A 62,246-nucleotide genomic window follows, 5' to 3' on the forward strand; every position below is an offset into this window, starting at 1 on the left:
TCCGGTTGACAACTAATCCCAAGATTTAGCGTAGGCACTAGTTTTTACGAAAACGACTACAATCTGACCTTCCAACCCAGAGGGTCAACTAGGCCTTGTTGGGATTAGTCCGGTTTCCTCACGATGTTTTCCTTCACCGAAAAGCGACTGGTAAATATCAAATTATATTTCATACATAAGTTACGATAAAATCATTGGTACGAGCCGGGGTTTGAACCCGCGACCTCCGGATTGCAAGTCGCACGTTCTTACCGCTAGGCCACCAGCGCTTCACTTTGTTACTAATCACTTAATCCACATTTAGTTTTTAAAAAAAGTGACCTACGCCCTTCTATGTGTACACGTTCAACGCGGCTGGCCAATTTTATCGTCACACGTACAATAGAATAATTCAGGAGCAAGATCGGCGTAGCCAGCCATATTAGGCTTCTCGATAGGCAACGTCAATAATTACATAGGGTCGCCGTCATCGAAAGCGATTGAAGGAGAACTACCTAATACCTATATCACTTCATCCAACGTATCTTCTTCCACGCAGTGAACCGACAACTTGCAAACCTGAACATATTGCTAATGCATAAAGTCCACCAGATGGATATTTAAGAGTTGCTGTTAGTACGTTCTTTCACAAAGCATTACTTGAAAATCACTTACATGGAAAACCTTTACGTAGCTTTCTCGCATCCTAAATAAAACACAATTACTAGAACTTCTTCTTCATTAAAATATCTGTCATTATGGAGCAAAAACGATCATTCACTTAAGTTATCTTCGCTTACTTAGTTCTTGTTGTTGTATTCTTGAGACTAGTATTTATTTATGAATCCTGTATTTACTGCGACTTATGACTTTTCTATGAAAGTGAAAGGATGAGAATCGTACTTTCTAGACGCTTTTCATACGAGTACAGTCAAGGTATTAAATGAACAAAGTGCCAAAAATATGTACGTACAAACTACCTTAATTTATGGGCAATAAGGTCATGTATACATATTTGTGGCAATTATTCCGCGTCGATATTTAATACCTTGACTGTACCTAGCTGAAAACATTTCAAATTACTGACTTTTTGTAGTGTCTCAATCTCACCGATGCAATAGCTATATCTGACACGACATAGGTAATGATGTATCAAGTAATTTTAAAACTTGTGTGAAATATGCACTCTAACACCTACATAAATATTCAACGGTATCAGTGCCTGAAGTAGTGAAGCAAGGTATTTAAAAGATGTGTATACGTCCGCTTTAAAGAGTGTTTTTAATTAGTTATTAAATACTTCACGTAATACATATATTCCTGCAACATATTCTTTGATTTTTGAAGGACTACAAACAGGCTAAATCTATAAAAAGTACATACGTATGCGTGTTTTAATTATAAAACAGATAAATGTTGTATGTGACGAATCATTAGGTAATTCTAAATGAAGAAATCTTTGCATAGGAAATACCATAGGGTGATAACTTAATCATTACTTAATTACAACAACATTTGCCACGCGAGGTTAACAATATGGTCAGCATTATTAATTATACCAGTTATTAACCTAGCTCACACTATCAATAGCCCAGTGACTGGGCCAAATACATAAACCATGCATAGCTCGATCGCTAACCCCTAATTGGTATTAATGATTCACTTTAGTTTAATGGCCTCCAAAGTGAAGACCTCTTTCTACTGGAAACACAACAATATTTTTCCTGAATTAAGATTAATTATTCTGGCAACCGGCAGAATATATTTGTATAAAAATATTCTTGGGAAACTGGGACACGGTAATTAAATCAATAATGTCAAGTGCGTTGCTGGTCCCGGGAGTTTCCATCGTAATTCGTATTCATTTGTTCAATATTGAAGCAATAAATATTTTGGTTCCACACTGACAAATTTGAGGCTGAGAATGATTATATATTTAGTTTACATTAGCTGCGACTGCAGCAGCATTGTGGATAGTGTCAATTCTGTAGCATTGCAACAGCGGGAAACGGGTGGACCTTGATGAGATGCTCAGTGAATTTCACCTTTACATTAGATTTCATTTATGGTAGCAAGCAGAAACTGCATCTACTGCTACACTATAAATTGCACTATAATGACTAGGATGAACGGTTCCATTTACCATAGGTGTGTATAGCCGTGAGATCCCGTCCGTGTTCCTGTCAATAGTAATGTCACTTTAATTTGTATCATTAGGGTTCTATTGGCAATTGCTGTCATGAATGCAGGATATATAGACGTGCAGGGTATATTTCTATTGATAGGCATAGGTGTTTCATCACGTACTCGTGAATATACGCCACTTTTATTGTAGAACGGTAAATAAAATCGAAATTGTTCATTTTTTTTATTTTAACTATAACTACAAGTTATTAATAACGAAAACGGGACTTAATTGCGTATGCTTATTATATGTACTCGTAAAAATCCTGAAAGTTTAAATCAGTGTTTAACTACAAGTAACGTAAAAAAGAATCCTGTGCAACATGAAACTGAATAGTAAAATCTGTCTGGATTATACAAACAGAAAGTAAATAAAATTTTCTTAAGTTTTTAGACAATAAGGATTGATTGCATTGCTGACTTTGGGCACTGATAATGAAAGAATCTTCATTTAAATATACAGTGAAGATAAAGTGTTATTAAAACTGTAGCTTTGTTATATTTCTACTTCAAAGAAAATAATTGTAAAAATGAATAAGGCAATTTCTATTAAGAGCAATATTTTAATTTAATTATATATTTAACAGTAATAAATATAGACTAATACATTCAATGTATAAACCACTTTATTAATTATCTAATAATTATAAACAATAACGTTTTTCGTCAGCCCCTGTTGTGTCCAAATTCGTTTAATGGGTACCTATTGAATGACTGTTAACATAACAATACCTGTATAGCAGGCGTTAATGAAACATTGTTAGACGGTAATGGAGGGTCGAATGTCCTTTATAACTTTTTCAGGGTTCCGTGTTAAGACTGTTCAATTGTTCACACATATAGTTTTACAATGTTAGTGTGTATGTTCTTCCGCAGAATACCTACCTCTGTGACCCTTAGTACTAGAAAGTTATAAAGCATTCCATACCCATGGGTCGAATATTTCAACAAAACTCATTTTATAATCCAGACGATAGCACAACAATTGGGTACCATCAAACTGATATCTGTGGGATATGATCCTTGCTTGATGACTTTTACGAGTATTGTATATCGTGTCACTCTCAACTCATAAACTTGTCAGAAAGTACCGGCTACGATCAGGATAGATAGATGATAAAATCTTATAAGGCTCATTGATTGTGCTGATTGAATAAAGAGATGGATAGTGTGCTTCTTGGGTAGTAAATTCCTTGAGCTTGAGATCTAAATAAGTTTATATTGTTAAATTCTTTTTTTGGAGTTTTGTTTTTTATGCTTTCTTCATTTTCTTAAAGGACATCAAGTACAACGTATATTAAAACATTTATTCATGACACAATATTTTAATTTAGGGAAGCATTCGCAAATTATTTAGGATTAAAGAGAAAAGTTTTGTCTGCATCAAGTGTCGAGCGAGTTTATATTAAGTGCAAAGTTAATCTTGAAACAATTTTATTACTTATCACTTCGACCCTTACAGTTTTATTCTATCTACCACTTTATGTTGTTCTGTATAGGAAACCAAATCTATTGAGAAATAAAAATGACATATTTTCCATTTTCTAATCCTAAATTACAAAAAAACGTTAAATGCCACGTATATCATTTGTTAGGTGAATTTGTAGCAAATTTCAAGAAGTACTGTTAGAGACCTGAACAAAAAGAATCAGACTTTCACGAAAACGAAAGTTTCTATCTGTACAAGTAGTACAGATGGCTTATCATTCATACAAAACATAATAAAATTTCAGTATTCATCAAAATTATTTATTTACAAATGGAATTATTGATAGCACTTCATTTTGTTCTGAACAAAGAGAGTACAATCTCAAATTTAACTTAGACTAATATTTTGTGTGGCCTCCTTTTGTGATCAACACTGGTAAGACTGCTGCTAATCTACGAGGTACGCTTTCGACCAATTATTTTAGGTGTTTCGGGTCGATATTGTCTCAAGCTTCTTCCAGAGCTCCGAAATAGTAATCTTTGTTAGTGACGTTTGTTTTGTTAAGAGGAAATACCAGCTGAGCTCCTTCTCAGATTTAAGAATTTTAGGTAAATATCTCCGTCGCGCTGACGGGGGGCGGCTCTTAAAATTAATGTGATAAGTACTTAGAGATGCAATGAATATTCGGCCACTATTCGGTATTCGGCCACAATTTCACTATTCGGCCGAATACCGAATAGTGACACAGTATTCGGCCGAATACCGAATATTACGTAAAACACAAGTAATCAATTATTAAGATCAGTATAATCTTTCAGCCTACCTTTTTATTCATAGATAGTACAAAAACATGATAATACAAAATTAAATCTTTCACACACAAGACGAAAACTAACCCACCGAAATGTCCGCAGTTCAATACGCACTGCGTGCAGAATAAGCGCAATTTCTATCAAATAATGCCGACTTGCATGCGCGCGTTCGAATTTACTTTATTTAAAATAAAGTGAAATATTCGGCTATTCGGCCTATGGCTCCGCCAGATATTCAATATTCGGCATTCGGTCAAACCACTATTCGTTGCATTTCTAGTGATCAGGACAACTGCAGCTCAGGGGAAAAATCCTGAGTAAAAATCTCAGAAATCGAGGTTTCGTTCTCGGCATTTTCCTCCTCTAAACCTTAAGCAATCGCAAAGAAATTTTGGGAACAGAATAAATAGAATTATCTGTGTCTGGCCGTTTACTTCAAGTAATTTTAGTCACTTGCACGCTGCGCTGTTTCGGAAAGCCCTCCTAGTTCTCATTTCCAAGAATTGACAGTGCTAAGCACTGGTTCGCGATGTTGTGCGCGCTAGTGACTTAAAATACCGGTGAGTTAAACCGTACATTAAATTAGTTAAATGTTTACTATTCGATTATGCATTGTAGATTTCGACAATTAGCCAAGTTTGTTGAACATTGGTTTAACTGCAACAACTTACTTTGCCACAGAGTGACTGAATGGACTTATTTTATCAACAATTAGAGCCTATATTTCGTTTGGTAATAAGATGAGCCGTAAATGTGTAAATTCTACACTGAGATGGATATATTGTTTCTATAACATCTCGTTAAGACGAAAGGGGACGGCCGCTTCTCCATACAAACATAGTCCCCATTTTCCACTCTGGATATTAACATTTTGGAAAATTATTTTGCATATAATTAGATGTATATTAACCATAGCTATGCCCCTTTATTTGACTTTTTTCGATCTTGTGATTATTGTAAAAATGAGGAGCAAAAACAGATTTTATACAAATTTTTAAATGCTCCTAGCTCTTATAATAATTAAAAATTCGAAAATAAATCAAACGCATAGCTTTGGTTGATACACCTTAAATTGTGTAAAAATATTTTCAATAATATGAATATCCAGAGACCGCCTGTTGTCTGCCTCTACATTTAATCAATTGTATATTTTCTTTTCTTGTATCTTTTTCCTGAGGTGTGCCAAATAATCTATCTATATAATCTATCTATCGATATATCCAGAGAGGAAAATGACGACTACGTTTGTATGAAAATGAAAAGTGGGTCCTCCACTTTCGTCTTAATGATCGGAACAATATGTAAGCCATTATCATAACATTTCTAATTTAATGTGCCCGAGCATAAGGAAGTATATACTTTAGGTCTCCAATCCAGCCTAACGATAAATCATACGTCCGACGTCGTAATACCTAGCGCACCGCGCAAATAATACCCCAACTGCCACATCATAACGATCATCCGTTACAAATTGATTGTCTTCATTGTTTATCGCATCAATCAAGAGTGATCGGCTTACGTGAAGGGTCTTACATGACCACTTTGTATCCGCCTCCGTGAAAGCTATTGTAACTTTAATACCTAACCTGAATCAAACTATTAGCTGGCACGAGCTCAATCCTGTTGGTTGAATAGATGTCCAAATTTGTAAAGAATGTTATTTTACCCGTGGTTAGTACGTAATGAACTAAACATAACATTTGCACGACAAAACTGTGAGAAAAGATGCCAACACTCGGTTGTTGAAAACCTGCAAGTTGGAACTGAAAAAGCATTTTACTAGAAACTAAAAAACTAACTCGTAATAATGTATAAAACAATAATATTTACTTGGACTCCCAAAGAACTACTTAGACTTATTTTAATGACTGAACGTCAACGCTAACGAAACTATATTTTGCGTTAAACAAAAAGTTAGACAAGCTGTTCAAACATTGTTTAGGGGTTTTCGGACAGTTTCTACTGAAACTCTAGAATACTACGAGCTATGAAAGTCTCGAAACGTAGCTCTTAATTAACGATTGACTTTACAAAGGTAATAGTAACTTTGGGTAAAACTAAAATTTTACTTGAAGCAATCATCGATGAAATATCTTGTGTCTAAACTTCAAAACTTGATATACTTTGCAGACCCTTTTATTTTATCAGTGAAAATAAACTTGGACATTGAGCAATCATGATAATAGATCATACAAGTTCATAGCATGGAGACTACAATTAGCCAGAAAAAAAATCAGAACAGTCGACTTAAATCGACCGGGATATAAACCGTGTTTACCTTTTATATTGTTTTTTTTGTTAGTGAAACTAATCGTGAATCATTCAAAACTGAAATCAGTATCCCTAGTGTAAATAAATTTGATTTCGAAACGTGACGTACGCGTTTGCGTTTAGTCTAAATTTGTATTGGATTTAGAAAGAGCGCGCCAAGCGGGACGTTTTGGAAACTCAAAATCCTATACAAAATGAGACTTAACGCAAACGCAAATCGAATTTATTTACACTAGGGGTACAGAACAGAACTACAATGTATGATTAATACAAATAAATGAATATACCTACTAGAAATCGGAATCAGAAAGCCAGGCTTTTCTAGTTACTTGCCAAATATAACCAATTAGTATGAAATAAATTCATAGTAACATAAATTCCATTTTTGTAATTAGCGGGTATCCCGAAAACGCCCGGCGAACGTAAATCTACTTGAATTGACCAATCAATGGGACGCAATCGACGCGCCCCTCTCCTTCAGATTGCCAAATTTTTTGTTCAGCCCCCTTGGGACCTTTTTTAATCGATTCAGGCACTGGTTTCCAAAGAGTGCGGCTGAGTTCGGTTCACGAGGACGCTTCAATAAATAAAATGGCGCACGAATTGGAATTGTTTTAAATTAACAATTAATGTTTGTGAGCCTTTTGCCTGCTTCCTTATTCTGACTTTTCACATTGTTCATTCATGTAACATGTTTAAATACTGATATTAATTATTATAATGTACAGCGACCTGACTTTTGCAGCTCGCTGTTTGTACAAAATCTGTTGGTAAAATATTGTAATTTTGCCACCTATGTTATAATTATAAAGCAAGAGTCGATAAACTTTTGGAATGAAGAGCCAGTCGAAGTAGAAATCACCAGTTTTAAGTCTCAAATAGCGGTAAATATTGTTTTCAGTGGTCTAAGAACTCTTAAGTGTAATTTTTTCATATAAGTTAAAGAGCCAAGCCGTTGTCGTACCTCAGGAGAGCCGCATGCGAGCTGCGGTTTACCGACCCCTGTATTTTTTATAACCTAACCTAACTTAACCTAAAAATCGAATTGCACAGCGAAAAAAAGATAATTCGCCAGCAAAACAACATTCTGGTGTTCGAGTACATTATCCTTCTGTGCAATGTCAGATTTTTTGGTGTGCAAGTAATATCCCAAAAAAATAATTATTACTATCAAATTGATTTTTTTTTCAATCTCAGTCCACGCCTTTTCTGTTACATCTTTTGTCAGATATTCTGGCAGCTTATAATTATATAAATATGGATAATTTTCCACCTCATAAACAAAATTAATATTAAAAGTTTGTTCCGTCGCCATTTTGTAATGCAACGCGTATACAACTCGAGTAGCATGCGACCAGCAAGAAAATATCGTGCGACTGATATCAAACGCGTCGTCGACTCGTCTCATCGTGTGCTAAACGAAGTGAATATGTATGGCGGTAACTCACAAGCGACGCGTTGGATACGCGTACGAAACACAAACCGCTTGAAAGTAGCTTCGTGAGATAAGGGCCTTACACTCTCTAGTACTGTCCTGTGTGCAGGTGTAATTAGAAGATTTAAATTTAATATTACTATGTAACTCGTAATTCTTCAAATAATTTCATCAAATGATCCCTCCTGTTACTCATTAATTATTGTGTTATCTTGTTAAATAATTTCAAATGGGCACTTAGTATTAAAGTAAACAAAAGCCCGTTTTTCTAGGTACGAGTATGAGTTCTAGATCTAAAAAAAACGTTTGGAGCTTTTCACATTGCACACCAAAGAAATTCTTTAGGTACTTATTTCAAATTCTATCTTTGACATACATAACCTTTATGCTGGTTTGAGATAAAGCAGAAAATTCTTTCGAACAGAATGCTCATGTTATTAAATTATGTCTGGCATTCTATAACAGGCCGGATAGGCTGTATCGATATGAAATCCATACCCATTTACATAATATTATGTAGATTCCTTTGTTTCTATATAAGTATGATACACAAGTGAATAGGAAAGCTTGATATTCATTGAGTAAGTTTATATTACGTTAGTAAATTTGAAAGTATATGCTATTAGGAGGCATCATTTGCGTACATCTCAATGTGATTGCAATCAGACACTCTCAATAAGAGAGGTATTTTAAGTTTAACATGTGTGTGTCTGTCTGTAGCATCGGAATTACCAAACGAATGACCTTGACGATTCGTCTTTGTGATTGGCGCGCATCTCACGAACGACTTTCACTCCATTCGCATGCACCAATCAGCATGAGCGATCTTCAAGGTCGTATCAAAATTGTGACACACCAACTCTTATGGTTCTTGGTTAGCACACTAGATGGCGCTGTTATTATTATGTCGGGGAACTTCTCGTCAATGGTCCAGCGCGTTTCAATAGCATCCATGGATTTTGACTTGCAAAACTGTAGGAGCTTTATAAAATAGGGTGCTCGTGTTCCATATTACCCTTTCAAAAGACTTTGCATAGAGTAGAGGTACTCTCCAGTCGGAACATATGCAGTCTTCTAAAGTGATTGGAGGTGCGTTCAATGATCTGCATCAGACGGTAAACTTATCGATCCGACACATGCGTACCATGGGTAAACTAAACATAAGTAAACGGCATCAATATATGTACTAATTCTATGGTAAAGTATTCATGTATTACAGTCTTTGATAGAATATACCTTTTTTTTAATACCACGTCGGTGGCAAACAAGCATACGGCCCGTCTGATGGTAAGCAGTCACCGTAGCCTATGGACGCCTGCAACTCCAGAAGTGTTACATGCGCGTTGCCGACCCTATACAAACACAAAAAAACTATTGTTTTTAATTTCTCAATAGTTTTCTAAAAAGTTGAGGATTGTATCAATTAAACCAACCTCTGACATAGTTTCAGTGGCGTTGTCGCCCCATATATATAGTAAAAGTTGTTCTGTATTACCTACATAGGTATCCTCTCAGAATATGGTCAGACAGGACTACATTCAGCCAACGTATCAACAGACAACAGCCCTAAAAAACTTCTTATTGTAAACAAAACACGGCACTGCAATCGAGTAACGAGTATTTTTAACTTTATAAACTTAATATAAATAGATTTAGATACAGCTTTTGGGAACAAATATATTTTTAAATCAAACATCATGATTTGTGTTTTTTAAGTTGTCACACAACTATATACCAGGTGTTTTCTGTAATTCGAGCAAATAATTAAACATAATATATTGTACTCCTAAAACGATATAACTTTTCATTAACAACTTTAAAAAAATATGAAATCTTTATATTTGACATCAGTGTGTTTGACGTTGCTTGTCACGCTTTAAACATAACAAAATTCGCAATACATTGCGTCTTAGAATTATCTTCAATGTGTTATAAAATTCAAAACATAAGTTATTTTTCAAAGTTGTTGAACAAATGTTGGTCAGGTTGAGGATTACAGCCTACAGTTTAATTTATTTCTCCTGTTACAGGAAACACCCGGTATAAATTATAAACTGAAATACCTATGTCATATATTAAAGAAAAAGTGATGAAATCTATTTCCGTTTATAGATTTAGATATCTAGTAATTTCTCTTTTTATTATCAAAACCTTGATGTTGTACAAAACAGGTTACGACAATCAAGTAATGAATTTAAAAAATGTATCCAAGTACTTAATTTCAGCAAAGCCCATCAATCCGCGTCATGTGACGAAGTTTCGCGGCGAAGGAACGGAGCAAAGTGGCTCGAGTTTGCCGTCGGTTTCCACCGACTGAACACCAAAAGGAGGTAAACCAATAATGATTTCAAAAGAGGTTATGTTACGCATGTTGAAAATACTTTGGCTGCATATTTACTATGGTATTAGAGATAGTGGTGTACTTAACAATAAGTCATTCAAACTATGCAAAAGTTGGCCTAGTCCTCTACCATTGTATATACTTAAACAAATTTATTGAAAGAGATCCTTTAACTTCTCGTCCGTGTAAATTGTTAGTTTTTTTTTTGTATTTTTGTTCAGAATAGATTTTTCTACTTATTTATTATTAGGTTTGAATTCGCGTTTTTTGACGACCAACGCATACAATGTCTTTATAAAAATTATGTGAATTTTTGTCTTGTCGAGTTTCTTGTGAGAGGTAATTATTGACATTACTTTTACGTGTCCACTATATGTTTTGACGAGCAATTAAAAATAAATTAACCACGTTAAATTTACATATACCTATGCATTTAGAATTTCGCTAAGGTTCAAATGTGTCAACTCTAAACATTATACCTACCGTACGTGGTGACTTAAAAAAAAGGGATTTAAACGGTAAATTTATACGCCATTTGCAATCTTTACTGGTGACAAATCATTCCCTTAAGAAAAACAGCACTTTTACAAAATACTGCTGCTGTTATATAAAAATATAGTCATCAAAATCATCATCTTCTTCATGTAGTCATCAAATTTTTTTGTAAATAAGTTTTGAGCAATAATTTTTGGTACGTAGCTTTTATCACTGACTGTGCTTTTCTTTTCACAGGCAACTAGTGCTTATCGAGTCAATTCTAAAAACCCCAGACACAACTAGGTTGTGTTGTTTTATCACACAGTTCCTATGGCCACCCCTGTCTCCATTATCAGATCAGCTCGATGGTATCATAATATTGCATTGTAATTGCAAAAAAATTAAGCCGGGTGACTTACATATGTATGCAAATTTTCAGCTTCATTGGAAGTCGGGAAACGAGTCAAATTTACCTTGCAAGATTTGGCCCGTAAAAACATGCATAGGTACATATGTAGGCGCAAGTTAAATTAAAGCTTGTAAAAATGGCCTCCCATAGTATTTCTCAACTTGAATGAGTGCAAAGGATGACATTCGTATTTTACAGTGTCCACACTCAAATACAATATGGACATTCGTCACGAAATAGTCATGTAACACATTCAGCGCTTTTCGCTACAATACGTCAGCTACGCTCGTAGCGCGTACCTCAGGCTGGCACTGAACGTGTTAATAAGCTCTTATAAAAATACCTCGACTTTGAATTCACATAACGTAAAGCATTCTGATATCTGAGCTATGTTTGGACCCCAATTTTCTTAGATGACAATATAGTTGTCCATTGTTTCCAAGATATATTTAGAAGTTAAAAGCGGCACGCCTCTTGACTATATCGGACTGTTCACGCCTCCCTCATTTAATTTGATTTTCTTGCGTCTTTTACGACACTTAGTTTTGACTATTATTTTATTGGACACATGTTTAGAACTTTGACAATACGACATTTCGGTACCTGAGATGAAATATTTGGACAGTCCCTCATTTTAAAAAATAAGCATTTTATATAATGCCTAGTACTTAATTTTTAAAGTGTCTAAAAAGGAAGGTCGAAATATACAGTATTTTATAACTTTCTTTATACTCATTTTTCCCGTCGGCACAAAGTTGGTGACAAGCCAGTAAAGTAGGTTGCGTGCGGCTAGTGAATGTGGGTCGGAAAGTATTTAGTTTGAAGCAGTGTTTAATTTAACGACTAAATTAATTGAGAAATAACATTTTCTTGTTATTGATCACATGCAACGCGGGTAAATAAAAAAAATATTATTACTCTGTTTAAATAGTGTGTGTACTCATTTTGAATAAAGTTACCAATCTTATAGCTATAAATATTCAAACAAATCAAGTTACACCAAAAAAGTAGGTAAATAATAAAAGAAGTAAATGATGTAAGAAAGTTGTAAATAGTTAAAAGAGATAAAACATTACATACTTAATTAAAAATTAAAACGAATATTAATCGTAACAAACGACACTAAAATAATATATAGACCACTTACCAGAATTCAGGAGCGCTTCACATTGAAACGATAAATTTTTTGTTTTACAGCGACGTCAAATATTATTTATTTAAGAATTGGATACATTTATCTATAAGTAGTAACGGTAACAGATAACACAGATACGAGTATTCGATAACAGTTTTAAATATTTCAAAAGTTACAACAATTTAATGGTGAAAACTTTAAAAGGGCGATTCTGCAACAATAGTTCGTAACAACAACAACACCGCACCGACAGGAAGACGAAAACAAGCGTATTGAGGAGGCAGGACTCGGAGAAGGCAGAGGAGCTAAGAAACATCACAAGTATCGTACCTAGTCGTCAGCCCAAGGTCACATTAAAATTTAAAACAAACTATATGAGAGAAAAGTAGTAGTTGGCGCGAGTGCGCGACTACCGCGACTAGAGTGATGCGAGAAAAGAACGTCTTGAAGAGATTCAACAAGTGGTTTGCGAGAGCGAGCGGCGCGGAACGTCGCAACCTCGCGGCGGGAACGCTCGCCCGCCAATGTCCCGAGCTGGCATCCCTCGCCGGCGACTGCGCCTGTGTGCCTTCCCGGCGTACAGCCTTCATTGTTGAACCTGCGCGCGTGTGCGTCACCGCCGCGTACGGACACTGTGCACTGCGTTTGTGTGGCCTGACGCGCCTACGGGTCTGAACAGGTGAGCCCGGGCCGACCCCAGCAGAGCTCGTCCCTATCTATACGCCGCTTACAATGAAACAGGCTAGCTGTAATACATCAACTAGCTGCGTGCTACATTAGCCGACTCATGTTCTTTCAGATGAGTAATGTAATAAGTGAACATGAAGGTCATACGCATGTATGACGTTGTTTGAGCAAGAGTTGTTCTCTTTGTTCGCTCTTTTATGCAGGTACCCATGTATATTTTGTAACGATTGTTCTTCGAAAAAGGCCGACGTGCCCCGCACTTGTGGAGCGCCGGCGAAGTTTCGCATACCTTTCCGGTCTCTATATTTGTTCAGTTCATGAATATCACGCATAGTTGACGTGACGCCGTGGCAAATAATTTTATATTAAATTGGCTTGTTTAGCGAGTTAATTACCATATTGCGAGCCCGTCAGTCAACGAGGTTTATCTGCTTAATGAAATACGGCACGGCTAATAAGAGGAAACATCCATAGAGCCTGAAAATATGAGATAGCTGAAGATGTGTTTAATCTCCTGACATTAGTGACTCTTAAACCCGTGGTTATTAGTCTTTAAATTGCCAATTAAATAACGACAGAGGTTTTTTTTACAACGTGCCTTAAAAAGGAAGTTTTAAATGGACTGTACTCTTTTTTAGATTGCTGGTTGACTCAACTGGATAAAAATATCAGAATAAGTATGATATTATTATTTTTTATTTTCATATTTGTATCCAATTGAGTATAAGTGTATTAATTATTTCAAATGTAATTTCATAACTACTATACTTGTGATATAACGTAAAAACCTATTTGATAAGTAATGTAAGTACCTAGGTATGTCTGATCTTCAAATAAGTATTTATAAAAAACTATTTATTCGAACTGCGACATTTGTGGGTCAGTAGAAGATGTCTATCATATTCTTGTAGAGTATAGTAGAAATCGCACCCTTAGGGAGGTGCTTATAACTTCAGCCAATCTAATGCCATATGACATCAGTGCCTTCATACACATTCTTAGTAACCCAACATCGGACACGGCGCAAATGGTGTATACATTAGCTGAAGTTATACTTAATAAATAGTTTTTTTTTTAGATATTTACTTATTTGGATGTCATTTTCGTAATTTCTGAAGCTATAAGAAGCGGACTTGATAGGGCCGATATGTACTATGATATAAAGGTCCAATAAAACAATAAATAAATAAAAACTATTTATTAACGTTCCTAATTAATTAATATAATGTTTAAATTTACAGTTCAATTTATATGTTGAATTTTAGATAGTATGGATGATGAAGAAAATGTTTAGTAATAATTGAACGATTATACTCCGTACCGCTGGTACTCTAGGGCCAACAATTACAACGATCCTCAAGTTACATGCATAAAAACGTTTGCCGTTAATTTAATCAATAATTTAAGGTAGGTCAGTACAACGACGTGCACTTTGTACGTGTGACGTTTTATGTGTGTGTACACACGTAAAACGTAAAAGTATGTGCGCAGTAATAATAATTTCAATAACATTAAACTTGTATTATACTGGCATTGAATTTTCGTATCGGAACATTCAGAACAAAGCGCGTTTACTGAAGCTACGAAGATAATTATTGCGTCTACGTAGAAGTGATTTCCATCCACCAAGCTACGAAATACGAGCGTCTGCTACGGACAGGTGGGATCTACGAAATTCGTAGAAGCGCTACAAGCAATCGGTTTCGAAGCTCGGCGGGTCTATCTATTCTAAAATGCATATTTTCATTCGGCCGTTCCGCTACCTTCACATGAGCATAAGGTGAAAAAAATATTTTTTCTACTCGTCGACTGTAATGGTTAAATTAAGATTTCGTATACCAAACTGCAATTCGGTACTTTTGATGTATGGGCTCCCAACTCAAATATAATATTCATTTCGAAACGGTTTAGTCAACTATAATGAAATGAACCAATCACAGCTCGCCGCGGTCAAGAGGACGAAACAAAACGATAGCTCAAATTAATTAATTATTTTAGGTTGTATAGTAGAAACAATCGCTTCATAAGTCATAAACGCACATGTGACACTTAATATAGCAACATCCATAGACTACGAAAACCGCTTACTATTGCTTGTGTCTCCATAGGCTAAAATCGAGAAAAAACTGTCTAAAATTGAATTTAGCAAGGAGCAACTAGCAGGGTCTCATGAGTTACAAGGTGTCGTTGACCACCCCGCCGGGTCCCGGCGGCCGGGGCGCGGACGAGTATGAAGGTATCGCGGCTGCTCGCGTATCTTAAATAGCTGTATACTTTTGGCTTGTTTACCTGTATGATTTTATTAGTTTAAAGTATTATTTTTATTGACTCGTAGAAAAAGTATTGTATACAATAGTGATATAATCAAGCTTTTCAATCTCGTACCTCACTTTGGCAACTCAGCAAGCTTCGTTGCCAAAACACGGTACTCGACTGAAAAGCTCTCTATTATACGATTGTATAAAATACTATTATACAACAAGTTCTTGTATTAACGAAACGGCCAAGCCACATACTTTGACTAACGTGTAGAGTTTGTGAAGTTAAGGCTTGTACAGTTAGAAGCATGGCTCTACAATAGATCTGATAACTTTTTAAAAGTGCGAGCCTTATGATTTCGTCTTGGCAACATTTTACATGACAAAGGTTTTTGTTGGGATTTCACTTCTTTTTGTAAGTTGCTTATGACAATTTTTATCCACTAATTAAAAGGGTTGGGGGTGATTTACTATTAAAAATCCTGAAACACGTATCTGGGGGCATCAAGTATACAATCTCCTTTTTTTACTGATTCCCCATGAAAACTTCAACCCCTTTTTCCCCTAACGCCCTTTTCCTCACCTTTTCTCCCTTACGGGGTGATTTGGGAAACTATTATATTTCCTTCGCCATAAAAAAAAACTATCTACATACCAAATTTCAACTAAATCAGTTCAGCGGTTATTGATACACAACTTCTCCCCCTTTTCACCCCCTTAGGGGCAAAAACTTTCAAGTTTTTAAAATTTTTTGTTTGTGTACTAATAATAATACTGTCCTACATACCAAATTTCAGCTTCTTTTCCTAGGACTTCCGGTTTGTATGCTTAATAATTCTACTATTGACATTATATTCCGAGAATTTTGTTTATTTGGTATAATCCAATCCCAAGTTATGAGGGTTCAAAAAAACGACGAAGCGCTTCGAGAAAAGGTAGTTAGTGCCCTTGCCCTTCGCTTTGCTCGTCTTGGCGGAGGCACTACCGTACCCCCAAATATGAAACCATGTGTTCTTCGTGTGTTCCGTAACCTGATCCAACTTTTAAAAGGCTTAAACCGTAATCATAAAAGATAGCACGCACTTCACCTTGACATAATGAATATCGGTATAACGGACAAATTGTTAAAATAAATTATTATTAAAAATACCCTCCACCCATACTAGTATTTTGTTAATTCTGATGTATATAATTCTGTTAATTCTGGTATCTGTATGTTAACTTAAATCATTGAAAATAACAAAAATAATAACACTATTTAAGTTACAACTTGATCCATTACATTCACTTCGTTATGTCAAAGATTCAAATGATTTACATTACACAGTAAGTATAATAAGTTATCATTTTGTTAAATTATTATTTAGTTAAAGCGCAAAAGTGGGACTGTGGGCGCGACTACGCGATTTAGGTCAAAGTCAAGGTACAGGGGGAGGCGAATCAAAAGGCAATGCTTTATGTATTCGCGCAGTAAGTTTAAGTCTGATTTTAAATAAACGCAAAAAATGTATGTGTGAACGCCTGCCCGCGTAGCCAGCGTGCCAATCGTTAATATCTCTCTCTATCACTCTTCAATGTTAGTGCGACAGTCACAGTTGCGTTTCATTCGCTGTGGAGCGTTAACGATTGGCACGTTGGTTACGCGGGCAGAAGAAAAAATGACAAAGTGAGCATGCGGTGCGAATGTTTTCTTGTTTCCAGGCTGACATATTCTCCTGGCTGACGCAGTCTTATCCGAGGGCCACGGAACGCACGCTTGATGCTGACGCCAGGCGGTCGGTATGGTGCTCGAAGCGTGCGTTTCGTGGCCGAGACATTAGAGTAGATTTTACTTTCAACTATTATCCTCGCCCCAGGTACCGCTGGTGTGATGTCGTGGAGACGGACCTGCGTCGGCTGAATGCCAATTCATGGCAGGAAACCGCGCTGGATCGGGACAGGTGGTGTTCTCTCGTTTCGGAGGCCAAGATTCTTTTTGGATCGCTGAGCCAAAGCAGTTAGGTAGTTAGTTATTATCCTCACCGTCATTTAGCGCCTTCCTTGTTACAAACTAAAAGCACCCGAGTGCGTTTTTTTGTCAACCAATTCCAAGAACTGCCACTGATTTTTACGAAAGCAACTCTGACGGGAAATTAAGACTTATTGGGATTCGTCCGGTAATTCCGGTTTCCTTAATTTATTTTCTTCACAAGAGCCACTGGTAAATATTAAATAATATTCGTAACTATAAATAAAAAGAAGCACAGGAACGAGCCGAGGCTATGGATTGCATATTAAAAAAACAATACCGATCTAAAACAACAAAGTTTAAACATGGTGACTAGCTGAACTTTCCTCAATTTCGTCAAAAAAAATCCAATCGGGGTCTCTCGTACAACCAAAATTAATATAAATGAAAGAATAACACAATTTGTGTGTCGGTTGCTACCTATTCATACATAAACCGCAGAACGAAAGAGAAAAGAGTCCCGAGCTCTAGAAGAAGGACATAAAATAGTTTCCATCATTCGAAGGACATAAAATAGTTTCCATCATTCTTACGCAGACTAAGAATTAATATAAATAACAAAGCATGTTTATATATGTTTGATGTCCTTTTCAGACTAACTGAACGTTTACAGAAATGTTAATTGCAACCTCGCGTTACTAATTAAGTCATTGGAAAGTGCTTAGTCTGTTTAATTTGCGTCTTTCGTAAACTTGAAATTGGGTTACAAATGAGCTTCGAGTGCTTCGAAGCGGCGCTAACCAAATATTGGCTTGAGAATGATACCCCAAAACTGGGACGCGGACGGATTCTGCCTTTAATGTTGAATGTTAAGATGATTTTAAAGTTTTTTGTCAATTATTTCATTGTTGATACAGGTTTTACTTTTCCTACTAAGGATTTTGCCGTATACGACGCTTAATTTTATTGAATTTCTCCATGAGTTCTTGACTCTTCTTTAAAAATACATTTCTTTGTCCTCCTCCTAAAGAAAAAATGTGATGTTAAATCGGGCAAACCACTGATTTTCAAACATTTCACGTAATCGATTCGCACTTGAACAGCGATATGAGGCGGTGCACCATCATGCTGGTACCTGCCGCATGCTGCATCATGCTGGCCTAGACGTTGTGAAGCAGAAGCAAATTGATTTGCAGTAAAAATTAAAGGCGTCATACTAGTTGCTCGTGGTTAAAATTAGTTTATTTATTTGACTTGACACTACTTCAAGATCTAAGTTTGAGGTTTGACGAAAAAAAAGGAAATTTATGGGTTTAACTTAAGCTCTTTACAAGCATACGTAAACTTTTATTACCTACATACTTGTCATGATTACAATGACAAATTCTAAATGTCGTAGGTAGATGTTTACTATTATCACAAAATGTCAAAGTAAAATGTATAAATGAGTTTATAAATGAGTAGACGCGTAATATTACATGCAGTGATTTTGATAGCCCAGCCTGTGGAAGTATTAAGTAAATGTCATAATTTGATGAAATGACACCTGCACTGTCTAGGCTGTCAAAATTGCTGCCAACTTATCTTGGTCTGACTTTACAGAAATTAACGTCATCTTAGTTGAACTGCGATAATCTGTTCATGTTCATTGTGGTGATTTGTTTATTATGTTCACGATAAGAAAATGACGTTTGAACATTCACATTAGATGTTATAAAATAATTTTAACCAACTGCAAATTGTACTAAAGTTTTTTTATAAATTACATTTTAAAAACTGCTGCAAAGGTATACAAACCCTGCCATTACATTATACTCCATTTAGACGTTAGCCAGTTTAAAGCTTTACTTCACGATCAGATACATACTGTATTTTATAAAGGGATAATCACTCAACGATCAGTGATAAATCTAAAATAATTTGTATAGTAATTTATAATTTACTATTATGCAAAAAATAAAAAGCTAAAGAAAGACTCCTGCAGGCGAAAGGTTGCAAAATTACAATTATGTAGGTAGGTACTCAGTTTTATCCATACTTACTCTTGAAAATAATGTAGTGTATTCGCAACCGACCAAGACCCACGTACACTCGTAACTAAATGAAATGATCGAACGAAATTGAATTATTTGTCCCAAATTGAAATTCAATTATATACCCGGTTATAGCGCGCGTTGACGTAAATAGGTCGATAGCTCTACATGTCAATGAGTTTACCTGTAAATTCGGAGCTTAAAGGTAATTCAGTTAGGTTCAGTAAACTATTATCCCATCAAAAACATTTTCATGTAAAAACTTTCCATGGCGAACCCATAAGGCTCGTACTGTCAAAAAGTTATCAGATCTGTTGTAGAGCCAAGCTTCTAACTGTACAAGCCTTAACTTCACAAACTCTACACCTTAGTCAAAATATGTGGCTTGGCCGTTTCGCTACCGCTACATGGGCGTATGGTGAAAAATGTACATTCATTATTTCACTATTGATTATTTTTTATTATACAATACTTCTTGTAGTAACGAAACCACCTGCTTCTTTTACTGATTCCCCATACAAACTTCCAACCCTTTGTCCCCCTAACACTTTTCCTCTCGCTTTTCACCCTTACGGGATGATTTTGGGATTGAAAACTATTCTATATCCTTCCCCGTAACAAAAACTATCTACATACCAAACAACTAAATCGATTCAGCGGTTATTGATTCACCTTACAAAATTCCACCCCCCTTTTCACCCCCTTAGGGGCTAAAAATTTAAAGTTTTATAAGTTTTATGTTGTTTGTGTACTAATATTATCCTACATACCAAATTTCAGCTTCCTAAAACTTCAGGAAGTACCTTAAGGGTTTTGATGCTCATCAGTGAGTGAGTGAGTCAGTGACGAAATCAGGGTTTTTTTAGAATATATGAATAAAATCTAAAGTATGAGAGTCCACTATTGAAATTATATCCCGAGAAATTTGTTTATCTGGTATAATCCAAACCCAAGTTATGAAGGTTAAAAAAAACGACAAAACACTTCGAGAAAACGTAGGTGGTGCCCTTGCGCTTGGCTTTGCTCTCAATCGTACACAAATCGACAAACTAAGCAAAGTATGGGTAGTAGGCGATGATATTTTCATAGGTAAAATAGATAAGTACAATCAAAAATGGGGCTTTCCCTAAGAGAAAGGTCCTTATGCTTCATATGCATATGGACCTTATACACATGAAGCATAAGGACCCTTCTCTGATGGAAAGCTAAAAATACGTAAAAAAACCTTCATATTTCAGAACTCATAATTTTATTATACATGATAAACACACCTTTTAAGTACATGTCGTTTCCGGGATTCGAGCGCACGACCACCAGTTTGCTACGCATTTAAAATTGCGTACTACGGCCCTCAAAAACACTCTTGACATCGCCTCCAATTATCTTAATGACGTCTTAGGTGCTATTTTTAAACACTTTTTGTAGATGTGCCTTACCTTCTAGCTACTCAGAACAGATGGCCTGATATAAGTATTTAGTTATTGTCTAGCTTTCTTAAACCTTTCAATTCAAAACTTTTCAAAATTACTAGAGACTTGGAATCTAGAATTTCTTCAGTCTGCACTATATTAGTTGATGCAGTAAATCTAAGCCGTTATTAGATTGGAGGCTCTCAGCCCTGTTAGGTAATATTACATCCAGGTAACTTAAGCCTTTAAATTGCCTTTGAGACCATTCCACTACATCATTTATAAAGTGAAGTTCACTGAATTGTCAGTTTATTTTCGTTTGCATGCTCCTGTGTAATATGTGGAGCTTATAAACGAACTTTGCAAGCGAAGTGATGTTTTTTAAATGTTAAATGGCCGTCTGCTGTACGTAGCTCAGGTGACGACCGTTCTAGCCTAGTGGATAGTGACCCTGCCTATAAAGCCGATGGTTCTGGGTTCAAATCCCGGTAAGGGCATTTATTTGGGTGTTGAACACGGATATTTTTTTTTAACCAAAATGTTCAATAGCGAGAGAGTGGACTGTAATTCGAAAAAGGGGATGTTTAACATCAAACTCGAGAGAGGTTCGCGACAGGCGTCCGCCCACCCTCAAGAGACCCGCGTCATCGAGGAATGGGGACAGTTTTTTGAATGACTTCGGGAGGGAGTTCGAAAGATTGTTCTTCACCTTCTCGATCTCCGAAGCAAAATGGCATTGTTGCACAAAGCCCACGAGAAACATTAGAGCCTGTTTTATTTCCAGGGGTGTTAAAGGGCCATCCAACAGGGCAAAAAATTTGTTCCTGAGTCTTGGGTGTTTTCTATATATGTATGTGTCTTAGTCTGGGCTTAGTCGATTTGTATAATAATGTCCTATAATAATTATTTATTATTATTTATTCCTCAACAAGATCTTTGACACAAGATAATACTCAGGGTCTGATGATGGTTGTTACATGGTCCATTGGTACTGGTGAACACCTTGCGGTTTCCGTCAGACCCTGAGTATAACCTAGTGTCAAAGATCTTGTTGAGAAGAATCAAACGAGCTTAATCATGTTACTATATGGTTGATTGGTATCTTTGACTACTACTTACTACCGGACTTTGACCGAGTTTTAAAAAAATGTGTGCAAGTATGTAGTTCATGGTTTTCCTACGTATTTGTTTTTAGCGGTGTTTATAGCGGTGGTGGCCGAGTAGATATGACGTCCGACTTTCAATCCGTAGATCGCGGGTTCAAATCCTGGCTCGTACACAAGCTTTCTTGTGCGAAGTTCTTTCTAATGGTATCTGACAGACCCTCGTAACCTCATGTTTACTTCTTGGTAGTTCTCAAAGCGTGCGGTTGTTTTTTGCGATATACGCAGCGTTGAACGCATGCGATCACGGAATGTAGGGAAAAATAACAATGCGCTTACCGCTGTGTTTACCGCGTAAAGCAATATACGGTCATTAGATTATATAATTTAAAATGGATGGTACTTAAGCAGTCTCCGTAACGTATCCAAAAGAGTTACATGCGCGTTACCGACCCTAACAATCCGCAAGTCCGTATCGTCGTTGAGCTCTGGCAACCTTACTCACCGGCAGGAACACGACACCATGAGTAGGATCTAGTGTTATTTGGCTGCGCTCTATTCAGGTATAATCAGAAAATTAAGCTTTATAGCCCTTAACATTTGGTATATCTACAGGAAATAGATAGATTTTAAGTAAAAATAATATAAGAAAATGTTCGCGACGTTCCTATGTAACTATAAAAGTTGGCTTCAAAATTTGCATACCATTTCTTGAGTATTTATTAGTTTCCGATTAAGCTAAAATCTGGCATACTAAATCAACGTCAATGTAATTTTATTATGATATCGAGTTGATCTGATGTTGGAGACCGGAGATGGCCAAACGCGATCTCATTAAGTTTAGGTTTGTTAGAATCGTCTAGTTAAGTAGTATATAACTTTGAAAGAAAAGTACAGTCGGTGATTATTCTTATTATTCATCGATATTCATTAGGCGGGTCCACACAAAGCGAGCATACGCGCGAGGCAATGTCCTCACGTACAAACCGGCCAGTGTAGACATGCCTCGGCCAAGACGGCGCGCGCGTTTTCCTCGCTTGAGCGCCCCGCCCCGCCTCCGCGTATTTTTGTCGCAGATTTCTGTCGCATATTTTATGCTCTTCAATTCCTACCTAAATGTAAACAACATTGGAGTTATAGAAAGTTTGATATCCGCAAAAAACCGATTTTTGGACATTTTAAAACTTGAATAAATTTCGACGCGCACTATACTTAGATTTTTAAGAGAACCTTTAGAACACCACAATGAAGGTGGTATACGAGTTTCCAGCTTATTATCTCTCATTCCGAGGTTTTCTCTCATTGATATTGCCCAGTTATCTTAACCCCAAAAAGCGGCCAAGAGCGAGTCGAACTCGCCTATGAAGGGTTCCGTACCATTACGACGTATTAAAAAAAACTACTAACTAGATCTCGTTCAAACCAATTTTCGGTGGAAGTTTGCATGGTAATGTACCTACATCATATATATTTATTTTTGTTTTATCATTCTCCATTTGACGACCGGTTTGGCCTAGTGGGTAGTGACCCTGCCTACGAAGCTGATGGTCCCGGGTTCAAATCCTGGTAAGGGCATTTATTCGTGTGATGAGCATGGATATTTGTTCCTGAGTCATGGGTGTTTTCTATGTATTTAAGTATTTATAAATATTTATATATTATATATATCGTTGTCTAAGTACCCTCAATACAAGCCTTATTGAGCTTACTGTGGGACTTAGTCAATTTGTGTAATAATGTCCTATAATATTTATTTATTTATTTATTCTCTTATTTTAGAAGTTACAGGGGGGGGGGACATTTTACCACTTTGGAAGTGTCTCTCGCCCAACTATTCAGTTTAGAAAATAATGATATTAGAAACCTCAATATCATTTTTGAAGACCTATCCATAGATACCCCACACGTATGAGTATGATGAAAAAAAATTCGAGTTTCAGTTCTAAGTATGGGGAACCCCCAAAATTAATCGTTTTTTTTCTATTTTTGTGTGAAAATCTTAATGCGGTTCACAGAATACATCTACTTACCAAGTTTCAACAGTATAGTTCTTATAGTTTCGGAAAAAAGTGGCTGTGACATACGGACGGACAGACAGACAGACATGACGAATCCATAAGGATTCCGTTTTTTGCCATTTGGCTATGGAACTCTAAAAAGGGTATTCCTTTTAGAATGACTAGATGATACCCAACTAGCAAAATTTCGTCATATAATGGTTGCGGCAACGTTTCTGCGGTATCCTTTTAGCTCTTACTATTAGTCATCATTACGAAATCATTACGTTTATATGACGCGATTTGGGCCCATTTTATTCAGCATTTCAGTCATATAAAAGTTGTTTAACTGCAACCACCGCCACTTATAGATCTTATAATAACCACCGACGTGACTATCTTATGACAATTTAGCTGTATATTAGCAAATTACATGACTTAAATATGACTGAACTGATCTGTAACTTCCATTTATATGACATACTTGTGGAGTAATCGCATCCTAGGCTACTAAACAATAGAATATAACTCGATACTACACGCGCGAGTTGAGTGTTTGTTAATTAAAAAAGGAATTCGTCTTAATAAGTCTTGACGGTAAGTATTTTCTTTATTAGTCAGCCATGATGTTACATGTTTTTATTAAGAATGCTCATAACGTCGGCGTATGGTCGGTATGGTAGAAATGTATTGCGAAGGTAAGTTTATTGATGAAGTAAACTATGTTTAATAGTAAATATTTAATGCCCCACTATAATTCTTAGTTAATTAAATATAAATTTAATTAATATTGATGATTTTCTTGAACGCCGCGGTTATACGGCATTTATCCAGTTATAAGCTATATAATCGCATCTTATATAGCAAGTTTAGCGGTCAAAGCGCCATTATACATATTTTGTCGGACATATTTTAGGGTTCGTTAGAGTTTCTGAAAAAACCTTTTTACAGATTTTAGTATTTTATTTCTAGAGACAAGTAGCACCGTGAAATATGGTCATTGTAGCTGATGTGGACTGTTTTTTAAGAAAAGAAGATCAATTGTGGAGTGATACTGATGTACAGTGGCCTTGGAGCGAGACTCATTTCATTTTGTCTTCGATGTGTATTGGATGCGGATACTCAACGTCCCCGTTGACAATTGATCCCACACATTTTATTATATCGGACAATAATATAAAAAATCTACACGACACCATTTTTTTCTGGTGCCCAAACTGTTCAGAGTACGCTATATATGATCACTATCCATTAGAGGAATGTGAGTTTTGTGTGAATACTGACAATACTGACAATCATCCAAATCTTCGGATCCACTGCTCTCATCAGCATTGAATTGGAGTTACATTTCCTGTACGGAGCTATCTTCTACAACGCCACCAACATCAACGTGCATGTTTTCCGACTCTGCAGTACTAGTTTTTTTTTCGGTCACATTTGTTATTTCTACGGAACCACTTGAAAAATTAGCACTTGTCACTTCACTTCGGTTTACCGAAATTCCTTGCGTAAGAGTAGTTTTTAAATTGGTGATAATAGATTGCCGCTTCTTTTTCATTTTCCTCTTGTATCCACCGGTCTTTTTCATGTTTTTCCATTTAATCCAATCCATTTTCATATACTAAATGTTTATATCCAAACAACGTGTCGGATGTCTTTAAATGATGTTTAAGAGCTATAACAGTCATAAAAAGGTAGCATTTATACTAAATAGTGGTATAATAGCAAAGTTGTATCATTTACTCGACTACGTTTAATTCTGCTCCAATAAAGGCATATAAAATGTCATTACTCGACCAAATAGTCACATGAGCATCAGGTAGAGGTAAGTTATTCAGCAATATCTAAATCGCTGAATAAGATACTCATATATAACATGTTCTATAATTCGCGTTTATATGACAGCATGTAACATATATAGCTATTGTGCTGTATAAGTTACATGATGTCATATAATAGCAAACTACATTGCTTTTACTCGACTGCACTTGACATGTCGTAAGTCAGATATATAAGTCACTGTTACTCGACTAAATAGTCATATAAGCCACGTAAAAAAGTGACTTATTCAGCATTTCTTATATGACTTATTAGTCATATAATCAAGTCGAGTAAACGTTTACTCGACTTGCTTACATGACTGATATGCTGAGTAACTAAAAAGCTGCATAAGCTGGCTTTATACGACATGTGCTGTATAATTCACGTCTACATGACTTTTATATGATTTATTAGCTGAATAAGCTCAATCTTATATGACTACTTTGCTAGTTGGGTAGAGATGACTAGCCAATAGCAATACGACCAACCGTCACCCTTCGGGTATGGAATGCTAGAAACGGACTATAGACGTAAAAATAGGTAAAACAACAACAAACTTACCGTGTGCCGTTAGCTTCATTTTGGCCTGATTCCTGATGAGGGCCTACCGCGAACTACGTTCGACATGTTGCCTCTCTGTCGCACTTGTAAATTCGTACGTAAGCGTGACAGGGAGGCAACACGTCGAATGTGGTTCGCGGTAGGCCTTCTGCTTTGACAACGCTGCCTGGCAAATTATGCAATATATATAGTACTTATTACGTTATTCGCTCTATTTTTTTGCACATCATTGCCACGGGCGCAAAGCACCAAAGTGTTTACAACAAAGTTCGTATTTTCCTAGATATTTACGATAAAAGCGTCTCACATAGGTAAGGTTCGACTTCTTAGGAATCAAATATATCGGAAAGGAAATTTTGTAAATTAAAACGTTTAAATATAATTTTATTCTAAAAATTTACCTCTACGACTCTGACGGGACATGGAATTTAATTTAAACGCCATTGCCATTATGTTCAATGTTGCCAGTGAAACATCATCGTGTTTTCGGGGAAAATACAAGCACATTTGCCTTAAGGGCTTCGCAGACTACTCCGTACTACTGCAATTTTCAATTTATCAATACTAGAGAATGAGATGGATGTATAGTTAAAATGAGACAAAAGTTGTCAACCGAGGTGCCGTTAATAAATCGATTAATCGAATCGATTTGGTCAACCGTGACCGATTTTATTTAGACGTTTTGTTCTCTCGGCAAAAATTCAAAGTTTAACGTTTAAAATAACACCTGCACTTTCTACGCTGTCAAAATCGCTGCCAACTTATCTTGGTATGACTCTAGTAATGCTGAGCCGAATGGAGTCGAGAATGCCAAAGGATCAATGGCGCCCCACTGCTAGGAGTTTATTTCCTTCTTGTTTGTGATTTTACATAAAATTTCTCAGTTTTTATCAGAATAGATCGAAAATACCACGTTTATTTTCGTATTTTGGTTTTTTTTTTGTATTTTTGTGGGAAATTGTATTTTTTTAATATGGCAATATAACATCTGTCATTCTGTGTTGACGTGACGCGAGACGTTAATGACGTTTCGATTTTGACAGTGAACTATTTTGCACCGCGGCGCGTCTGCAGTCGAGTTGATTTGCTCATCGGCTACGTTTACATTTAATATGTCGAATTTATAACAATTATATCGCATAATCCACTTTGGACAAAGAGCTACCGAACGTGGAACACATCGCTCGCATTTCGTGACAATAAAATGCATTTGTTCAATCTCAAGATTATCAAGAAGCAATACTTAGCGCTTGGGATGTTGATTTTCGTAGTATTATTTTTGTTTAATTCGAAGCCCGCGTTTCAGTGTCAGTTGAACCCGGAAACACCGGCCTACTTGCCAACGATATACGGGATTACGCCAACGTACGCAAGATTGGCGCAGAAGGCTGACCTGACAAGGTATGTGGTCATCTTTACAAGTTCATCTCGCGTGTTGCATTTGCCCTTGATTACCGTTGCCTAACGTGTTTGGCAATGAGGCTCACTATTTATAAATTAAATTAATTGGCTTTGTACTGTCATCAGTTTTAGAAAATTTCTACTTCCTGAATGCAGATAGTTAAGTACCGTTTTATGACCGAAGTTTGTTGTTTATTCAATAAAACCAAATGTAAACATGTAAATAATATTTCGGAAGTTCTTTGAACATCCTTAAAAATGTATAGGTACATATTTATTAAATTAGCTGATGGTCCCAGCTAAATTAGCAGGTGTGATGAACACAGATATTTGTTCCTGAGTCATGGGTGTTTTATATGTAGGTATATAAGGATTTATTTAACTATATATGTATTTGACGACCGGTTTGGCCTAGTGGGTAGTGACCCTGCCTACGAAGCTGATGGTCCCGGGTTCAAATCCTAGTAAGGGCATTTGTTCGTGTGATGAGCATGGATATTTGTTCCTAAGTCATGGGTGTTTTCTATGTATTTAAGCATTTATACATATTTATATATTATATATATCGTTGTCTAAGTACCCTCAACACAAGCCTTATTGAGCTTACTGTGGGACTTAGTCAATTTGTGTAATAATGTCCTATAATTTTTTTTTTTATGTATATTGTCGCCTAGTGCCCATAGTACTAGCTTTGCTGAGTTTTCGGGGCTGGGATTATCTGTGTAGTAAAGACATACCATAGGACAAAACATAAATTCAAATTAGGTATGATCACAACCATTTTTTTAAACTTGTGCAAATGAGTTTATGTGATTGATAAAATACTTTTAGTTGCAAAAACTTTTCTAATTCGTGACAGTTGCATCTCAAACATTGATTATAACCATTAAAATCTCATCTCAAGGATATTCAGATTGAGTTGAGAATCCACATCATCAAAGTATTTCATAAGAACATACATAATAGATTTGCAATTTATTCTTGATAGCAGTGCCTAAATGAAAAGTTAGTTAAATAATGAGACCTTTTTAGTAAAGAAATTAGCTACAACAATTTTTAAGAGAGAAAGTTAAGTCTTCAAGTGGCATATGCCATTTTTGAGTTGTTGGATTTTTGATTTCATTTCAATTAATCAAATTTCAAATTTAAATGACAATCAGTTGGGAGTCGACGGCCTATTACTTCAAGGGTTAAAGTTTTTATTACTGTTGTTAACCACTCACGTGATTGATATTTCTCAGTGACTTCTATTATTATAATAAAATAAGGGTGACAGCCGGTAACTACAGCTACTAAAAGCATGTGAGTGGTTAAGGCTAACTAAACATTTTAGCTAAAATCAGGTATACAAATGCCTTTAATGCAACAATGCTGCACGAAAATCACTATAAAATTGTATGGCTTATTGTCAGGCCACTATTGGCTATAATATTTCTAATTGGATCATTAAATTATGGAATTGGTGGCCAGTTATTGATTATTTACATTATTTGAACTGTTTTGCAAATTATTATTTTTTTATTCACAGTAGACTTGGCATGAGTGAGTCCATGTCAGCTAGAAAAAGATGGGTAGTCTATCTCACAGCCAAGACTCTGTTGTGGTGCATTTATGAGAGCTTTGTTTTTCTACAGAGAATTTTATAGATTTGATACATGTATATTTAATTTTATTTTATGCTCTACTGTAGAACCCTTATGGGTAAAAGCCTCCTCCAGCTATTTCCATCTGACTTTATCTATTGCTACGCTTTGCCATTGTTTGCCTGCAGTAAAAAAAATTTCGTCCAGCCACCTGACTAGTAGATGTCCTCTCTTTCTAGAGCCCAGGGGCCCCTTCCATTTGGTAACCTTTCCTGTCCACCTCCCCTTGTTGAGCCTTGCCCCATGAGCCACCCATCTCCATTTCATGCTCTGAGCCGGTAGTGACTCGCCTTAAGGAGCGCTTGTGCAGTGCACTCCCATAAATAATCATAATGAAATTATAGTGTAGGTACTTATTCATAATTAATGTTTCTATCGTAAACAAGTCAATAATAGTTAAATAAGTAATTATTATTCATTAGCATATGACTACTCGCCTACTGCTATAATTTCATACGTAACACGCGAAGCGGAGCGCTTTGGATTGCGCTCCTATGAAAAAAGATTTAGTATATTGAATCAATAGGAAATTCCATAAGAGCGAAAGAGAAGTTTCGCCACAGTTCCGCACGTGAAACAGAAGATGTTCTATGAAGAAAAACGTAAAAATGGAGCGGCGCGCCTAGCGCCTAGCTCGCTCGACGAATGCGCGCGCACTGCGCGCGCCATGTTATCATTGTTGTCATTTGTTTGCAAATACCAGAGACATGTCAGTCGCTTCGCTTGACAGACAGATGAAGTGTGCGAAAGGGAAGCCATGACGTATATGAACAAGCCATAAGTGCGAAAGAAAACGTAACCAATTTTGAGTTCGAAGGCGGCCGAGGCGGCCAAGATCATATTGCCGTATTTTTTAACGTGAAAAATATATGAGAATCAAAAAGAAAAATATATATTAAGTAATTTAGTGACGATGGTGTCATGTTGTGTGCCGGGTTGTAGTCAAGAACCCAGACAATTTACACACATACTTGCATTTCATTTTTGGTCACACTTTCGAAGTTTGACAGTCGTTCTATACTATCCTATTTCTATGGCAAATACGAGCGGGAATGCAATTTTGACTGTTTTCATTCTAAATAATTAGACAAGAATTCAAAAAGTGAGTGCACATAATTTGTTTGTGGTAAAGTGCTTAAAAATAAATGAATATAACGTGACATTCATATAAGAATGTGAAAAAACGTTGCAAAATTTACTCGAGTTAGATACAAAAGGACGACCTTCAACTTTCGTAAAAATGTTTAGACCGAAAGTGGTGTTTTAACAATTTAGCACTTATTTCCATAAAATAAAATAAAAACATTCATATATTCATTCACGATATTCGTAAAGCATTATATTCCATTGCACATAGGTACTTACCCAAAATCTAAAGAGAGTTCAATGACCGCGCGGACGAAAACCTATATCTATATAGGTATTTTGCGACGGTTAATAGATTTTGTAGTTTTAGTTTTCCTTTATTGTAAGTGAGTAGTTTTAGAGTAGTTAAGTTTGTTACAAGTCACATAAGGAATGAACAAACAAGTGTCATTGTCAAGGATGAAGAATTGGAACTAGTAGATAGTACAGTTTTTCTTGGTATAACTTTAGATTAGAAACTACAATGGGGTCCCCATATTGCTAATCTCTCGAATAGACTGAGTTCTGCAGCTTTTGCAGTGAGCAAGATCCGTCAGTTAACAGACGTGAAAACAGCTCGATTAGTTTACTTTAGTTACTTTCATCTCATTATGTCATATGGTATTTTACTATGGGGCAGTGCTTCAGAGATAAATACCATTTTTGTTCTGCAGAAGAGGGCTATTCGTGCAATATATAAAATGTACCATAGAGACACACTTAGAGATAAGTTTAAGGACATTAACATAATGACAGTGCACTGTCAATATATTTATGAGAATATTCAGTATGTACATAAAAACATGGCCAGTTTTAAGAAAAACTATGAAATACATAATATTAGCTGGTAGAGAATGCCTCAAGGCGTTAAGTCCGCCATTTGTACTCTTTTTGTAAATTTGTGCAATAAAGTTTAAATAAACAAACAATATTAATACTAGAAATAAGCCTAAACTCGCAGTGCCCTTCACTAGGCTCCATAAAATTAAAAAATCATTCATGGGTAATTGTGTAAGATTTTACAATAAACTTCCTAATATTATAACTGAATTGTCTGTTAGTAAATTTAAAAATTATGTAAAACGTAATCTTATCTCTAAAGCCTATTTTAGCACACAAGACTACATGAATGATGAAACGCCGTGGGATTAAGTGTGATTGTAAATAATGAATTATTTATTGTTATGTTAATAATGATGAAATTGATAATTCAATGTATATATACCGTATTTTTTGACATTTAGATTTTATTCTAGAAAGTTTCTAGACTAGTATTTTTATACAATTTTGGTGTATGACGATCCTTTTGTGAAATTTTTAGTATTAAGTTACCATATCTATAATAATTCAATGTTTTTTTTAGAACAATAATAACTGCATCAATAAATTGCTCTGATATTTAGATTAAGATAATATTTGTATAATAAAGAATATAAGCCTATTTGAATAAAGAATATATTGACTTTGACTTTTGACTTTGTGAACACCCGTAATTTTTAGTCGCCAACTGCCGCTGCTCTGAGCAAAACGTAAGGCATCAGTTACTTGTGTCCTTTTTCTCATATCAGAGCATCTTATTCTATCTTTTAGTTATATGCCTAAACAGCTTCTTTCCATTGCTCTTTGGGTGGTATGTATTTTATTTTTGTTGACTGATTTAAGGTCCAGGATTGACAGTTTGAGTATTTCTAAATTGATAGTTTGGTTGGTAAATTACCTTTTTTTCTGGATTTGATTTGGACAAATTGGGGAGATCAGAGAGAAATAAAAACAAGGTTTAACCCAATATTCTAATAGAGTAGCTTCTTAAGTTCTGAATTTTTTTTTTTTAACAGGTTATCTCAAACTCTGATGCTAGTGAAGCATTTTCATTGGATCGTCATAGAGGACTCAAATACAAAGAGTAAGCTAGTGGAAAACTTGCTCAAGGAATCAAACTTAAAATATACACATCTCAATGCGAAGACTGAAAAACCCAAAGGATCTTCGGTAAGTAGCAAGTATATATATTTTTTTCTAATTGTGATTCCAAGGAAGATTTAAGCGCCTTCTACATGGCTGGCAACCAAGTTTCCAATGGTCTATCACCCAGACCTAGGTAGGGTATCATTGCAATTTGGTTAATAGTAACGCAGTGTTCGGAAACCTTGTTGCCGATCGTTTATTACACGTAATATATAGTGTCCGACCGAATTTTCAGATTTGGCAGGTTTCGATTGGACACTAGTACGAATAATATATGAACGAAGCTAGTCTATTTTATTACAACATATTTTACATTTTATTACAACATATTTACATAGATAAACTTGATGGGTATGTGTTGTATTCATGATAGTGTAGATCATTTCAGAACATTCACCACTGGTCTATTATTTAACTGGACCCGTGAACTGTGATAACCATTGCTGATAGTTTTTTTATGATTTGGGTACTTATTGGGTAATTTAACGTTGATATAGATAGAGAGATGATAAAACTACCATAATAGTGACCGCACCCCATCATGACCATCAAATAGGTACTTAAACAAAAAAAAACATAATGAATAAAATTTCCCTTTTATATTTTAGAACCATGGTAATGGCAGTACGGTAAGTGCATATTGCAGTCATTGTATAGAATAGCTAGTTCCCAATGTGCAACTAGGACATCGCTATATAGTTACGTGCATAGCCCTGTCTCGCTTACACGCCATATCGCCGTGCGGATTCGCAATAGGCAATGCGTAAAAAAGCATTTTATCTATTGTTGATTATCATTATTAACTCTTTGCGAACAACTAATACTCGTAAGACCCCTAGGATTTTACAATCGGCGTCGCCTTTAAGAGCTTTCCCCTCTGTCGAAAACCTCGCCTATGACCATTGTATTATATGAACTGACGTTTATCTGACATGACTATTTGTACGTTACGTACAAATAGCCATACATTTGACGTGCCCCTCCCCCGCAAAAATCGGCAGACTGTTTTGTACAGAAAATTACAGACAAGCCGTCCCCACTTGTCAAATCCTCCGTGCAAGACCCAGGCCAGTTTTTGCGCTTTTGAATTTGAAACTCTTTTATTTCTATAAGTGTTCAAAACTCGAATTTAATTTAGACTTGGACCAGCAGACTGAAGCCCGATTTCCTCATTGATTATGATTAGTGCTAAGTGCGAGTTCACACTAGTCAATGTGTAAATCGGGCCTTACGAGGTTAAGGAATGCCTGGTTGTTGTGTAAAATGACCAAATGGAAATCAGGCAAAGTATAAAATAAAGCCCTCCCTTATTAAAAACACTATACCTACTAAGGTCAACGTGGCGAAGACCGCCTATCAGGTAATAACGTCTACAAGCTATTTCGTTGCTTCTAACTCTTGCGCTTGTACACATACTCAACTTGCAGAAAGCCGGTAGAGCAGATGGAGCGAAGCTCTTCCTTTCTGACTGTGTCTGAGCAAAGTACGTATACAAATACGAGAGATCTTGTCTTATGACGGCCAACCCAACCGAAAATTTTGTATGCCGGTCTTCTTCCACACTGACCTTACCGTTTTTTCATATATCGACGGGCCTTACAGGCAATAAGAATGGGGCCAGTACAGCGGTGTCACGCACACGAATTCGGGCCAATCGTTCAGTCTAACGCTACAACACGATTGATTGATGAGTTCGCAACACGTGCGCGATTGGTCGCAACTAGTTACGTTAGACTGCACGATTGGCTCGAATTCGTGAGTGACACCGCGGAACTAGCGCTGTTTTAGGTGCCCGTAAAGTTCGTCCTTAGATATATGTCAATGCCTTACCGAATTTTCTACCTGCGTAGGTTTGTTGGGTAATTAATTACATTTTAGTCAGACTTCTGGGTCTTGGTCGAGTAGTTAAGTATTCTATAGAATAACTAGTCGTTCTATAAAATGCCGCGAGTGTGTATTTTGCATTATACTCGTATAGAATGTCTAGTCAAAGTAGGGAATGCTTTATATTTCATTATTTGCCTTGACGTATTAGGCATTATGTACAATGTCTAGGTATTCTATACAATATGTGTCATAATCTTAGTGACAAAGTATTTCACTATTTTCTTATTATAAGTACTTCCTTATAAGAGTGTTGTTTTGAATAAACTGTTTTGTAAACTATATGCTGCATTTTAAATTAAGATTATATTTTCAGGTTATTGATGTCAATGTTTGTTTATTGAAGAATAAAAAGTTCAACACAAGTTTTTATTGCGTATGTAGGAGTTTAAAATTTTAGTTTGGTTTCTTTGTGTTGCATTTATTTCCTTCAAACAGTTTTGGTAACATAAGGTGTTCTTTAACCATTAAAATAAGATTTACCATGAAAAGTTCAGGTTGCTACATACGTAACCATTCCACCATTTGTACCATCTGGAGCCGAGTTTTTTTTTTAAATTATCTACCAAAAATTTTCCTACGTCATTTTGGTCGTTAGAATCATGTGATGCATGCAGCAACCTTTATACTCAAAGCTTTAACTAGTAGTCTTACTCGTAAACAGTCCTATTAGTTCTAAGGTGTAGTTAAGGGCCTGCTAATACATCTACCTCTTCAAAGTACACTTTCAGCTGAAAGGGGCAGGGATTGATGTTTTATCCCTGTCTCTCTCTCTCAGCAGCAAGATGCTAGAAAGTGTCCGAGTGTGTGTGTTGCTTTCAGCATCAGGGACAAATTTATTGTACCTGCTGTTTCATTTTAAGTGTCTTTTATTTGCTAACGATATTTGCCTAACTCTTATCTTAAATAAATATGTTAATTTGTGTGTAACTAAGAATTTATACACAAACTTGTAGTTCAGATGGCGGAAACAAATTTTCCCGCTTACGTAATGTTACGTAATAAATATTTATCCGTCAATTTTAATTTTCTACTGGATTCTTAATACAAAATTAGAGGGTTTATACGATTGTGTTTTGTGTGGGACTAAGATTTCCAAAATGAAACTTTCCTTTATTTCATGTGATATTTTCCTGAAATCTCCGAGAACTTTTCCAATTTTTCCGCTTCTTCCATATCTGTAGTAGTAACCGAACTAACTACTCTTCTGTTATAACCATCGGTATGTAATATCTGTCTATAATATTCCTCTTGTATTGCAGGCAAGTGGAGTGGAGCAGCGAAATAAAGCTTTGGACTGGCTACGAGCGCACCTGAGTTCCCCAGAAGGTACTCCGGGCGTCGTGTTCTTCATGGATGACGACAACACGTACTCCCTGAAGGTCTTTGACGAGGTACGAGACCATTGCTAAAACGCGCGGTAGTTTTATGCGATAAACGCACCGTTGAACGCATGCGATCAAGGGGATGTAGAAAAAATCACAATGCGCATACCGCTGCGTTTATCGCGTAGGTAAAACAATCGAGCGCTTTAATACGAGACCATTACTATGTTCAGTTTGTGCTTGAGCTAGTTTTTAGACATGAATGTAATAATGATGGTCAATATGTACACTGTTTCTTGTTGTGCTAAGGTAGAAAATGAAATGGATTAAAACCATTTATCAAGCATCAACTAACTTTGAAATAGTTGTATAAGATTGTAGAATATATATTTCTTCCGTGTTTTTTTATACCACGACGGTGCAAACTAACCCTAGAGTAGATACACACGGGCGTTGCCAGCGGTGCGTTGGCTGAAGCTGTTGCGACGTTTTTGTGTTTCATATGAGTCGATGACTCGATGCAAACCAAATGCCTTAAGTCTACGAAAAATGGTAACACCATTTGATTTATGTCAGAACGGAATAAATTTTAAATCAAAGTACCACGTTCTCACGGCTTAGGTAATTTTTACATATCTTATATCAACACATGCCTGCTGGATATGATTAATACCCTGGATACCTGGATAAGGGTGTGTGTCGAGACCTATCAGGTCGTAGCGAATATCTCGAGTTTCGATAGCATGGACAGCTTTGGAATTTCCTAATCAATGTCTATGATTGTTTTATTTTTATGTAATAATAAGCGGCATGTTAACTCACTATTGTGAGATACTTGGCTAAACTTCACCTCGAGAGATACTGTTACAGTCAAGTGTAAAAATATGTATGTACACATCTTACTCAAAAATATGTCCCATAGCATCTTATTCCTGTGTAATAAGAGCGTAGTGCCATATTTATGAGACGATTCTCTTGATACATATTTTTGCAGCTGACTGTACATCATCTTTCCGATTCAGTTGAGTTTTTATTGTACACACTTCGCTCCATATCAATTTAGTCACGCTTACTTCCTATATATTACTACATATATTGAAACAAATGTATGTATAAGTCGAGTTTTATCCCTATTTTATCAATGTTTTTTTATTAGTCATTCTGCATGGTTATTTTCGTAAATATGTGTTCGTAGACGATAACACCAAAACCTGTTAAGGAAAACAATCTTATATACCTCTCATTGTAATGCTTAAAGCTCTTGGTGAGTTTATGATATTTAATCATTAGCATTGGCATTCATCTGGCTTATACAGGAACAGGCGAGCTCTAAAAAATTTGCACGGACAAAGCGTAAAAAACATGTGCACACGACCGTATTGTAGACATATTAAGAGGAAATACCAGGCCCCTGTTTCACCAACCTGACAAGTGCGACATATGTCAAGAAAAATTGACATTGACATATTCTTTCTGTTTCACCAAAATCTACAATTGTCACACGATGAATTTAGCCCGTAGCTCAGAAGTTGAGAGGCAGAAACCGCTCAACTAGGAGAGCGATGCATCTGTCTCGCTCTAATTATATACAACAAGCGCATAATTATTATTATTAGAGCGAGACACGTGTAGTATTAATGCATCCCGCTCTTATTGCTGTACTATGCGCTAATATTACATCTTTTTGATAGCAAAACGTACAAGATCGAATTGGCTTCCGAGTCCCTTACCCTAAGCAATAAAGAGGTTGATCCCCGCACAAATTCCTGTCAAAAAACTTTACGGTATGATAAAATAGATAATAAATAAAATGTTTTATTGTATTCATGTCTTCAAATCTAGCTTAATTTAAATAATTAAAGTGTACATTAACATAGGTGTAAATATAGTTACTTAAGTTTATCGTCTATATTTACAGTTGGAAATATTCTTAGTCAAATATTATTTTAACAGAAATATTATTTAATTAATCCATAATGAACTAGGTATATATTCTCCTCCATGGTTAAGAATAAGTAATAGTTATCTCCGGTATATGAGCGAGTCATTGCTGATGTACATGCATAGTATAGCTCTGTAACCAATATGAAGCGACCGCCCATCGCTAAACACAATAATTGTCACGCAAGCCCGACAGTGCTCTTATCTCATGTCAAGAATTACCGACATTTCTACAAATATGTCAACTTAGAAAAATTCAGTGACATGTCAAACGCTTCGCTTGACAGACCGATGAAGTGTGCGAAAGGGAAGCCATCACGTATATGAACAAGCCATGAGTGCGAAAGAGGCAGACTGCATATGAGAAAACGTAACCATTTTTTGAGTTCGAAGTCGGCGGGGGCGGCCAAGATCATATTGCCGTATTTTTTGACGTGAAAAATGTAAGAGAATCAAAAAGAAAAATATATATTAAGTAATTTAGTGAAGATGGTGTCATGTTGTGTGCCCAGGGAAATACTCATTTCACAGGTAATTATGATATTCCTAGCGAAATTTTCGTAACGATATTTTATCAAATTAACAGCATAAAAAGTGTAAAAAACCAATTTATACAGTTCATTATAAGTTTTTCTTCAATTGTGTGTTGATATTTCATCATATTAGTCAATAATTTAGAATATTTTGTGTAAAAACCTAAACTGTTACTTTACGCTAGGGTTTGACAAAATGTTCATATGACTATCGATACTTTTCGGTTTATTAGTAGGTATGGAATTAGTTGTTCACAAGACATCATTAAGATATTACCTTTATAACCGAATTAAAATAATAACGATTGTTATAATACCTTTTTTGAAGGTGCACATGTTTAGCGATAAATTTAAACTTCACTTTCCAACACAGTACTTACATTTTAACCACTTTTTCACGGCTTTGTCGCCAACACAAGGAAACACAAGACAGCGTATACTTGTACACAGCGTATACACACCCAACCCAACTTGTCAGTAGGAAAAGGCGCGAAATTCAAATTTTCTTTGGTAAGTCAACTCTTTGGGAACACATTTTCAAACAACTTCAACTTTTTCAAACATTTGAATAAGTAGTCGATCAAGCAGTTAAACATCGATAGATTATTAATATGTTGTAACATGACACCACTATTTATGTTCGCACATAGACAATTTACGCACACACTTGCATTTAATTTTTGGTCACACTTTCGAAGTCTGACAGTCGTTCTATACTATCCTATTTCTATGGAAAAAATTAATAATAATAATCGTTACATTTAGAGTAAATTGTCTTATTACAAGGGGTCTCTACGTGTTGGCTTCGGCCCCACACACGCCTTCCAAATGTCCGGGACCCCATGGTCCCTTAATAATAACTTTTATATTCATATTATAAAAAATCCTAACCTAAGATATTAAATGAATAAAGAGAATAAAATGCTTTATTGCACACTACAAAAAAAAAATGGTACAAAGTATGTAAATTACCTCTGTTTCACCAAACAATTGTCCGCGAAATATGTCACAACTTTTCTATGAACTTGTCACCTGTCGCTTAACATATGTCGAATTGTCAGCCGACATATGTCGTCGCCACTTGTCAGTTTGGTGAAATAGGGGCCAGTTGAGCCTCTTACCAGATTTGAGAATTTTAGGTACTTAAATATCTCCGTCGGCGGCGGCGGCTCCTACAATTAGTGCGATAAGGACAACTGCGGTTTAGGCGAAAAATCCGGCGTAAAAAACGAGGTTTCGCTATCGACATTTTCTTCCTCCAAATTTAACCAATCGTAACGAAATTTTGGGAACGGAACAAGAAAGAATTACCTGTGTCTGTCCGTTTTGATTTTTGCGTTTAGTGTTGCCTATTGCGTATGCTCGGCGTCTGTTTACGGTGTATTTATTTCGTCATTTTTAGCGTTTTTTGAAGTAATGGAGATCTTATAAAAACAAGAATATCAAAAAAACAAAACGTATAGACACAGGTACGGATAATATTGAGCACATACAAAAAAATATCTATTGCCAAAATCCAGAGAGGAAAAATCGATGCGGATAGTTGAATCAGATTAGTTCTCATTCTTTTTTACAAAAAAGGTTGTAGTGTGCCAAGTGCCAATATTCTTTATAAATTATACTTCGTCAAATGGCGAGAAATGTTGTTCTTCCACACAACGCACCACGTGCAGTAAGGGCGACGTCGGAGACATCGGCCCACCAATAATTGGTTTATTTGTCAAAGGAAGGATCGACATTTGGTACAAAATTATAGCCAGGCTCGTGCCCGTGCCATTCTCGCTTATTTGATTTGATTTCCCAAGTCACCCGTGCTATGTTGTATTTCTGGAATATCGCGCGTTATAATTTGAAAACGATTAAGCCCTAGCAACATACTTTCCGGGTGTGATAATACCATTAAAATTATTTAAGGCTAGCAGCCGCACTAACTAGGGAACACTTAATTAGAACATCTACCTAATGGCAAAGACTTTTTAATTAACTTGCTGATTAGCAACGTATATTTCGATGTTATCGTAATAAAATTTCCATTTTTTTATTGCGCCCAGTCAAAATTATCTTATTTATTTGTCTTTCTCTTAAGATATATTAAAGGAAATATTACCTACAATGTGTGCGTGATTAACAAATTTAGTAATTTCAAAAATTATGTGCCAAGAAAGTACTTTCGGAGATAAGTCGGGTAAGGTACTGTTTAATTTTTGCCTATTAACTTCAAAATTAGGTAAGTAGGTATATAAATATATATCGAAAAAATGATCTCACAACAAGCTTCAAACGACGAAGACCGCATGGCCCAATATAATTTCAGAGTAATTTATATAAAAAAGACGGAAAGATCCTATAAGGGTTCCGTTTTTAGGGTTCCGTACCCAAAGGGTAAAACAAGACCTAAAAAGTACGGAACCGTTGGTGGACGAGTCCGACTCGATCCGGTTTTTTCCCTTTGAGGTATTACGGAAACCTAAAAATCACTGTACCTATTATAAATTACACGCACATAAAAATAACAAGAAACGAGTTAAGGACCTGCAAATCGAGTATAACTGTATAATTGCCAATGATTAACGGATTCAATAATAGACATCTATTTTTTTTTTATTCATACATACATTTTCTTCCTTCTAAAAAAGAGGAATTTGCTTCCGCGGACGCTCCGGCTGTGGAATGAGCTCCCTGCCGAGGTTTTCCCGAGGGTATACAGTATGGGGTTCTTCAAAAAAGGAGTGTACAGCTTTTAAAAGGGTCGGCAACGCGCATGTAATACCTCTGGAGTTGCAGGCGTCTATAGGTTACAGTGACTGCTTACCATCAGGCGGGCCGTATGCTTGTTTGCCACCGACGTGGTATTTAAAAAAATTGAATTGCTTGAGATGATATACACGGTGCCCATGAGGAAAGGGAAAAAATTAAACCACGCATTCCTGGGGTCATACATAAGGAGTAAGTAATAAATGTTATATAAACCTAGTTCGAATTATGCTTTTTAATTTTGTAAAATTTTTCATACATAATAAATACATAACGTTTGATTCTCTAGTGTAAAAGTGCTTTAGGGCGAGCTGGCAACGTTTATTGTTGCTATCTCTTTTATTTTTACAAGTCATGAGAACTTTTTTGGGCATAGATTATTCCAAGCCAGGTCTAGATCCTTCTTTGTTAATAACCGCAACAAATAACTCGCTGAATATTAAATAGAGTCTGGCTACTGAAATATTACACAATATTTTGGCGGGAAATTCGAAATACCTTGGGCTGGTCACACTTCGTGTAGTAGGTATTATAGTTTTAATGCTAGAAAATATTTTCGATTTTCTGTGCACACGTAAGGTAACTAAGGAAATAAGTTAATATACATTGACGTGCACTCAAAGTCAGCTCATGTAATTTCTACCTCTATGTAAAGTACAAAGATATATAAAGACATGTTCCGCCAAGATACTTTTATATATTTATAACATAACAATTTACTACTGATCAGTCATTCCACAGATTTCCTCTAAATATTAGTTTTCAGTAACTCGTTACGTTCCAATGTTTCGATTTTATCGATATTTTCCAGAACTTCTAGTTTATCCGTTTCTTTACACACTTGTCCTGTTCGTGAGATTCAGGTATTAATTAAGTACGTAATCAGATATAGGTAATGAATGAATGAATGAAATTTAATCCAGAAAATTATTTTCATATACATTATACATTTACACATAATTACATTACATAAAGAATTAAATTAAATTAAAATTAAATCAAATTAAAATTAAATCAAATTAAATAACATCCTAAAATTTAAATAACAATATATTATATTAAATTAAAATTAACTTCTAATATGGTCAGGAATAGGTTGTTAAAAATTTTCCCTTTCCTCATGGGCACCGTGTATACTTAATAAAATAACGAAAAGGTTTTACCTACAGCATTTAGTAACAAATTTACGAAAAAACAGTAGAAAAATGAGGTAAGACACATTTTCGCGCTATCAAGGATATTATACTTAACTAGCATCATATGTGGAGGAGGTTTGTTGTGACGCACTGATTAATACGTCACAGGTTACAATTCTCTTACTAAATTTATAGAAACGAATAGTTTTAATATTCTTCGCAAAGATATTATACGTATTTGACGGTCATACCTAATTGATTACTAAATTGTGTTACTGCAATAATCTTTATCTACATAAAATATACGAACGAAAGTTGAATAAACTATATATTAAAATGAAGTACACAAAATCAGGAATTACATATGACAATATCATTCAAAATGGCCTCATCTGGCTTTGACAGAGGCTCGCTTGAGGGAGTCAAGATTTGTGTGGGGTTTAGCACAGGCTTTTTCCTCAATAACCTGCCATATAGCATAATCTAGGAGGTTAAGGTCCGGGCTGGAGGACGGCCAGGCTTCGTGGGCAATAAAGTCAATTTTGTTCCTTCGAAACCAGGCTTGAGTTGTTTTTGCCTTATGTGCTGAAAGACCCATGGCTAGTTTTGAAATAGGATGTGGCTTAAGGGCTTCGCTATTGGTTCGAGAACGGTTTCCTGGAAAATTTGGCCCCAGTTTTCACACCTTTTTCACAGAAATGAACCTGTGTTAGCCCTGAGTATGACACACCCAGCCAAATCATCACATAAGATGGATGCTAATAATAATAATAATAAGCCCCCAGGGCAGCTTGTGGCGAGCGGAATGGGAAGTGACGTCCCTTGGGTTCCATACCCCCAGAGTCGGTCAGGCTCCTCTCTCCGGCTTGCCTTGATTGGCCGGCTGGAGTGAACACTGAGCAGGCGCCGCAGGGCTCTCACCTCTGGCTTGCCTTTACCGGCCGTCCAGAGTGGGGTGTCAGAGCTATATGCTCGCAGGGTGGAAGTGAAATTTGCATAAGACGCGAGTTGGTACAATGGCTGCTTACTGGGTAGAAAGCGGCGCACACCTCTCCACACTCCGTTTTCGGGGACCCATATTGTGAGTTGGCGAGTCACCACCTGCCCATTTTGTCGTGGTTTTAAAAACATATCATCAGGGCAGGTGCCATAGTATTCTTCATAGTCCCGGTTACCAGTCCACTTGCAACTCAACCCAATAGCTCGGTTTATTTTTGTACCCTTTTTTTTACAATAGTCCTACACTAACCGGGGCTTGTCCTTGGGTGCACTGCTATAGTGTGGACAGGGATAATTGTCGGTTGGTGTCACGTTACATAGAGTAAATTGTCTTATTACAAGGGGCCTCTACGTGTTGGCTTCGGCCCCACACACGCCTTCCAAATGTCCGGGACCCCATGGTCCCGAGAATTTGTAAAAGACAGACAATAATAATAATAAAGACGTTTACTCAAAAAGTTTAAAAATAGGTACATAATAAAACTACACAATAATGCTTACAAACTAATTGAAAGGGAAAGTGGCTCAGCTAATGTCTGCGCCAAAAGGCCTCGGGGCACAACGGCCCTAAGGACTTCCGGCAACGGACGCTGTTATTCTGCCACCGCCGTATTTGTACATCTAGCTAAGGACAGCAGAAACATTAACACTATTACATTTAGGACAGGATAGCAAAACCGAACAATACGCAGTGAATACCAAAAAAAAACTTAAGTAAATTTAAATATCTATAGAGCAGGTCATTCAACCAAAAGTGTACGTTACTTTCTTTTGGAGGTCCAGTAAATATGCCTTGCAACGCAGTTTGAAAACCGCCAGGGACTTACTGGTATCTACGGGTGGCGGCAAATTGTTCCAGCATTTAGACGCAGCATAGCGAAAACTGCCTCTAAATGACTGAAGCCGAAATAGTGGAAGGGAGATACGCTCTTGTTGCTCACGCAAACCTTTCAACTTTCGGTTAGGCTTCCATTCAAGTTTACGCGCGTGATATAGTGAAATGCCAGATTGTTTAAGCGTAAATACCATAGCCGCAAGCTTTAATATTCGATGATGAATATGATGGCCTCGTTGCACTTTCGGAACAGCCGCAATCGCCTCTTCACTGTTTTTTGCATACACTCTGTCATACTGGCGGTTACAACATTCTTCAATGGTAAAAAAAATTTCATCTGTAAATAGTATTTTCTTTAATCGTCCATTCAGCAAATAACCTTTTTGTCTGCGGTAAGCGTGTAGTCCAAGGTCTTCATTGATAACTTTTTTTAGGGAGCTTCTCTTCACAGACATCTGTATTGCCAACAACTTTTGCTTCTGGACGGGGTTTCTTGCTATTCTCGCCTTCACTGCCTTTATTAGAGCTGGGGTCCGAACGGTGCGTGGTCTTCCAGACATCTTGCGTTCATCGAAGCTCTGAGTACTATTGTATCTATTAATTGTGCGATAAACAAATTGTTTGTTGATTTTTAGGTTTTCAAGCAACTTCAAAATCATGTTTGGCGGGTGCCCATATTTGTGCAACGCAATTACTGCAATACGATTCTCTTTTAGGCCCCAATTCATTATAGATACGACGAGATAAGCGTTATGTGTGGCATATAATTATAGCTCACAAATCCACCATAAATAAATAAATAAATAAATAAATTATGTCATTTTTTATTTTTTCGGTAGCATTTGTTTTAACGGAAATGAAGAGGTTGCAAATCGAGTAACAGAACTTAGTAACCAACTAGGTAATATTGAGGCAAAGGAGAGATAAAGAGGGTACTGAGGTTTTAAATAGATAGATAAAAAGTTGGAAAAACTTATCGCCTCAGTCAAGCGAGCAATACTTTGCTTCGACGAATATGTGTCAAGCTGCTCGACACAGTTTCGTGTAAGAGATTCTGCAGTGAAGGCCTAACTTAGAAAAAATACATAAACATATTACATTTAACACCAATATGACAACAAGATGGAAATATGGACCACTGATTTAGTTCTACTATACCTACAGGAGTTGAAATCATTTCTAAGTCTAAATGAAAGTAAGTTTTTGACAAATATATCCTTTTAGATCCAAGCTTTTATCACTGACTGTACTTTTCTTTCAACTAATTCTCATCGAGACAGAATGAGAATGTGAATATATTTATTGCCACAAAAAACCTTACGAACTAAATACAATAATAGCTTTAAATACTAAATACAAATTAATTAGAAAAGTAGGGCAGAACACAATAAGGTAGCGTTGTTTTAATATGGCCCCCTCCTGGGTCCATCATCATTCATCAGATCAGTTCGATGGTACTTAGTCAAAAATTTAAGTTCTGTCGAAAAGGTCATGACTGATAAAAAACCTATAGGTACTGATCCCTTATTATTCATATATATGGATCGAAAGCTTATTTAATGCAGAATTACTTACAATATGATTTAACGTATTCTGCTGTTTCAGTTTTAATTCTATGTAATATTCGAAAAAATGGTATAAAAAAACATGCAAAAAATACGCGACCTGTTCAAGGTGATTTTGAAGAACTTATGACCTAACTAAGTACCTACCATAATATTGCGTTGTCACCCAACTTAATACATATATATATATATATATGAAGTTTCAGGTCAATCGAATAATGGGAAGTGGGTCTAATCTAGCTTGCAAAATTTGACCCAAACATACATACAACATTGCAAAAGCATTTATTAAAAAAGTATATATAAGGCGTTTCTTTTTCAGAGTAAATCGAATATCAAAAACAAATATTAACTATCGTAATTACATTCCTAACACAAAGAAGTGGTAGGTAGTAGCTATTTAAAAAACTAATTATGTTTTTACTACTTTCCAATAATATCAGAAAACTATAAAAATCTTGATAATGATACTTTTAGTTGTTATCAACAACGCAGAAAATTATAAGAATAAATCATGCCTATTGATCGTTTTTTTTTTTACTAAGGACTTAACTTATCCTTAACTTTGTATATTCGACACTCTTCCGGCATTTTTTGTGTTATTTCTTTTTGTGTCTGGTAATATTTATATAGGGGAGGGTCAGTTATATCGTACCAGTTTTTTTAAACGTGGATATTTTGGAGGTAGTTACAAATGTGTTCGACTGTGCTCATGTGCTGTACATACATATAAAAGTTTTTTGGCTACATTCCTTATGAAGATGAGAATTCAGGATTAAAATAACATAATTCTTTCGGAAACACATGCCATAGGTACGTTTTCGCTGACGAGTTGGTTAAATCATACCACCCATATTAAAATCGTATATACAACTCAAAAATACTTGGTCGTTTAAATCGTACCGATACCAGTATGCTACAGTACGAATAGTACGATTCAAACGACTAGCTATTTTGTTGAATAATCAGTATAAAAACAAAAGCATAAAAATTACACAATTTTAACCGTTATAGCTAGCACAAATATTTCTAAAAAAAAGCTTCGTTTTAGGGATATTGTGGTGCATATAATTTAATAAGCTTTCGTTTCGCCATACACAAGATTTAAAAAAAAAACTCGTATATCCTGAGAAAATAGAAAAAACTAAAAAGACGTGTACTTCTCATGATGGCGCCTGATCCTCGTGGTCCCCAAAACTCGAATTTTAAGGAACGTTAACATGGACCCCAGAGACCGTATGTGTCAAATTTTATTACTGTCACTACGTATTGTTTGAACTCCAATTAAGACCTATAATCTGTTTTTGCAATTACAATATTTAGCCTGAAACATTTTTCTTCCGTTAATTTTAGGAAATTTGTGTTGCATCGCACTCGTGTACCAATTACGGATCTACTGATGTCCTTTTTATTGAAAGCTGCTCTATAATTTAGGTGCTAGAAGAAAAAATATGATTGAATATTCTGCGTCCTCTCAAGTCGGCTCTACTGATTTTTCTTCAATAAAACAAGTGTAAACCGGTCGTGAAGAGAAAGAGAAATCTACCGATATGTCATTTTTTAAAATCCAGCAAGTATCCTAAGCTACAGGATGTACTGAATCATCAGTAATTAAACCCATAACCCTACTTTCTGTTTAAGTAACAGTCGAGTAAAATGTTGATATTGGGGTAGATCATGTACAAATGTATACACAAAAGTGCCAGTTGCCACTATGGCACGTACGATTTTAGGAACGTATGTATGAAATGTAGGTCCAAATTGTCTCTTGTGTTTAAAATATGCCCGTGCAGATTTTTGGAATTAGGCTCCTTTGGGATCCCACAGTATGCGCAACCGTGTCATAAATGTGATGAGAGTAAACCGCTGGTTTCTAGTACCCTAGTCTAACGTGGTCAGGAATCCCACGTTACCGCCCCTCGCCCCCGAATGGGAGTGGTATGCTTGAAGCATATTCCCATAGATTTATAGTAATTTATGCTCTGAGCAATTCCAGTGCAAATGCGCACCTTTAGGATGCAAATGGGAAAGGTTAGATGAGGAGAGACAGAACATTATTTTATCAGTACTAATAATAAAGGTACAATTATTTACCGAATGAAACGTAAGCACTAACCAAACTCAATACTGCGTGTAACCAAAGGAAAACATGATTTTTGTAAAACAATATTAGTTTCTCTTCTGGGATTACATTGTGTTGGTAGTTTGTTTATTATTTGTGACAAACATTCTTATTACTGTTATGAAACTCGAAGCATAAATAATGAAATTGATAATCACATACTCGTGTTTATCCTCTTTTTTGTCGTTACAATGATGATATTTCGCAATGGTGATTTTTCGCTGAAGCTCTCTCAGGTGACTGAAGTAACCTGTTTGTGTATCGTATGGTCGGTCACACTGGTTGCAATGCAAGTTAGAGCCCCTCCGTAAACAGTGTACCTAATCCCAAAAGGCTGGAAATTCAAATGTCAAAGGGAGATAATAATCTATTTTATCTACTTAGGCAACAGGCCAAACAAACTAAGCATGTTCAACGAACAAACAGACAAAAGCCTTAGTGCAATCCAATGCAGATGATACTTTCCTCTCTAAGTAGAATTTTGGTAGTTGTTCGAAGTGAATTTATAACAGAGAAATTATTTGACATTTAAATGGAGACAATAAGGTATTATACATTTTTATTGCATACACTTTAATTTAATTATTATCGTTTCAGATGCGAAAGATCAAGAAAGTGGGTGTCTGGCCGGTAGGCATAGTCGGGGGCATGCGTGTAGAGATGCCACTAGTAACGGACGGCAAAGTATCCGGGTACAACGCCGTGTGGAAGCCGTACCGGCCTTTCCCCATCGATATGGCGGGTTTCGCCATCAACGCGACTCTTTTCCTGGACTTTCCTGAGGCGAAGTTTTCCAGGAAAGTGCAGTCTGGTTTCCAGGTTAGTATATCAGTTTTTAGTTTCTTATTTAATGTTTTATCAGCTATCGCTGTAATACATTTACCGTTGAAGTTGTAGCGCTACGTCGTAGCCCATAATATGGATTTCTCGGTATGTAGCGGAAATGCTTCGTAGAGGCAAAACGACAACGTGTCGTGATAAGCGCTGAATGGGTTAAGAGGCCATGCTTTTCTCCATTTCGCACAATCGTTCACAACCGTTTTTTTTACAATTACCCTTTCACACTGCGAGTTATGTTAAATGATGGATGGATAAATAGATAAATTTCTTATAACCCTATAATGTTAAACAAGCAAGTTGAGCTTTTTAACCTTACGGCGCTCCGTGACTTGGTTTTCAAGGGTAAACTTTGAATAATCTTCTTGTACGAAAGTTTATGTATTATATTATATACCGAATTATCGGAAATTTTATTATGGTTTACCGGGTACCGAATAAAAAGTACTTTTTATGTCTGAAATATATCAATTAATATATAGTTTATCCAACCCAACATAAAACTGTTAAAACTTCTGATTTCTTAAATATAAATGTACATTAGCATTAGTTACATGCGGTATCATACATCCGGTCGTTATTAAAGATTAAATAAACGATATAACGTGAAAACCATATAGTTGTAGCGTTGGCCTTAACTGTGATGCCAAATTATAACTATTTATTGTAATATGGTGGTGTATAGGTGATAATCTTAACTACTTTTTTTTACTAAATTAAACTAGTCTAAAACAATAAAAATTAAAAAATTATATATAAACTTGAATATATAAAAAAATAACAAAAGTTAATCACCGGGCGAGATTCGAACCCGTAACAATCGTTTCTAGCCGTCCGCGTCTTAACCCACTGGACCAGACGCACAGTGGCCAGCGACACGAAATTAGCGACCATATTCTGCGTCGAAATAAAAACGCATGAAAACTCGAAAACACGCGTTTTCCCAAACATAAGACTAATCTAGATCGATTGTATACTCCCAAAAACACCCATATACCAAATTTCAGCGAAATCGTTAGAGCCGTTTCCGAGATCACAGAAATATATATATATATATATACAAGAATTGCTCGTTTAAAGGTATAGTACCTGGGCGAACTATTTATTGTAATATGGTGGTGTATAGGTGATAATCTTAACTACATTTTTTTACTAAATTAAACTTGTCTAAAACAATAAAAATTAAAAAATTATATATAAACTTGAACATAAAAAAAAACAAAAGTTAATCACCGGGCCAGATTCGAACCCGTAACACTCGTTTCTAGCAGTCCGCGTCTTAACCCGCTGAACCAGACGGACAGTGGCCGGCAACACGAAATTAGCGACAATATTCTGCGTCGAAAGAAAAACGCATGAAAACTCGAAAACACGCGTTTCCCCAAACATAAGACTAATCTAGATCGATTGTATACCCCCAAAAACCCCTATATACCAAATTTCAGCGAAATCGTTAGAGCCGTTTCCGAGATCACAGAAATATGTATATATATATATATATATACACAAGAATTGCTCGTTTAAAGGTATTTAAAGGTATAAGATAATCAATAATATATTCCGATGTGAATGAATGAACCAACTTTACAAAGTTCTGGCAAGAAACACCTGTGATATAATTTCTTAAATCAATATTTATAATACATCTCAATCTGAATGAAATCTGTTTGTGCATCCTTATCTGGACCAACTTAGGCAAACATTACTAATTTGTAGAAATTAGACGTGATCTAAAAATATTTTTTTCTTTATGGTATCTTCAAGGCAGACTCGTCACATCTCGAAAGCAAGTCTAAAAATATCTTGTGGATTGGTTGTTACTACGCCTCTTCTGGCAGAATCAAAATTTGCCAAGACAAAAGCAATTTTGATATATCAATATAAAAATTTAATGTATAATGGAACGGGAGGATTTTTTATAGGGCGCCTAGGTACATATACCTATACTAAAAAATCTAACCTGTAAAGTAGGCCGCATTTTAATTTCGCATATTAACTAGTGTTTAAAAGAAAATAGACCAGCCAAGCAACTATAGTTTCAATGAAATGGCATAAAGTATACAGTTGACCGAGCACAGTATTGTCGGCGATAACAGCATGCGGGCGAGATAACTATTCAGTTATCAGTGTTGCATTTTTAAAGCGGTATCGATACATATCCTCTGGACCGGGTCTAGATTTTATGTTCATACACAATGTAGGTATTCCGTAAAAGTAATATCTAAGCACTTTTTAGGGTTCCGTAGCCAAATGGCAAAAAACGGTAGACGGACCCGTATGGATTCGTCATGTCTGTCTGTCCGTCCGTATGTCACATCACAGCCACTTTTTTCCGAAACCATGAGAACTATACTGTTGAAACTTGGTAAGTAGATGTAATTTTTTTTATAGGTCTTTAAAAATTAATGATGTTTCTACTATAATTTTTTTCTAAACTGAATAGTTTGCGCGAGCCACTGAATAGTTTGTGGTAAAATGTGTGTGTGTGTGTGCGTGCGTGCGTGCGTGCGTGTATGTGTCAGGGACACACACACACACACACACACACGCACGCACTGACTTCTAAAATAAGAGAATGATATAACTAAAAAATATATATGATGTACAATACCATGCAAACTTCCACCGAAAATTGGTTTGAACGAGATCTATTGATTTAAACCAACGCGATTTTCGTTCATAGTTTTAAAACGAATACGGCGAAAGATAGTGACAACCCTAGCGTACAAGTGAATAATCAATATCAAGTGCGGGTAGTTCGCAAAACCCGCGCAGCAAGATGTTGATACAATTCCTCGCCAGTCTGCCTGTGACCACGAGCGTAACGTCATGTTCGAAACGTCAGGCCATATAATAAACGTAAGTTTACGCGATTAGGTCCCGTATTCGTTTTAAAAATTTGAACGAGTGAGTAAGTAGTTTTTTAATACGTCATAAATGGTACGGAACCCTTCATAGGCGAGTCTCGCACTTGGCCGCTTTTTTCGTATATAACAACCTCTTGTAAAGGTCTGTTAATGTAATTAGAAACAAATCACATAAAAAAATGTATGTAGATTTTTTTTAATACTACGTCGATGGCAAACAAGCATACGGCCCGCCTGATGGTAAGCAGTCTCCGTAGCCTATATACACCTGCAACTCCCGAGGAGTTACATGCTCGTTGCAGACCCTAACACTGCACCGTCGTTGGCTCTGGCGTATGCAATTTTTTTCTCCGTGTATGTTGCTGGCGTTACAAATATAGTTAGCTTTAAATTCCGTACCTTATCACTTTAAGGTAAATAGGTACTTAAACTATCGATTAAAGTTTTGCAATAAAATTTCTTCTTTCACTTTGACGCTCGGACACCATTTTATTTCTAACAACCTAAATCAATACTTTAGCTTGCTCAATTGGGTACTTGACACATGTTGAATATTATAACAAAATTTAGTTAAATGGATAGAAAATGAGTCATCCATTATAAAAAAGTGGAGTTTAAAAAATTATATTGATATGATAAAAAAATACAAGTCTCAAAAAAATATTGTCTTTAAAAAAATAGAAAAGAAAATGGGACCATTCGATTTCTTATATTTTATTAAAAAATAAATTATATGTTAACTATACACATAAACACAATATTTCAGGGTCAAAATGGCAATTTCCTTGATCTTCCATACATTTAGGACAGACTTATATAATATGACGTCACATCACATTATCATTTTGTTAGAGGCGTTTCAATCGTCGAGTGCGAGCGTCAGACTTTAACTCTCATTTCTGACCTTTGTGTTGCTTAAATGCCATGATATAGACACTTGATCCTCAGGAAAATCAAGATCGTTTGACATTATTTACAAAAAACTGTCAAGTAGCCAATTAGTTATAGGAGGGTTGTATGATTGCCTACACAATTTTTTGCTCATATGGCTTGCACTAAAGGTTAAGGGGGCGAATCAACTTTTTTGTGTTGTTATTCTGTCCCGTTGTCCAAGGGACATTACTGACGCAGTTTGTTGTGACAATTGTGACATTCATAATATTAATACTAGAAATAAACATAAGCTCGCAGTGCCCTTCACTCGGCTCCATAAAATGAAAAAATCATTCATGGGTAAGTGTACGGTTTCATAATAAACTTCCAAACCATATTACTGAATTATCAATTAATAAATTTAAGAATCATGTAAAGCGTAAACTTATTTCTAAAGCTTACATATTATACCACACAAGACTACATGAATGATAAAACAACGTGGGATTCATTGTGATTCGAAATGATTAATTATTTATTATATTTGAATAATGATGATGAAATGGATATTCCAATGCACTTCCTTTGTTGTTTTTATTTTATTTGTTTGACATTTCGAATTTATTCTAGAAACATTCTAGACTAGTATTTTTTATTCATTTGTTTTTTTTTTTGTTTGACGTTATTTTGTGAAATTCTTAGTATTAAATTTGATCTATGAATTATATGAATTAGTATTATATATGGAATAATATTTAAGTACATCAATAAATTGCTCTGATAATTAGCTTAAAATAATAATATGTATGTAATACTGTCTTACTATTCATAAGTGCTTGTTGCTAGGCCTACATGAATAAAGTGTATTTGAACTGAACTGTTGTAAAAGATGTTGTATGACGATTTACTGACATGCTTAGTGGATGACCTGATATAGAAATGGCATAAAATTACCACAAAAATGGTGATTTGATTGAAATAACTTAAAATCTGGATTTCAAGAGTGGTTGTCCAACCGTAATAACAAATAATAAAAATATTTATGTGAAACACGCCGTTCAATAATACAAATAGTAATATTCTACTTGTACGAGTATAGCTACCTTCTGTATTATTTTAATAACCAATGATATATGATAATGTGTTAAACCGTAAAATAAACTGTGTCATATCAACCTAAAGTAGAACGTCAAACGTGGTAATTTGTAATTTGACACACTTAGATTGTTGTTCAGGAAATTGATATCAGTGAAATTCAAGTGTAAAACTATTTTGAATTAAGCTGACTTCATAGCGTAAAAATTACCTGGGCCAAAAAAAAAAGTTATTTTAAGTTGCTAACCGAATAAAATGCTGTTTTTATTATATATTATGATAAAATATATATTAAAACCAGCGTTATGATGAAATTGCAATTCCATTTTTCTGCTGAACGAATGATTCGATTTCCTAATATCACAAGTAACATTGTACTTATCTTTACATTTCTCTATTTCAGGAAAGTGAAATCCTAAAATACGTCGTAACCCAACAGGAGCTAGAGCCTCTAGCCGACAACTGTACAAAGGTATATGTATGGCACACACGCACCCAGAAACCGGCCATACTCAACCCTAAAAAACTCAAAAAACCCCTGGTCCCTGATGACCACATCGAGGTTTGAAATGTTCCCGGTAGTCATCATATCGGTTTTATGCTGAGCGTTGAACGCTTGTTTTCAGAATCCCAAGGGATTTCGACTAATTTTGAAAATGAGCTGTGCTCCTTTCATGTGTGAAAACATTTCCTGATAAAAAGACAATGTATGTACCAGGGGTCGGATACCGGTATTTTATTCATACAATTAACCGGTTACTTAATGATTTCGATTTATCGTGAAACGTCACGCTTTTTTTGTTCTTTAAATCATTAATTTATTAGATTGGCTAATAGGCTAATAAGCACACACTTTAAAATAAAAATAGAAAATATAGTTTTAGAATGATATTCTAAAAATGTTTAATACCGGTTACGACCCCTGGTCAAATTCAGTAGAATACTAGCCAAATATTGACTACAACCCTACCCTAGCAGTTATGATCAGTAAAGTGATCTCATTTCTCAATTTATAAATTTAAGCTGGCAGTCTCATGCACTACTTAAATTTAAATATCGGGAGGTCATGAGTCATTCATGACCTGACACTTATGAAATAAATTTAAGGCTATAGAATTCAGCAAAGTACTCGATATCACGTTTGGTTTAAAATCTGTCGATAATCATAAGTGACACATCAACATTTGGCGGTAGTTTGAATTCACCCACTCCAAGGGTGTTTATTGGCCTATTTTGATTCCGTGTCGGCGTTTTAGCAAAAAAGTTACTGTTGCGTGTTTTTTATGTCCAATCTTTCTTCTACCACGTAGTTAGGGTATACGATTATATGATAATGCATTATCAATAAAGTAAGTCGAGTTATTGCTAGGTATTGGGATGTGAATTTTATTAGGTATTAATTGTTCGCTATTCGTCATTCATCAACGTATGTTGTTTCAAAACGTACCTGTTTGCATAGTAAGCTATTACATGTTTTATAACAACCAGTATATTTTCACTAGAATTCCATAAGTAATAAGTAGAAGAAAAAAAATTTAATATTCACTGAAACTACAGAGTAAAACCGAAATAAATTGCGATTTAGTTCAAAGTCAGTCCGACATTAAATGACGAATATTTAAGAGCTCCCTAAGCTAGTTCTTTCTGAATATCTCACATGGTAATTAACATTTAAATTTAAGTAACTTGGATTTAGATATGTCTTATATTATTTAAATTCAAAATAGTATTTATCATTTTTCACCTACTTCAGTTTTAAATTTAAGTCGCGCAAAAGTATCTGTAAAAAAATTGATGTTTTAAAGTAATCTTACTAAATCATGTGTACGTAATTAAATTATTGGAATTACTTATCCTCAGGGATTGGCAAAGGTTTCGTGCATTAGTAAAATACTCAATAAGTATATGACTTCTGTAATACACTAACATTTACTTTAACTATAATTATCTACTTTGTAATAATAACCGTAAATAGAACAAAGTCACAATAACCCCATTATTGAATAGAAAAGGTTTACAATGTCGAACAAATGATTCCATTTCCTCAATGTTTTCAGTATTAATATGTTAAAATATCGCTTGGCTGTTCTGTTTATAATATATATTTAGTATTTTACGTTAGAAACGCTAGCGATTATATAAGAATGTAGCCAATGATATGTATATTTATGAAGCGGATATCTTTAATGCGACGTAAGAGTTGCTCGTTCGTGTTAGTTTACATTAGCTATTTTACGTTACGTGCAATATTTTAACACGCGGATGATGAGAATTTTATCTAAGAGGGGGCCTAAAGCCTGGAAATTGGAAGCGACCAAAAGATATTTCACGTCGCGGAAACTTGCGAAGGCAGTGCCATGTAAAAAAAATATTATAAAAACTACAGTTTTGCGTTATCTCCCTCTTAATAATAAAAGCACGAGCAATAAATTGAACTGTTGGCGGTACTCCTCAAACTTACCAACATTTGTTCAGCTACTTTCGAAAATTATGTATGTATGTATGTTCCTATTTTTCATACAAATTAAATATTACCTTAAATGTGTCATCAGTGTACATAATTGACGTTAATTGTCACCATTGACGTATTAAAAAAAGAGGACGCCCAATGCGAAAGAAATATGTCAAAATGTATGGAACAAACTGACTACGGAAGGTGGAGATAAGGAACGAAATCTCCATGTACCAAAAAGTGTCATCAAAAAACTTTAAATTGGTGGCGCTACAATACCTAGAGTACTTGAACAAAAAAATCCAATCATAGACAGCGCACTTCACTCCGTCAATAGCGCCTAGGTTGTTAGCTACTCTAGCGCTACTCTGGAGAGATTTGGAACTATTATTTATAGCTGACAGCTGGACACTTTTGCAACAGTTCTACCATAAGAGATGCCACTCCTCTTAATTCCACACTCCATAAAACTGACATTAGGCAACTCTGCTCTGGTAGACGCGCTCTGGTAGATGCTAATAACGCTTCTTTATACTTTTAGTCAAGACAAATATTTGATACAAAAGTAAACTTGATGCAATAGAGTTTAAGTGTCAAATTTACAAACGGATATTTCAAAAAAAATAATACTTTATTGTTAAATGACGTTTTCGTAAGTTGATCATTGTATAAACGTGAAAATGATTAGCGAGTGAATCGAGTCGCTTTATGTATATACATTATTTTAATATTATTGTCTTTAAACAAAAATATCAAATTGAAAATAGAATAAATATTTTTTTTATATAACGATTGAGATAGTTGTATGGATGGTCTTTGTTTTGAATGACAACATGCAGTCTGCGATTGCCCTGCAAGAATATACTACTTTAGAAGAACATTTTACTACGTACATAAATATAAAATAAAACGACTTAAAAACACCTAGTTCCTTGAAATAAATTTAATTTGTTGTATAATTGTCTTTTTGATCTACATTTACTTTTGGATCTTTCTTTTTTCGCAATGTAATGTAAACGTAAGTGCAGTTAGATACAGGTTGGTTATCGAGTTTATTACAAGAATTCTATGATTGTTGTTATATTCTTCTTCTGGTGGACATGACGTAAAAATGTTTACGTGCTTTTATAGGTCATGGCTTATTCCCCTTCGCATGTAATGTCTTAAAAAAGTTTCAGTTGTTGTGCAAACTTTTTATGCGCATCTTTAGACGCATAATAAAAAAGCCCACCCATGTAGAACAACAAAACAACGTGTCGGCAACGCGTATGTGACATTCTGGTGTTACAGGACTACTAGGTTACCTATGGAGCTACGGTGACCGCTTGCCACCACGTGAGCCGTATGCCTGTTTGCCACCAACATGGTATTAAAAAAATCTAATGTAGACTCCATAGATTTTTGTTCCGTGACAACCGTTAATTTGTATCAACAAAATGAATTAATTCTGTTAAAATATCAATAGAACTCACTGAAATAAATATGTCATCCTTTTTTCTTGTTGTTTTTTTCACAGAACATTTCGTCATGTTTGACAGTTGTCATTGTCGACGGCCGAAACGAGACTGGGAGCAAAACTCATGCTCAAGCCGTTCGAGCATTACTTTTGTGGAGCCTTTTTTTTCGGCTGATTGTGAATCCAGTTAATTATCAATGATTGTCACGCTATAAAGATAACAAAATTCGCAATACATTGCGTCTTGGAATAAACTTTAAAGTGTTCTAAAAATCAAAAGAAAAGTTGCTGAGCAAATGTTGGTCAGTTTGACGACTACAGACTACACTTTTATTTTTTGCTCCTGTTACAGGCCACACCCGGTATATGGTAGTTATCTATATTTATAATCCAAGTGATCCAAGTATGTACTTTATAGTATTTATCTATAATTTGACACTGTTAACTTTAATTTATTTTGTTTTATGTAGTAAATCAATTTTGATGAAATGCAAATTGTACACCTTTTGTTAACTATTAGAATCATCAACACCTTGATGGAGCCATAACACGAAAAATTGATTGATTGAGAAATAACAAGCACTGGTTTCTAGTAGCACGTTTCTTTCATTTTAATACTTAAATATTTTTTTTTTAAACAGTCACTTAATTAGTAATGATTTTTTTTTCTGATGGACTTATGTAAACGCGCGTAAAGCACTGATTTTAAAGCTCTTTTTTGTAAATTTCGTAAAGTTTGATCTGCTAAAAATGGTAATTTTGTATTACACATATCCTGTACTTCAACTTAATAAACTACACTTTGTAATTATAAATTTTAAGTAGTGTAAATGAAAGTTAGACGAAATCAATTTTCTCCAGAAATTACTTCAAAACAAGTGGCAATTACTCTGTAAAATCGACTTAATTTCAACGTAATTTTTGATACTTAAACAATCTACAACATTTGCTAAAACTGTTCTTATACATCATTCTGTATAATTTACCACCATAATTTTATGATGAATTTTTAAAAAGAGTCCCTTCTCTTCACATATTACCGGGGACGCACGCTTGCGACCTCATTATTAAAAGGAAAGATAAGAAGATGTTCTAATAGAAACCAATAGTTGTTATTAAGATATTACGTTACAAAATGCGTACAATTTCAACGACTAAATCTATCAATTTTACATTTTTGCTCTAAAATCGTTACCGGGCTCTTAAGAACGCACAAGAATATATTATTATTTAAAAAATATATTCAGTATCTTAATTAATTACATAGTCTGGTAATTAATTGAGATACTGAATAAAACATTTTTTTATATATAATAATATATTCTTGTGCGTTCTTAAGAGCCCGGTAACGATTTTATAGCAAAAATGTAAAATTGATAGATAGATTATTCTTTTACCCATAAAATATCATAATCACATTATACTGCCAACGCTCTAGAAGTTTAGACTTAAGTTATATGCCATATTATCAGTCTGTATAATAAATATATAACAATTAAGACCATCATGTATCTTTTTAGTTGGGTATGATGCTAATTTGACAATTGATAAAGTTATTGTACTAGTTTTACTTAGTGAATCTTATTTGTCTATTTTGAACGATATTTACAAGCTTGAAATAGACAAGTAGAGATATTATACATTTTCCAGCTTTATTGTTTACCTACTCTATATATTAAATACGCTGTATTTATTGTATGTTTATATTTAATAACAAAGCATTCGAATATATTCCTTGCATCTTAGTGAAATATTAGACTTATTAGAATATAATCTGGCCTATTAAGATAAATTAAATCTTCGTATTAAAGGTATTTATTATCATTAGTAATAATCATAATATATGGAATTTATTTTTAATTTAAGTGTAATTACCTATCTACTAGTCCTTAATACATATCTTTTGTACTTTATCTAGATACTCGTATATCAAAAGTTATACTTATTTGGTATCGACTTTCTATTTTATTTAAATTGTTTTAAAACCGAAACATTGTGTCAAAACTGCCAATTTGACTGCTTTGCTGATTATATCAATATTACGAAATAATAAGAAACAACTAATTAATATTTCCAATGATGTGCTGTTTTTCTTGAAAGGCCATAGGGTCTAGGGTTTACGGAAACAATTAGTATCTACCATTTCACTGGACTGTAAACCCATTAGCTTCTTAATTTGATAACACTGAAATATCCATATATGAAGGCTAAAAGCATAATATTATCATAAGTTTTACTCAAGTGCTCAACTGATCAATATGGTCTAATACTTTTTAAACCTAGTACGTAATTACTGAATTATATTGTACTTATAATTAGGCTAGTTTTAAGAACAACTGTAAAATTATTTAAATGGGCTATTTGCATACATAATTTAGTTAAATTGTGCTACAGTGTTCTGAGACATATTTTTCTTGTTGTGCAGTATATTTATTTTAATAGGTATATTGACAATAATAAAATGTTCAAATATGTCGCAATTGAAAATCAACAGCGTACAATGATATGTGTACATTGCTTCTGTTATAAACCGAAGAAACGAAACTAAATAGTAAGAGATGGGGTTTATCCATTTAGTAAGAACTTGAGTATAAAGCAATATAGCTAGGTAATAAATAAGGTGTTGTAAGTATCAATAGATCTTTTTTTTATAACACCGCAGTAACTTCAGGTCTTTCGCTTTCGGCTGTTTCAGATCCATTATTTTAGTTACACTTCACTATGAATTTTCTAATAAAACTATATTAGTATTACTCGTATGAGGTAGGCAAGTACGCCTTACCTATACATACAAAGTCATTAGAGGAGTACGTAATTCATAAATAACCAACATATCCACAGAAATTTGTTTCAAATGACATGTAATGGTACATTACATATATGTTACTCTTTGCTTTATTATTTTATTTATTTTTATTAATACAATAATTAAAAACTTATAACAGTTCTCTGCAAAACTGTATTTACAGTTTGACTGCAGTTACAAGCAAGTGCAAGAAATTGGCTTAAATGATAAGCGATAAAGGAGACTTACTGTGCACTGTCACAAATAGTCTTATTCTACATTACTAAGTAGTTGTATAAAAGTATATTATGATATTATTAAGTCGCATAAATGTAAGTAAAAACTATGCTCGAACTCATTTTACCCAGATTTATGAATGATTTGGTTCATAATTATGTTATCTTATATTTTATTTATTTTCTTAGGGAGGAGTTTAGTAATACCTACATATTTTATTATAGCTCGTTATGTGATAGCTCATAGTATTTATAATTTTGTAAATTCCTTACATCATGTATCATGATTAGTCTGGAAATAAACTCTGGAATTCCAACGTACGTTTGTTTTTACTAAGACCCGCCCCGGTTTCAAACCATAACATATAAACCTTAACAAATTATACACCCTAAACCTTCCTTAAGAATCACTTTACAAGCTGCTTTTTTGCGTCATAAATGTCATAATAATTTTTCCTGTACTTTTTCCTAAACAGACTTTTATAATCGAAAATATATTTATTATCGTCATCGTGTCTGTACGTAATCAAAACAAATATTATTAATTTTCATATAATTATTAACAATATTAGAGTAGGTAATTTTCAATATAGATGTCATAATCTTGAATTGTCGCATACATAAAATGTCGGTTTTACGTGGAATCGTGAACAATACGCAGCACTATGACCAATCTGAGCGCAATGTACCCGCCTTTAGGTGCGGTACGGGTGATGGGTAATAGAAAAATAGTACCCGTGCCGCACCAAAGAAAAACAATTGCCTTTCAGTGCGTTACGCAAAAATATTTCCCGTACTTTTTTTTAATAGAATAGGATATTTAAAGTAAGAATATAGTCATAATTTTCTTACTCACACGGGAACAAAGAAAACCCACCGCCGCACCGGGGGTAAGACAAGCGCAGATAGCTGCCGCATCGGCGGAAAGTCAAATGCGGCCATATGCTTCCCATAACGCGGCGAATGTGTTAACCTTTTAAAGTTGTGGTTGGAGTCTGCCCTTGCAATATGTACTAGTTTCTGTACTTATTTGCCTATGTTTGGTAAAATGCAAGAAATAGTTGTGATCTCCATAAGATCTATCTACGATATTTCTAACGTCAAAGTGACATTGCTTGCCCGAATCGAGCTGCTTTTATCAATTATACGACATACAAACGATATCTAAATGAGAACTTATCTAAACCAGAACTTATCGTAATCGTATTTCCTTCTTCGAATCGGGCCGATGTCGTATAATTGGCAGAAGCAGCTGGATTCGGGCAACCAATGTCACTTTGACATTTGAAATATCGTACATAGATCTTATTGGAATCACAGCAGAATCGTAATAAACGTCAATTTTGACATGTCGTTTAGTTATCGATCTTTTAATAATCTTTCCAAGATCTCAAACGTGTCTTAATCATTCTTCGAATCGGGCCGTACTATTGCCACGTTGGCTGTCGTAAACAGAAAAAATGAAAAATTAAAAAGTAAAACCGGCGCCGCTATTTTTAGTATTTTCACATAAAATTTAGTTGTATCGATATAATTCAAATTAAGTTGTAACTGTGAAAGTGTTTTTGTATGAAATGAGTTGTAAATAATTTAAGCAATGCATGTAAATCATCACTGAACATAGTGTATATTGCTAAATTTACCATATCATTCAAGTTCAAGCGTAAATTCGTAAGTGCAACATCTGTAGTGTTAAGTATACCTACTCACGTAACCAATTATAGCAATATTTGTTTTATTGTGATTTTTTCGCAAATGTATTAAAAAACGTCGTTCAATGGACATTTGCAAGTGCCATTATTTACTTGTCCCGTATACTTGTCTCGGGACTTAAATAATGACACACTTTGCACACTTGCATTGAAAGGGTTATTCCCACTAGTTACTACCAACTCGGTTTGGTGGTAACTAGTGAAAACAACTAAAATATTGTTAGAGATCAATACTAATAAAACAGTAGAAATAGTATAGTATAAATATAAGAGTGCTTTAATAAATAATTACATGTCGTATAGTGTTCCAATAAACTGCCTTAAAAGTAGGGAATGCAAAAACCGGAGGTTTTTCAAAACCGGTTTTTTCTTCGGTTTTACCACAAAAAAAACCGAAACCGGTTAAAACCGGTTTC

At 35.2% G+C, this 62,246-nt stretch overlaps 2 protein-coding genes across 4 annotated transcripts in view; one reads left to right on the top strand and one right to left on the bottom strand.

The window, feature by feature from the left end:
• Nucleotides 1–13,877, bottom strand: part of LOC133525772 (uncharacterized) — a 333,725-nt gene extending 319,848 nt beyond the window's left edge. The window contains exon 1 of the mRNA XM_061862154.1: nucleotides 12,485–13,877. The gene's annotated coding sequence lies outside the window, so the exon portion shown is untranslated. The remainder of the gene's footprint in view (nucleotides 1–12,484) is intronic.
• A 13,230-nt stretch (nucleotides 13,878–27,107) lies between these two features.
• Nucleotides 27,108–60,439, top strand: LOC133525771 (galactosylgalactosylxylosylprotein 3-beta-glucuronosyltransferase I-like). 3 transcript variants are annotated; one of them, XM_061862151.1, is made up of 6 exons: nucleotides 27,108–27,690; nucleotides 32,294–32,447; nucleotides 33,032–33,052; nucleotides 35,570–35,701; nucleotides 48,115–48,336; nucleotides 53,593–60,439. In XM_061862151.1, the coding sequence occupies exons 1-6, from the start codon at nucleotides 27,494–27,496 to the stop codon at nucleotides 53,755–53,757; spliced, it is 891 nt and encodes a 296-aa protein (XP_061718135.1). In that variant the 5' UTR covers nucleotides 27,108–27,493; the 3' UTR covers nucleotides 53,758–60,439. The 3 variants fall into 3 exon arrangements, with proteins under 3 accessions (XP_061718135.1, XP_061718134.1, XP_061718137.1); XM_061862150.1 differs by lacking the exon at nucleotides 33,032–33,052 and adding an exon at nucleotides 34,624–34,683; XM_061862153.1 differs by lacking the exon at nucleotides 33,032–33,052.
• The last annotated feature ends 1,807 nt before the right edge of the window (nucleotides 60,440–62,246 follow it).

This window comes from Cydia pomonella, chromosome 15 (genome assembly GCF_033807575.1).
Source record: "Cydia pomonella isolate Wapato2018A chromosome 15, ilCydPomo1, whole genome shotgun sequence".
Taxonomy (NCBI): domain Eukaryota; kingdom Metazoa; phylum Arthropoda; class Insecta; order Lepidoptera; family Tortricidae; genus Cydia; species Cydia pomonella.

Coding starts and splice junctions, on each gene's coding strand:
- LOC133525771 (XM_061862150.1), top strand. CDS start 27,494: ATGCATTTGTTCAATCTCAAGATTATCAAGAAGCAATACTTAGCGCTT. Junction 27,691..32,293: donor CAGAAGGCTGACCTGACAAG/GTATGTGGTCAT, acceptor TTTTTTTAACAG/GTTATCTCAAACTCTGATGC. Junction 34,684..35,569: donor TCAACACAAGTTTTTATTGC/GTATGTAGGAGT, acceptor CTTGTATTGCAG/GCAAGTGGAGTGGAGCAGCG.